At 42.4% G+C, this 63200-nt stretch overlaps 1 protein-coding gene across 1 annotated transcript; it reads left to right on the forward strand.

The window, feature by feature from the left end:
• Nucleotides 1-4159: 4159 nt before the first annotated feature.
• CLCN1 (chloride voltage-gated channel 1) lies at nt 4160-49814 on the forward strand. Its single transcript, XM_072851053.1, has 24 exons — nt 4160-4249; nt 5647-5889; nt 12574-12727; nt 13239-13370; nt 15085-15213; nt 15326-15459; nt 15817-15894; nt 22081-22159; nt 24965-25090; nt 32237-32321; nt 34848-34949; nt 36744-36828; nt 37254-37403; nt 39694-39763; nt 41261-41371; nt 41501-41714; nt 42452-42585; nt 43107-43333; nt 43455-43560; nt 45285-45367; nt 46122-46160; nt 46817-46921; nt 48849-48935; nt 49416-49814. Exons 1-24 carry the CDS (start codon nt 4160-4162, stop codon nt 49812-49814), a joined length of 3162 nt encoding a protein of 1053 aa, XP_072707154.1.
• Nucleotides 49815-63200: the final 13386 nt, after the last annotated feature.

Genomic DNA, 63200 nt, shown 5'->3' on the forward strand with positions numbered 1-63200 from the left:
TTGTTGTTGGGTTTGTTTAAGTTCTCCCTGCTTGTTCTTTTTGCTTTCAGTTCCAAACTGTGACCACACTGTGATCTAAGATAAGACAACCTCAAATTAACAAGTAATTTACCTTAGGTACCAGCATCAACATAGATACGGCTTTGTTTCATTTGATTTTAGGGTGAATTCACAAGGTGCTTTGTGCAGACTGTCACAGTTGGGTTGTTTCTGGAACTGGGACATAACCCTGCTCCTTTAAATCTCATTTGGTTTTTGCCAAGTCATGGCATATCATAATGTCATATCATGTCATACCATGATGTCACCATGACATATCATGATCTGTTCAAGTTTCCTTCCAAGTTCATCTATTCCAACATCTACTTCAATGGTTCCTTCATGTCCCTGTGTTCCTATAAGTATTTATCTGCTTCCAATTGTGAGATCTATTTTTTTTCCATTCTGCCTTTCCTCTGGTAACATCATCATCTCCCTACTTGAGTTATCAAAAGCTGATGATTGTCAAAATCTGCCCTGCTTCTGTCAATTCTGCTCTATTCAGTCTAGTATTAGTCAGTACATGTCCACTTGAATATCATCATATTATCTTGTTATTTCTCCATGATGAAAGCCCTTAAACTTTCTGGACTTTTTATTTCTACTTTTCACTGTGAACTCAATCCTTCTTTCAAGTGTTCTGTGAGAGTTCTCTGTCATCATCTCTCTGTATTCAGCATTGCTTGCAGTGTGCTCCTGCACAGCTTAAATTTCTTGTCTTTTGCTACTGTTCAAGCCTTAGTCCCTGGTCTATTTCTTTCTTTCACTATAAAAGCTGTTTCTCACAGTCTTCCTCCCTCTTCCTAACCCTTTTCACAGCATTCTTTCTCTCCCAAAGGTCCAGTTGCCTCCTGTAGCTCTTTGAAGCCCCCATGAGTATCTTGTCTAATAAAATGTCCCATTCAAGTACCTTGTTCTCATCTACAAGACATTGCCTTATCTCATGTCTACTGAAGTCTTTTTCCTGCCTTTTCACTCTTTTGCTCCATCTGAAGCTGTTGCTTGAGGCAAGGTACACGTGCTGTGACTTCTTCCTGTCCTGCATGTCATCCCCTCCTGTCCTTCTGTGCTTTCTTTGTCTCTTATTGCCTCTGTGTTTATCTCTTAGAGCCTCTGTTACTGTTAAGCAGTTCTCCTTTTGTCACCTTTCTCCTTCAAAACTCTCTTTTTTCCTTTCACCTTTACAGTTTCTTTTGTCTCATAGCCTATCTTTTATATTATCTCCTTCACAGCCTTATGGACCTCTTGGACTGAGTTCTCTTAAGCACAGAATATTATTTTTTCTTTATTCTTAAATTACTTCTTTTCTATTCTGCATGCATGGTTCTGAGTAACAATAACTCTGCCTCCACAAATTCAACTCCTTTCAGTCTGGGGTGGTAAAGGGCTCTGCATCACCATCTGCTATAATGTCTCTGTATGCAGTATTGGTGGCAGCTGAAAAATAGATGTTATGTTTCATTCCAGAGGAGGCTGCAGTCTGGTGGTGGGCCATAAGGTTTGTATACAGTGAAGTCATGAAGTGGTCTAGATCTTTTAGGATTAATCTGCTAGAGAAACAAAAAAAAAAGCTCTAGTATAAGCAGAAGGCTCAGAAGTTAGTATGATGTCTGATAATTGTGTGGGCAGGGCACAGGGAACAACATTAAGCTTGTCACTTGATTAATGGCACTGGGATTTCAGGTGATAAATTTCCTGGGACAGGACCATGAGAGAAGTCTGAGTCTTCAATCATCCCTCCCCCCAATCTATCAGAGCTTTCACTATAAAGGCAGTAGGATGGGAAGGCTAGGAATGATATTTCTGAATCCTGAAAAGCATTCAGGAGGAAAAAAATAAAGGCAGAGGAAGAGAGACCTGAGAGAAAACTGGGAAGAGGAGGGAGAAAGATAGATGGCTGACTGGAGAAGAGACCCATCTTGGGTGAGAGTTCTTCTAACTTCTATTCCTTTCTTTTTCCTCATCTAAGACCCTAATTTGGGCTGTAGCTGTAGTTTCATCTGTCATGAAGATGTCCTGCTTGAAGAGGTACCACAGAAACACATTTTGGAGTCCCTCTAGGGCCTATAATAGACAAGGGAAAAACTGGTGTAAAAAACCCAGGTTGTAACCTTTCCTCTTGTGTGCTGTGGGGCAGTCTAGAAACTTTTGTGAGCCCTTTCAAGAGGCTTAGGTGCCCCTGAGGAGTCAAGCCATATGTACAGGTCATCTATGTGACTAGTGCAAGATGGTTATTACATTTTCCTCTTTTTTGATGTCTTCCTCCCCTTCTGTGCTAGTCTCCTGAGTCTGCTGATAACCTCTCAAGCAACAGCAGTACTACATTGCTGTGTCCTGGTAGAAGGGCAGAGCTAGGCCTTGGTAGTAGAAAGTAGGACAGATGAGCAATAAAGAAAATATATAAAGAAGAACTGTGTCAAGAAATTACAAGAAAAGTGATAGGGGAGATTTGACAGTAGTTGCTGGGCAGCAGCAGTGCAGAAAGGCAGATCTTTTCAGGGTGTGCTCAGCATTCTGTACTTCTAGGACTCTGCTGATCTGAAAACATGGACAAGACAACGGGTAGAGCTGGAACAATACCTTTCATTAGGTCAGCTGTGCCAGCTGGAAAAAACAGACAAGCTGTTGGGTCTACAAGTTCTTCTTTGAATCTGAAGTAGAAACAGCAGATCTCAAAGCAAATACAAGTTGAGAGTAGCTGCTTTGAATTTAACTAGACTAGTGTCAGTGAGGCTGTGACAAAAAATTATTGGTACCCTGTGGAATAGAGAGGATGTTAATAGTGCCCAGAGAGCTGACAAAGTGATTTCCTCCTAGGGGAAAGAGGGAAAGAGGTGATTTATAAGATGTGGAGCATGATAAGATTAGTGTTCAGGACACAGGAAATAATGTGACATAAAGCCAGTATCTCTACAGATGGTATTTATTTGTCATACACTGGAATGGTGAATTTCAGTTGTCAGTCTTTTCCTTGGTAGACAATATCTGGGTACAGGGATCAGAGGTAGAGAGATTGTTTGATGAGAAGTGCTGTCTCACTGGGAATTAGGTAAATGCTAGGTCCTTAGCTGCAGATGTCCTTAGAGTGTACGCATGTACCACTATGTGCATAATGACTGTTCAGTTTCATCTGTATAGTTATCAGTCTACCATTTGGTGCACTGGATGAGGTGTATTACATTGTAGAAAGTACAAATGAGGGTGCAGGGGTTTTGTGAGTTGTCTTCCTCATGAGGATAGTAAAGGTTTCTTGTTCAAGTAGCATCTAGAGCCTTTTGGTGAATGTTGGCCTTGGAGTCCTTCATGCTGTTATTGATGAGGTGAGTGAGGCTGGGGCCAATTTGGAGGCTGGGAGGGACGCTTCTTGGAAAATACCTTTCAGGGTAGGATCATCTTGTTTTAGGCTATAATTATATAATTGTTTTCCATGGGAATTCCATAACAGCATCATATAAGACAGAAAGTTTGTTTAGCTGGCAGTAGGGGTTTTTTTTTTATACTGAAGCAATTTCTGCTATTCTTGTGCCTCTAAACAAGAGCTGGAAGAGTGCACCTCTGGGTAAAGGTTCCCATTAGTTTTCTCCAATGGCTGTGATGAGTGTTCTCCTCCAGCAAATGCAATAGTAACTGAAGATCTGATGCTGTATGACAGCTTTGACGTTTGCTGGGGCTTACTGTGGTTGGTCTTTAGGTTTTCTATATATGATGTACACTTATATTCTATACACTTTTTAATATTTTATACACTATATAGTATATGCTATGCATCATTTTTTATGTAAGCCATAGTGACATTGGTCTTCCAAAAGCATCTCAATAGGTTGGGAGCGATTAATGCCTTTAAGATGGAAATCTATCAGGATATCCAAATGTTCTTCTCTGTATGCTAGACATGGTCACTTAGAAACTCTTCTTTAAGGTGGTTCATTACAAGTTTTGCCCTACTGATGGGCCACAGTCTTCCTCCAGGGAACATTGCTTATTGACAGTATAGTGAGTGCTGGTGAGAATGAAACCAATGAGCCTATATGTTTTGAAGCAGCACTGATCTTGCTTTTGTAAATATTCAGAGCTTGCCTGGCATACCACCAGGTATGGACTGTACAGACTAACAATATCCATGTGGATATTATTGCTAATGGATATCCATATGGACATTGTTAGCAGAAACATTGGAGGAGGTGGGGATGTGGTTTATGGAGTAAATCAAGTATGTCTTCTTCTTGGAAACTTTCTTTGTGCCCCACTCTGGAGGACCATGCAGACTGAGAAAAAGCAAAATGAGCGTCCAGGAGAAATGTTTTACAGGGGTCTGCAAAATGAAATAATGAGACTACTGTTCTGGACCAAAAAGAAGGGTGTTTTGCCTCTCTCTCCCCCCCCCACCCCATCCTGCCTGCAAATCTCTTATCCTGCAGTGTGATAAGCTTGGAAACCATTATTCTGGAGAAGTGATAGTGTGCAAGAGGAGGAAGAAAGAGTTAGTAGCAGCTCTTTACTGACTGTGTTTGAGGCATGTGGGGTCTTCTTTTCTTGTACACAATTTCTAGGATCTTGAACTCACTACTTTTGATTGATTAATAGCCATCAAAAGACATATGGTTACAGGCAGCACACTGACAGCACTGGGAGGTGTCTCTAGACCATGTTGCTGGAACATGCTTCTCATTCCTGTCACTGGCTGGTAGCTCACTGGTGTTGGCTGAGCTCATTGCTTTTTTGCCTGGCTGAGAAACAAGTGGTAGGGTAGAGAGGAGAAGCTATTGAATGCTCTAGCCTGTGGAAGAGTGAGCATCAAGAAGAATAAATTTCTGCACATATCCATAATTGAATACCCACAAGAGAAGTTTGGTGACATTCTTCAAAAGTGTAAAGTGTTCCCCATAAAGGGGAACATGGAAAGGCTGAGATTAAGCTGTAATGCTCAGCAGTTTACAGGGTTGCCCAACTTCTCCATTAGGGTTTGCTGCTTCTCTCATGGACCATGGACTTAGAAAAATTGTCTTGGGACACTTCTGTGCACCCATCTTGTTCCTTCTCACCATAGTTGCTGGCATCTTTATGACTGTCACTCAGTCTTTTGGACATCTGGTATCTGGGGAGAGGAGGAAGCCCACTGAATTTTGTTCTCATTGCAAATATAGCTTGCTCAGGATGGGGAGGTGTGAAAGAAGAGGTCTCCCGGATAATCATTCCTGCTTCCTCCTGTCTGCTTTCTCTCTCTGTACATCTAGCTCTGTCTGTCTTACCGCCTTCTTTCCTCCTCCCCCCCTCCCCCATCCTTCTCCTTCAGGAGTTCCCCTCTTGCCCACACCTGATATTCAATCCCGGCAGAGTTAGTGCCTTTTGCTGAGATCAGACACAGCACTGGGGAATCATGTGGCAGAGGAAGGTTGCTATAAATATAGTTAAACCCTGCAATCACGGCCTTTGCGCAGGAAGGGGAGAAAGTGAGAGAGGCACAAGGAGGAGGAGGAGGAGGGGCAGAGAGAAAGTCAGTGCAGGAACAGGACAAGACAGAGTGGTCTGAGGAGAGAAAGAAAAGAAGGAGGGAGCAGAAGAAAGTGTGGAGGCCATGCTCTCGGCCAGAACATGAGGTGGTTCTAGGTAAGGCCCAGAGTGGCAGCTCTGTTACAACTGAGCGTGAGGAAGAGTAGAGGCATGGAGAGCTCAGAGACCATGACGCAGGAACCCAGATCGAAGTCAGCTTTGTGGGGGGGCACACCGCAATACGACTATGTCTGCTTTGAGAAATGCACCCGTTACGGGATACCTTTGGAGGCAGGACGCGAGGCCGGGGGGACAGGGGACGACCTGCACTGCCTGGAGAACTCCCTCAGCTACCCACAGGTAGGGCTGGACAACTGGGACTTTTGTGGCAGCACAGGTCTCCCTGGGATCACATAGGCTCTTGGGGCTCCCAGCATGGTGCTGCAGAGCACACATCCCTCTCCATTCCCGATCCTCCCAACTCTCCCCTTCGCTTGTTGACTCCCAGGTCAGGCATTGACTTTCACGGTTGTACTTATATCCAGGAGTGCTATCAGCATTTCAAGTCAGGGAGCATTTTCACCTGCCATGGACACAAAGAGAGTTAGAATGGGCAAGTTGGGATGGGGAAAAACAACCAGACCATTAAGGTATGTGTGACAGCAAAGAGAAACTGCAGCTGCCTTCAGCTGCATAGTGATATTAAGTAGAGCAGAAGAGTGAATAAAAACAAAGAGAACAACGATGTATATAGATGGATATCTATCTGCACAGCTGTAGAGGCAAAGTCATGCAGAGCTCTGTTCTGACTTTTGTCTGACTAAAAAGCAATTCATGGTCATAGATCCATACATGTATATTGGTAGTTTTGATAGCTGTTAGGGGAGCTGTAAGTGAGGGATTTTCTAACCCTTAAACTTGACCTGACTCTTGCTCTCATTCATACAAGCAGTGGTTCAGAAAGATATCTAGGACATAGATGTACTCTGGTTATGGCTTCTTGTTCCATTACCATCTGTAGCTCCTCTGTAGCTACATCTGTAGCTCTCCTTTTGGGACAGCCTCCTGCAAAGGGGAGGTTTTACAGCAGAGTCCTGGTGTCTTATGTCCTACCACTCTGCTCAGACTAAGCTGACGTAAGAGGGCTTTAGAGCAATGAAGGATTCAGTCAAATGATGAGGGAGAGAGCGTGTGAATGTGAAATTCATACGGAGTGGATGTTTCTCCTTACATGAACACAAATCCCCTTGCATGAGTACTTAGGTGAGTGACTGGGGGATGAGGGAGGGGGTGCATTCATCCTCTCCTGAAGACTGTAATGATTTACTGATAGGGGAAAAGCCACATTTGCCACCAAGAAAATCTATTCCAGTAGATAAGCATCCCAGTGAGGATTATACATGCCACATTGCAAAAGATTAGAGAATCAGTTCCATGGCTATATTCAGGAATTTCTCTTCTGAAACTGCCTAAAACATACAAGAGTTTGCAAATGTGTCCTACACTGAACTCTTCCAAAACCACTCCCTAGCTGATCTGGAAGCAGCAGCCTAAACGGGAAGGTGTCTGGACAGAGGTCCGACTGGAGCAGTTTATGCTTTATTTACACTACCGCAAGGCAATAGTTTGGCTGCAGCAGCCACGCTAACAGGGTGAGCGCGCGGTGGGACGGGATGGAGAGGGGCGTGCGACCAGCTGGAGCTGAGCTCCGCCGGGATTCAGCCTTTGAATCGCCGCCTGGTGCCGAGCGCCGGTCCGGGGCGGGCGGCGGACCCACGGCGGGCGGCGGACCCGGGGCGGGCGGGACCCGCCGTAGGTGCCACTCGCGGGAAGGAGACGGCTCGCCCCCATCAGCCGTGCCCGAGTCCCCGGCTGGCCCCGGGGGAGCGTCACGGCTTCGCTGGGAGGACGGCACACGCCTGCCGCGTGGGCTGCGAGTGGAGCAACGCTTAGGGCTGGAGAGCTGAGGTGGGCTAAGGCAATGCACCTTGTGCTACATGAACCGTTAGTGAGTTGGGGGCGGGGGGGTGCTGCGGGATGCAAATTGTTTCTCCATTAAAGCACATCCATGCACAAAACGATCCCAGTTCACATGTATCCACCCGATATGCTGTTCCCACACGTCTAAAACCACTCTCACAAGCCAGCGCAGATGACACAGTAAGGCAATACAACCTACCTCCGTGCTCTTGCTACCTGGCACGGGAGTGTCTTTGTTCTCGGCTCCAGAGGCATGCTGGTCAGCGCATGTAGATAAGAGAACCTCATGCACAAACAGGCAGGCCATCAAATGCGTTCCCATGCATATCTTCAGGCAGTAATGTCCCCAGGCAAGCATGCATTTGTGAACACAATTTGCAGTCTTACAAACAGACAGCCATATTTATAGATTTACTGAAAAAGATGCCCTAGAAATACTTTTACATAAACAATCACATACACATGTAGGCATGTATGTTTATGTATGAAACTTTGTATGCAGACACATTCTGGCAAAACCAGGCTTGCTGTGCATATGTATATTTTGCTAGCCATTCATGCATATGCAGCTAAAGTATAAATATGGATGCTAATGTACACATCTTGTACAAACATGCACACTTATGTTATTAGCATGAAAAACAACCTGCTGCACATGTTTTCATCCATTTCCATGCAGAGTAACCATTAAGATTTCTTTCCCCACTGTCATGTGAAAAACCATTTGGCAGAGAGAGATTTTGATCCTGTTGTGCCCTTTCCTTTTGCTGGCTGTTGCCTTCTGTGTTACATGGAGGTTGGAAGCCATTTCAGACTGGCTCTGTGATTTGATTGGGTTTACACAGGTCCCAGAACAATGGAATCTTGGTCTTTGGCCTGGGACCTTCAGATTATTGATAGTTAAAAAACATATAGTAGTTAATAGATAATAATAATAGTAGTAGAATAATAATAGTAATACGTACATAATTTTGGACAATTAAGATAAAAGTAGATATATGATAGATTATGTAATATACATTGATAAAAATATACATTCTCATACATACAATGTTTTGTATTGTATTGCTTTTTTTTTATTATTTTGTATTGCTTTCTTTCTGCATGAGAAAGCACCTCCAGCTGGTGCAGTATTTATAAGCTGTGTTATTTGTGACTATAGAAAGGGTGTTCATGGCAGAGAGCTCCCTTAGCAATACACAGATGGGTGTAGTGGGAGGGATGTGTAATGAGTAATTAGCAATGCAGTAATATAGAATAACAGACTCACAGAAAGATACAGGTGGGAGAGGACCTCTGGAGGTCTCTAGCCCAAGCCCCTGCTCACAGCAGGGCTGACTCCAAAGCTAGGTCAGGTTGTCCAGGGCCTTGCCTAGGCAAGTTCTGAACATCTCCAAGACTGAAGATTCCCCAGCCCCTCTGAGCACCTGTTCTTGTGCTGAACCACCCTCAAGAGGGTGTGGATGGGGACATATTTTCCTTTTGCACAGACTTTCCTTACTTGCAAGTTACGCCTTTTTCTTTTCATCCTTCACTGTGTCCCTCTGAGAAGTCTCCCTCTGATGTTTCTCTCCAACCCCCTCTCTCCCTTCAGGTAGTGGGACTGCTGTTGGATCTCCCCTTTGCCTTTTGTTCTTCAGGAAGCACTATTATTTTGTTGCTGGCCCCCGCCCCTCACATGTGCCTCATTGGCTCAATGTCTAAGCAGTTGAGCCTAGACTTTTTACTGACATTTAAATTTACTTATGAAGTGAGTTTTGGGAGGTTTCACCTTTGAGACCAAATATAGCTACTCTTTTGTGATCCATCAGAAAAAAAACCTAAGGAAGATCATTTCAGGAATAGCAGGATGACTACAAGGTGGGGAGTGAGAGGGATGAGCAGTAGAGCCCAAGTCTGCCTCAATGACCAGGAGCAGCAGATTAAAAACAGTATGCACTGGCAGTGCTGCGGAAAGGGATTTCAGGACTGGAGTATGCTGTGGAGAACATATTGTTCAGTCTGAATGGCATGGGAAATAGCTTAGGCTTTGGACTCTGAGAGGAGGGCAGTTTTATGCAGGTGCTGAGCTCTTAGAAAATAGCTCCTAGAAAAGTCTTGAGATTGTGGTGCTGTACGTATTTTTCCCCTGAGATTCTGTGCAGCTTTTCCTCCATTACTCAAGCAATGAAACTTCCCCACCTTTTCTGGAAAGACAAACCCTTCTGGTTTCCAGTTAAACGTTAATAAGTGCTTCCTCCCTGAAAATGAACTTTACCCTGCTTGTGCTTTCTCCCTGGATGGTTTTTTTTGGGTTCTCCCACCACCACCACCTTTAGTGGTATTTATAGCTTCAGCTGTTTTTGAACCATTATCATGTTCTCACTCAGCATTTAGCAAAGCTAGGAATGATAGTGCCTTTTCTGGCTCAACCCTTTTGGTCGTAATTGATATCTTTTAAAATTCTTTCCAGTTTTTCTGGTGCTCAGAAACCCTGTGTTCCTTGTGTTAGAGAGGGAGCATCAGAAGAAGGAACAGTCTAAGTCCTACTGTGTTATATTTTTAGTTTTACATGTCTTCTAATGGAGTGGATATTTCTTGCCTAACGTAATTTTGCTTTAAGGTCATTCTCTGATTTCCAGATTCTTTCTCTGTCCCACAATCTCCTACCATTTTAAATAGTGCCAGAGTCCTGGAGAAGCAAAGCACGTGTATGAAGCATTCTTTAAGTGAGTTGAGACTAACTTGTTCTCCAGTACAGAACCTTCATTTTATTGTCCAAAGACTAATTCCTTTTTTCCTACATCCTGAGTGCCCCATTTTCCAGCCAGACAGAAGCAGTGAACTAGGATACCGTATGAGGACTTTTACCATTCGTATATTATACTGTCATGCTGTTAATCTGGGCAGATGGAAGACTCTAACTTGAACATCATACTTGGCATGGGTTTGAGTTCATAGTTTGGATTAAGCTGTATTTGATATAAACCCATCCCTCATGACCAATGCAAGGAAACATTAGCTGAGGTGATGTGAAGATGCATTTGTCTAAAATCTGCTAGTACTTGGCATTTCTGGCTGAAATAGTCACAGTCAGAGAAAAACGGAGCAGTCTGCTATTTAGGACTGGATTCTATATGTGACAGCTTACCTTGTATATGAAGTCTGGTAAGTTCTTCAGCCTGATGTTTCACTGCCCTGTCTGTGTTATGGGGGTCAGAGCATGGCCATTCTTCACTGCAAAGAGTCTGCATTGCTTAATTTGCCTACAGCGTGTTAATAATTACATTAAATTTGTCATCTTCCAATACAGTGATGAATGGAAGAATACTTTCAGATGTTCAGATAGCATCAATTTGTTTAAGAGACAGCAGGTAAGGCACCTTAAGAACAGGATGATTTTAAAAAGCCTAGATGTGTGTTCTGTGTAAAAACACTAGGGATTTTGAAGGGAGTTACTGCACATGGTTCAAGTGTCTCTTGAGGAATATATACAAATAAATAAACTACTTAGAACCTTCAGTCATATTTGTTATGTGGAAATATGAATTGGTAGAGCACTGAAACAGGTGCTCAGAGAAGCTGGGGAATTTCCACTCTTGGAGATGTTTAGGAGTTGCCTGGACAAGGCCTTGATCTGGCTCTGGAGTTTGCATGCTGTAAAGAGAGGCTTGGATTAGAAACTTCCAGAGGTGCCTTCCAGTGTAAATCTTTCTGTGAGTCTCTGAATCTGTTTGATCTCAAATTCTTTTACAAATAGGTCAGCTGCATTATCCCCGTTGTACAGATGATGTTTCAGTTCATGGAGATCCCCAGGGAACAGGAGCAACATCTCCTGTGTCACTTCAGAAGGAGGAGATGCAAAGCTGTCAAATAGAAATGTCTCCTAAGTGCGTGGTAGTGCTTTATATCTCTCTCATGTCTTGTAATTCTCCAGCTGAAGTGTCTGATTTTGCTGACTGAAACATTGCTCACTCTCCTCCTGACACTCAGAAAATCTTAGAGAAGCAGATGTTGGGCTGTGGAGGAAGCAAAGGGTCACGTTCTCTCAGGTGGGAAGTGCCAAGATCACAGGCCATGCATCAGGTGATAACCTGACCTCAAGTAAAGTCAAAGCTGATTCACTGAAGGGCATGTGACAAGGAGAGGCTTATTCTCTGCTTCTCAAATGCACACCTTCCCCACCTATACTCTGAAAGAGTGAGGTAGGGTAGCTGCTCTTAAGGGAATCTGATAAACAAACAAGGGGGCACAGTCAGGATTCTTCAAGCTCCCTTGAGATCTCATTCTTGACAAGACAGCACAACTGCCAAGTTTACTATGGATCCATGTGTGAAATGTCATTGGGAAGCACAGGTAGCTACTTGTGAATTGCATATAATGAATTGCATTTCAAGATTTGTATCTGAAGACAAAGACTAGATTAGGTAGTTAGGAAATTCAGAGGAGTTGGAGATATGTGAGTACTTAGCATGATGCTTTGGGTAAATAATGGGAGGAGGTGTGCAGTACCCTGTGATATTTCTGAGCTGATGCTGCTTCTTTTCCTCCGCAGGCACCATCAGTGGCTGTCTGCCCTGTTAAGCATTCCTTGGCAGCAGGAGGAACAGATGCAGGACATTCCTGCAGCCTGTTTGATAGTGTAATACCTCTCGAAACCTTCAGAGATGTTTCACAGTGCTGCCGAAGTCTATGAGACAGCCCTGAGGGTGGCAGACTCATGTGAACTATTTTGACCTTCTTCTGTACCTCCAGAAAGCCTGCTCAATCTCTTTAGACCAGAGCCAGCTCTTTCTCAGGATGTTAGAAAGCAATTAATATTCTGTGATCATGTCTTGTACCCCCAAAAAGGAGATGAACAGATTTTTGAGAGATTGGGAAGACGGAACCAGAAAGGAAAAAGAGAAAAAAAAAGATGAGCTGCATCTCTCTGAGAGTTTCTGTGTCTCTGTCTCTCTGCTTGGGTACATTCGGGTCTGCACCTCTGACTGTTAGTAGATCTGCCTTTTCATCTTTAACGCTATTTTTGAAGGAGCATTTGCCTTACTTTTTCCTTTTGATCTCTCTTGCTTTCTGCTCCTCTAGCTTTATGGCCAATACACAGACCAGATAACCGACTTTGCAGAGAAGGAAGCAGCAAAACTACTGAATAAGAAGCAGGCCCAAAAGAACAATGAAAGACCCCTGAAACGTGAGAGTCGAGTAGAGATCAAAGAAGAGCACTATTCCAAATGTCAAGGTAGGGACAGTTCATCTTTTATTACCCTATGACCAGATATTGGGTAGGCCAGCCAGAGAGACAGAATTTAAGCAAGGCAAAAAGAGAAGAAAATTGTGACTGGGGAGAAGCAGAGAAGGAAGGAAAAGGAATCACAGCGGATCCAAAAGACTTTTTAATGCCAGCTTTCAGCCTAGGAAGAGACAAAATCTGTCTGGAAAAAAGACCAGTCCCAAGTTAATAACTTTTTCCACAACAGATCTCTGCAACAGGAGGAAAAGGGCTTTCTTGTGTCAGAGTTTTGCTGCTAGTGCACAAAATGTTAAATTCCCCCCCCCCCTTTTTTTTTTTAATTGCATCAGATTTTGCAGGACTGTGTAGGAGAGGGATGGATACCAGTCCTTCAACACTAAGCCCATGATGCTTCCAAATAAATCCTTATTGTAGTCAGTTCTCAGCATAGGAGAGGAGAGACAGATGCAGGCTTCATCTACATTCCCTCAGTTTTTCTGGTTCACTCTTCCTTCCACAGACTGTGCTAGACGCATCCAGAAATATGTTACGAAGAAGCTTGGAGAGGACTGGATTTTCTTGGTTCTGTTGGGTCTGGTCATGGCGTTGGTGAGCTGGGGAATGGATTATGCCAGTGCGAAGAGCCTACAGGGTGGGTCCCATTCAGGTGTTGCAAAAGCACACTGTAAATTATATGAATGTTTTACAAAGCCCAGTGACCAATGTTCCTCCTCCTTTAACATCAGTGTCCCATCCTCACCCCTCGCTGCCTCAGAAGCTTGAAGTACTTGCAACATAGTAGAGAAAAGGTTAGCTAGGGAGAGGTTCTTTAAAGGGATTGCAGGGAAAAATTTGGAAGTAAGCGGGCAGAAACAAAGGATATGTGTACAAGATATGTGTACATGTGTACAAACCATTATTTTGACTCCCTTTCTCTCCTGCTCCCTTGAATATGTAGGGGCACAGGGAAGTGGTACTGTGGTCCTTACTATTATATTGGTTCCTATCCTTCCCAGGTCTACTTAGCAGATGGGGGGTGGGGAGGGGAAGGGGCTCTTAGATGCCCTCCTGGCACTGTTTCTGCTTTTTACCTCATTATTGTTCTTCCCTTTTTTTTTATACTGTGCCCTGCAGTTTCCTGCCACCTGGCCATATAGTGCTCTCTCCTTTGGCTCTTTTCACAAAGATCTCCTAATAGAATCATAGAATAGGTTGGGTTGGAAGAGACCTTTAAAGGTCATCTAGTCCAACACCCCTGAGATGAGCAGGGACATCTTCCCTACATTTTTCCTGTGGTGCCTCTCCCCTTTGCCAGCTATAACAAGTACAAGATCTTTCAGTCCCCCCTCCCCCCATCTCGGTGCACACATGTACACACAACATTGCCCACATCCTGTTAACTGCACTGTTCCTTTGTCCTTACCCTCAGTGTCCCAATCCTGACCTGCACACACACACCAATCCTTTCCTCTCAGTGTTCTTGGCTGCTGATGTCCACCAGATACTGCAGTTCCTCAAAGCTCCCAGTATTTCTTCAGCCCAGTGTTCCTCCCTCTAGAGCTTCCCCATCTACCAGGTGTCTGGCTTACCCTACCAGTCTCAGAGGGCCTCTGTCCTTCACACTCCCTGCAGCTAAGTTCTTTGGTTGTTTTTTTTTTTTCTTTCCCTCCACCAAGTCTCAGCCTCCTGCTGTGTAGGGAGCCAGCTCAGGCAAAGAAGATGAACTGCACAGGAGCTACAGTTCACTTTGGATCCTCAGCAGCTCGTGCTGTTGTACCTGGCTGAGCAATGGTACCACTGCTGCTTTAACAGTTGGCACAGCTCCCTTCATGCTGCTGCTCTAAAAGGCAAATCATAAGCAGAACTTTTAAGCTAGTTTTTAAGAAGGAACAATTTTTCATATGATTGAGATGGAGGAGAGGGCACTAGCTGTTGGTGGACCACTTTATTGTCCTTCAGAACCCACATAAGGCCCTCAGGCTGTCAAATGAAAAGACCCCATACAGTAATTCATCCTCACAACTGCATGTAACGCACCTCTTCTTACACCACATTTGGGCATAGGTATTAATAATTTTCCTGGTTTCGGCTGGGATAGAGTTAATTTTCTTCCTAGTAGCTGGTATAGTGCTGTGCTGTCTAAGAACAGAGAGCCGCTTCTATCCATTCCTGCAGAATGCCTGTTTTATTTGGGAACTCGTACTCAAAATGTAGCAAGGCTTGTCTTAGAAAATGAGGACTTTATGATAGCATTTCTCAGGGAGATTTATTATGGGCAGATTTAGCAAGTGTGTGATTCTTGATGTCTACCAACCTGTTTGGAGCAGCTGTGATTACTGACAACTTCTTTGTCTGTCTGTCTACAGCCTACAAGTGGATGTACAGAGAGCTGCACCCGAATGTTCCTATGCAGTATCTGGCGTGGGTCACATATCCACTTGTTCTTATTCTCTTTGCGGCCATTTTCTGCCACCTCGTCTCTCCACAGGCTGTTGGTGAGGGCAGAAGGCATGGCAAGATCTGTTTCTGTCTGTCTCTTTTTCTTATTCCGTTTGCCTGTGGGTTTTGTTCATCCCCTGTTGTTTTCTGCTCTGCTGTTGTTTTCAGGGTCTGGGATCCCAGAGCTCAAGACCATTATGAGGGGAGTGGTCCTCAAGGAATATCTCACTCTCAAAGCTTTTGTGGCCAAAGTTGTGGGCCTCACAGCTGGGCTTGGAAGTGGCATGCCTGTAGGGAAAGAGGTAAAGATTGCTGTTTTCATGTGCAGTAGTGGCCAGGGTCTGGGAGGTGAGAGGGGTTGTCTGTGGAAGAAGAGTCTATCAATGTTTTCTTTCTTTTGCCATCATTCCTCTTCTCAAAGCTCTGCTCTTTCCAGCAACACTTATCTTCCATCGGCTATTTTCCTTCTACTTTGAAAGGCTTGATATAGAAAACATCAAAGAATTGAAGTGAGGTAGTCTTTAAGAGGGAAAAAAAAAAAGAAGTTTGGAGGACTGGCTGAGATGGCCAAAGAGAAATTACGAGATCCGCAATGGCTAAATGGTTGTCAGTAACCAGAGGGTAACCATCTCTGATTTTCTCCTCCTCTTCTCTTGCAGGGTCCTTTTGTGCATATTGCCAGTATCTGTGCTGCGGTACTCAGCAAGTTCATGTCAATCTTCTGTGGTGTGTATGAGGTAAGGCACATGTCTCTGCATACAGCTTTTCCACAGGTTGAACTCTTAAGACACATAGGATAGTATTGGTAGGCCACAAAACACAGAGGAAACACACGAATTGAAGTTTACCATACTGCTATAGAGCAGTAAAATACAAGCCACAGAAAATGGTAGTGGGAGGTCAGATATACAGTCAAATAACTGTGCAGGACCACCAATGTTACTTACCAATTACACAGAGGCTGGTTAGGAATATGCATTTGACAAGTTCTCAATCTCATGATGCTGATACCTTTGCACTGTGATCATTGCCTGTATAAAAAAGTAGCTGCAGGCAATGATCAATTTGTCTTTAAGCCCAATTTATACAGCATTGCTAATTATAGACACTGACACTGTCTCTAAGCTTTTGCTGTCGCAGGACAGCCTCTGCAGGCTGATCACTGTATTGACTAGTTGTATAAAAAAAAAATCTATTAACTGCATATATAGCTAAACGTAGGAACTGCTTTACAGGCTCCTAGCAGAAACTGGCTGTGTAATACAACAATGGGAGGTGCTGTTCTACTTGAGTAGATCCTGTCTGTGCATAAGGACCAGATGTCACTGCTGAAGACTAGCTGACTGCACTAAAGACTGCACTAAAGTGTGTAGAGCCTGCTATTTGTAATAGCAATGGCTGAATCTGCTGCTGGCTGTTGCTTTGTTTCATTGTTCTGGACCCTAACCCCTTGGCTTTGCTCCCTCTAACCCCAGCATGCCCTTCTCTGGCTGCACTCTCTGTTCCAGAATGTGCATAGGCAGTTCGACCTCCTGGTGGCGGCTTGCGCGGTTGGAGTTGGATGTTGCTTCGGGGCTCCTCTTGGAGGCAAGTGTCTTCCTATATGTGACATTTAATGTACAACTCATTTAGCCTCTTGCTGAGAGATCTCCTCTTCTCAGGCAGGTTCTCCACAGATACCTCTCCACTCTAGCAACACGAGTTCTTTCTTTTCTCATGTAACTGGTGGCAGAAAGAAAGGGAAGGTCATAGGAAAAGTGACACCCATTAATGTGCTGATTTGTAATGATGCAGCTTGTTCAGTCCCTGCGGCCATGGACATTGTTCAACCTGGAGATCACCAAGGTCTGTCCAGAAAATCAATAAGGATCGAGAACAGAAGTTAAAAAAAAAACTTCATGTAAGGAGTAGCAACATCTAAGGGCAGGAGGCAAGTATGACAGGAAGTGATAATGTGAACAGGAAACTACTATACAAATACTTCATCAGTGGACTGGAGAACAGAAATATCAGTGTGTAAAGTTTTGGGCTCCCCATATAAGAGAGGTGCGAAGGGCCAGTAAGATGGTTGGGAGGTTGGAGCAATGTTATATGAGGAAAGGCTGAGGAGGCTGGGTTTGCTCAGCCTGAGGGAGAAAAGGCTAAAGGGGGATGGTGTAACTGATGTCATCAACCATCTAAAGGGGGATTTTAGCGAAGATTGATCCAGCCTCTTTTCAGAGGGGCACAGTGCAAGAAGCAACAGGCACAACTTGCAACAAGGGAAATTCTGATTGTGTATAAGGAAAATATGTTCCTCTCCCCCAAGGGTGGTTCAGCACTGACACAGATGCCCAGAGGGTCTGAGGAATCTCCACCCTTGGAGATATTCAGGACTCACCTAGACAAGAACCTGATCTAGCCTTGGAATTAGCACAACACTGAGCAGGGAATTGGAGGAGACACCTCCAGTGGTCCCTTCCCACTTTTCTATGATCCTGCTGTGAGGAGAAATATGGCAATTTATCTCTGTCCCCTCACATTTGTACTAGTCTTCTGATTCACAGAATTTCCTTAAACAGCACATGTGCCAGAGGCACATGGTCACATGGTAACTTCTTCATAAAACAGTAGAAATGTACTCATAAATCATTTGTCTTAAAGTCTTCTTTATTCTTTGTTGTGCCTTCATTTCATTTTTCTCCCATGCACTGCCCCAAACCTCTCTCCATGGTTATTGTGCCCAGAAGTTTAAGGAGTTTTTGAAATGTGATGTTTTTTCCAAGTTGGCTTTATTTCTTCCATGCACTACTTTCCTGTTAGTCTTCAAATGGATGAGTTAGCTGACAAATGCAGCATGGTCTTGCATCAACAATAATAATGATCTTTACTCTGGTTTGCTATTAAAAAAAAGGGAGGAACATAGTTTGCCAGCTACAAATTAGAGGTTCTTCAGTTGATAACCTGAGAAAAGATGTGCCAGGAAGAAAATCAGGTGTAGCAAGAGAGAGGCTGAGAGCTGTGTGTATGTGGGCAATATAGCAAGTTGGAGACAGCCTGAGATGAAGCCTGAGGCTTCAAGGCAAAACTTGTAAGTCTGCCAAAAACCTTGAGAGAAAGCAGGTTCAGAACCAAGGATTAGACCACAGTCAGGTGGAACCATTGGTAGTATACAGGAGAGCAGGGTATACCTCTTAATGGTAAAAAAAACAGTGAAAAAAAACCCAAAACCAAAAAACCTTCCATAACACAGTCTACAGTTGTTTCTTTCTCTGTACCTGGAATTAATATAGTCTTAGAGACTGCAGAACACATTATACATAGTTCACTAGGACAGGCTAGAGAAGAAAAGAGAAGGCTAAAGAGGGAGTGGTCTAATTGCTGTCTTCTGTAGCTAAAGGAGATTTAAAAGAGACAAAATAGCCAAACTCTTCTCAGAGAACAGTGAAAGGACAAGAGACAACAGGGACAACTTGCAACAAGGGAAATTCTATCTATGCATTAAAAAAAATTCTCCCCTGGCCCTAGAGGTGGTTCAGGGTGGTGCAGGTGTCAAGAGAGGCTTGGGAATCTCTGCCCTTGGAGGTGCTCACAGCTTACCTGGACAAGATCCTAAGCACCCTCATCTAGCCTTGGAGTTAGCCCAGCTCTGAGCAGAGAGTTGGAGAAGAAGCCTCCAGAGGTACTTTCCAGACTAAAACTTTCTGTGAGTCTGTGATAACATTGTGGTATGGGAACAAACTGAAAGTTATCATAGCTTTTGTAGCCCTAGTTGGGTTCCTCTTACGGATTCACACCAAATTGCCAAATGTGATTTCCATTACCTGGGAGTCATGTAATCCTTAGCTGACCTTAGTCCAGGATATAGTCTGCAACTTCAGATCACATTGCCCGTTGTGTATAACTTCTTGGTGTTGTTGCAGGTGAACGCCACCCTATGTATTAATGGGGAGCCCTCAAAATTGATTTGAAAAGCCAATTTAGCCCTTGACAAGCAAAAGGTGCCCAGCCCACTTTTTCTGAGTGCACTCTGGTACTCTTTGTTTGTCTGTTTGTTTTGGTCTATCTGGCTACTCCTGTGCTACTACACAGCACCAGCACTTGGACACAGTGCTGGGTCCTGGGAGATGCCATATGCCACAGGCTGTTTTCAGTGGTTGCTATAGGTCTCTCTATCTCATATTGGTCTTCAACACTGCCCATCGGGCTTTGCACCTTCAAACAACTCTAATTACCTCTTGCCATACTGCAGGCCATGTCACATATACCCTCAGTTTCAAGCTGTTAATCACCATGCTGGTGGGCTATAACACAACCCTCTCACTATTCCAGACACTTTGAACTGAAACATGGTGACAAAGGATGAGGAAAAGGCTGAGGTACTTAATGCCTTCTTTGCCTCAGTCTTTAATAGTAAGACCAGTTGTTCTCCAGGTACCCAGCCTGCTGAGCTGGAAGACAGGGACAGGGAGCAGAATGAAGTCCCCGTAATCCAAGGGGAAATGGTTAGCAACCTGCTCCACCACTTAGACACACACAGGTCTATGGGGCCGGATGGGATCCACCCAAAGGTACTGAGGGAGCTGGTGGAAGTGCTCACCAAGCCACTTTCAATCTTTTATCAGCAGTCCTGGCTAACCGGGGAGGTCCCAGTTGATGGAATGGCTGTGAATGTTGTCTGCCTAGACTTTAGTAAAGCCTTTGACACTGTTTCCCACAGCATTCTCCTGGAGAAACTGACTGCTCATGGCTTGGACAGGCATACTCTTCGCTGGGTAAAAAAACTGGCTGCATGGCTGGGCCCAAAGAGTTGTGGTGAATGGAGTTAAATCCAGTTGGTGGCCAGTCACAAGCAGTGTTCCCCAGGGCTCTGTGTTGGGGCCAGTCCTTTTTAATATCTTTATCAATGATCTGGATAAGAGGATCAAGTGCACCCTCAGTAAGTTTGCAGACAACACCAAGTTGGGCAGGAGTATTGGTCTGCTTGAGGGTAAGAAGGCTCTTCAGAGGGATATGGACAGGCTGGATCGAAGGGCCGAGGCCAACTGTATGACGTTCAACAAGGCTAAGTGCTGGGTCCTGCACTTAGGTCACAACAACCCCATGCAATGCTACAGGCTTGGGGAAGAGTGGCTGGAAAGCTGCCCAGTGGAACCTGGGGGGTGTTGGTTGACAGCTGGCTGAATATGAGCCAGCAGTGTGCCCAGGTGGCCAAGAAAGCCAATAGCATCCTGGCTTGTATCAGAAATAGTGTGGCCAGCAGGACTAGGGAAGTGATTGTCCCCCTGTACTCAGCACTGGTGAGGCTGCACCTTGAATATTGTGTTCAGTTTTGGGCCCCTCACTACAAGAAAGACATTGAGGTGCTGGAGCATGTCCAAAGAAGAGCAACAAAGCTGGTGAAGGGTCTAGAGCACAAGTCTTATGAGGAGCGGCTGAGGGAACTGAGGTTGTTTCATCTGAAGAAAAGGAGGCTGAGAGGAGACCTTATCGCTCTCTACAACTACTTGAAAGGAGGTTGTAGAGAGGTGGGTGTTGGTCTCTTTTCCCAAGTAACGAGCGATAGGACAAGAGGAAATGGCCTCAAGTTGCACCAGGGGATGTTTAGACTGGATCTTAGGAAAAATTTCTTCACCAAAAGGGTTATCAAGCATTGGAACAGGCTGCCCAGGGAAGTGGTTGAGCCACCATCCCTGGAGGTTTCTAAAAGACATGTAGATGTGGTGCTTAGGGACATGGTTTAGTGGTGGACTTGGAAGTGTTAGGTTAATAGTTGGACTTGATGATCTTAAAGGTCTTTTCCAACCTAAACAGTTCTATGATTCTATGATTCTATGAATCCCATCCCCATTCTGGACGTGATTATGTCTTAAGGCCACAGAGGCATTAATAAGGTCCAGAAGTTACCTAGGACAAAGCTGTGGATTATTCACATTGTTCTGGGTCAGGGAATAGTCCATGGCCCTTTTTTGTTGGGCTGTGCTGACATAGCTTTGAGACACCTCTTGGTTGAGGCTCTATCAAACACCTGCTCAGGTAAACAGGAATTCACAGCCTTCTGGCCTTAGAATTCAGCCTGGCCACTCAGATTCCCACCATAACATGAGACCACCCTTTCTCAAGACTCTCATGGGAGATCTAACAGGCTACTTTGGGAATACATGATAGTAGAAAGTACCAAATACACAGGCTTTTAACACTGGTGTATTATACACCACCTAGGATTTTGACAAAAGAAAATAAAAGAAAACCTCTCTGCTTAACTTTCACCATTCTCAGGCATTTCAGGGCCAAATCTTGGAGAAAGAGTGGGAGAGCCTTTTCTCCCTTTCAACAACTCTATGTCTTCCAAAACTGTCTCAGAAGAGTATCTACGTTTTATACCTTTCATTCCCCTTTATTATTGTCATTGTTTTCACCAGGACAGCACAATCCTTTACTAGGTTACCCACTCACCTACCCAGGGTGACCCATCTGTCCACACGCAGTTCTGCATATACATGTGCCTTGTGCACACAAACTCACAGGGTGGGTTTTTTGAGGTACCCTCTGGCACATGTGCATCCTGAGATTCCCTGCCAAAGTAAAAGAGGTGGAGTAAAACATACATATGTGCCCTCCACCCTCTGGAGGATTTTCCACGAGACATTTCTTCTACAGTGACAGAAATGTGCATGTTTCAATGAAAGATGAGATGATGCCTTGTCCACGTGTCTGGAAGATGTGACTCCAGGTATATGCCTGTCTTGTGCCAGGTCTTGTCTTTTGAACATTTTGAAGCCATCCAGAAGGGAAAAGTAAGATAAATACAGCTGTAACTCTAAGACTGGTGACAGAGCTGGGTGACAGCATGTGGCCGTTCCTGCCAATTCTGTTACTCACTCTCTGCTTTCTTTCCTTCTTTCTTTTGTTTGTCTGTCTCTCTTTGTCTCTTTCACCAGTAGCAGCCATATTATTACACGGATGTCCTGACTGTGGGTTGTGCTGTGGGGGTTGGCTGCTGCTTTGGGACACCACTTGGAGGCAAGTGGCTGTTCTGTTTCCTTTTTCTCAGGTACCTAAATCCTCTCCTGCCTAGTCCTCTTCTCCTCTCCCCCTTTCCTGCACCATATTTTGATCATCTACCTTGAACAAAGAAGCTTACCTTTAATGTTACCAACCTCCCCAGCATCTCTGACAGTCTAAAAAGTCCACATGTTGTCAGCCTTCTGGAGGCAAGAGGGAAAGGCTCTCTAGAACAGTGGTCTCCAAATTGGGGTGTACATACCCCAGGGGGTGCACAAGATGATCCATTGGAATGTGGGAAGAAAACACTGGAATTTCTTTTTTTTTTTTTCTAATCTAAAAAAATAAGAAATAAATTAAGCTTTACTAATATTTAGTATCCATATTGGCACTGGTGCCCTCACTCAGTCTGTATGTCAGGTGGCTACTTGTCGTGTACAGTGCATGAGGTGTCCTGGACTGAGTTGTTCACAACACAGAGGGCTGAGGGTGGTGCCCTCACTCATTTCCTTGCTTTCAGCATATTGCAATGTATTGCAATCAATGTGTGGCCACTTAAGTGGATTTACGGATTATATTATCTAGTGTTAATTAAACTAAGCTTCACAAAATGGACAAGTGGCTTAAAAAGATTCCTGCAAAGAGACCATGGATTGAAGATAATACTAAAAATGCGAGCACAGATGAATGACAAGAAAATGGCAGAGCTGACACTTCTCCTACTCCTAGTACAAGCTCTTAATCAGCCATGTTACGAGGTAAAAACAATGACCAGCTAATCAGGTCTGACAAGAAGCTGGCCAAAAAAAAAAAAAATTATCAAAGACTATTTGAAGTATGGATTTACATCTGCTATCATTAACGATGAACCTCACCCTAAGTGTATATTGTGCCTTGAAAAGTTAGCTAATGACACTATGAAGCCATCAGAATTAGCAAGACGTTTAAAAACTAAGCATGCAGAACATGAAGACAAGCCTCTACAATTTTTTCAGCAACGTGTCAAGCTATGTGATATTCAATCCAGTACTTTACAAAATTTCACTGAACTTAATGATAAATGTTTAGAAGCCTCCTCTGAGGTTTCTTACTTCATAGCAAAAGACAAAAAGCTACATACCACTGGGGAAACACTTGTTCTTCCTGCCACGGCAAAAATGGCTGAAATAATACACAGAAAGCAGTACAGCGGCAAAGTAAAATGCATTCCTTTGTCAGCAAACACTGTTGGAAGACGCATAGAAAACATTGCTGAAGATTTGAAGAAACAAGTATCAGTACAAATTACACAGTGTGAGAGGCTTGCTATGCAGCTGGATGAAAGTACAGATGTTTCTAACATGTCTCAGCTTATGGTATTTGCTAGATTCTCTTTCGATAGTGAAATACATGAAGAACCACGTTCTGTGAGCCACTAAAGAAAGATCTACCAGAGAAGCTATATTCTCAACAGTAAATTACTTCTTTAATAAAAATGTTTTATGGAAAAGCTGTGCAAGTGTAACGACTGGTGGAGCGACTGCTTTGACTGCCATAAGAAAAGGATTGCATAGATAACACCACACCTGAAATTAATTCACTGCGTTGTTCATAGTCAAGCTATTGCAGCAAAGAAATGGGAGCCAGACGTGGCACAAAGTGCTACAGGGTGTCATTGATGTGGTTAATTTCATAAAAACAAGACTCTGAAACTGTAGAATCTTTACAATACTTCATAATGAGATGAGGAGTGACCATGAAAATCCTTTGTACCATAGAGACATTTGCTGGTTATCTCGTGGCAATGGGCTTTTAAAAGAGTTGTTGAATTTAAAGACCAGTTACACATTTTTCTTTTACAAAAAGACAAGTGTTCTGAATTTGCTCTTTTCTGTGATGACAAGCGTCTGTCAGTAGCATGCCACTTAGCAGTTATTTTCAAAAAAATAAACATACTTGATATATCCCTTCAACGTGAAAGTGATGTTCTAACCAGTAAGTGAGAAAGTAACTGCTTTTCAAAAGAAACTTGTGGAGATTTTGCGAATTTGTTGCCAAATACAATGTAAGTGTACAAATACAAGAACTCTCATACATGTACACTTAAAAACCTTGGAAACAGAACTTTCTAACCTGTTTAAAAATCTTCCAGATTAAGAGTTTCGGTGAGTTTTGAACCTATCTGTTAAAGAAATAAAAATTCAAGACCTTCTGATTAGTTTGCAAGAACAACTGATTGACATCAGGGAAGATGGAAATTTACTATCCAAATTTCAACAAAAATCTTTGCGTAAGTGGTGTATGGGATTGAAGAAATAATATCACAATTTAGTAAGCACAGCCAATGATGCATTTCTTGCATTTCATCTATGTATCTTTGTAAGATATCTTTTTCAGCTATGACAGCTGTTAAGACCAATTATCAAAATAAACTGAACATGGAACCAGACCTTTAAATCACTGTATCACAAAGTGTTAAATCAAGATTTAAAAAAATAAAGAATATAAATATTTTTAGTGAGAACAAAAAAATTTTTTGTTCCATTAATAAATAAAACAAATTGTTTAAAAAATTTTGTTTATTTCATCTTTATCTCATCCTTTTTTAATTTCTATTTTTTGTGTATGTTTTATATTGTACATAATATATTAGTACAGTAGTACATGTATATAATTTTTAAATAAATACACATATATTGGGGGTACGTGCTCAAAAATTTTTTGATAGGGGTGTGCGTTCAAAGAAGTTTGGAGACCACTGCTCTAGACTATTTAGAAGCCTCTCTCATGCTTCTAACATTACACTTCTGATTTTAACTTTGCTCTCTTTCCAACTCTTTCTAGGGGTCCTTTTCAGCATTGAGGTGACTTCTACATACTTTGCTGTGCGCAATTATTGGAGAGGTTTCTTTGCAGCTACCTTTAGTGCCTTCATTTTCCGAGTCCTTGCTGTTTGGAACAAGGATGCAGGTAAGCTGAGAACCATTCCTACTCTCTTTGTACAAAATTTGCTCTATTAATTTATTATTTTCCATCTTCCTCAAAACTACAACCTTGTATGATGTTTGAAACTTCTGCCATGACATGTGACTTCCAGCATTACAGAAAGAAAGAGAAAGGGAAGTATCTTATGTCATCAATTGTACAACCCAACCTAGGTGTGCTGGGGATATGACTGAAAAATGACTGGATATGAGTCCTTGGCAAGTAAGAGGCCCCCTGAGGTGGGATTTTTGCCTCTACTCAGCATAATGTCAAGGCTGCAAATATAGAGGTATCCCATCACAGAGGATGTAATACATACTATAGTGTATGCTGCTGTGATCTGCTGGTAATGCCATGGTCTGCTTTGGTCATCTCTTGACTAGAAGCATAAAAAACAGATAGCCTAGGAAATTGAGATGATAAAATGATTAGGAGGCTACAGGATTGGTGGGGTGTGACTGAAGGTCCTGAAAAAATAACTGTCTCAAGTTACTGAAAAGCGTAAGTGCAACATTTGTGCAGACAGAAATAGCACAGAACAAGCTTGTTCAGGAGAGCATTAGCAGGACTACAAATGCAGGAACAGTGACTTTCCATTTGTGGATGCTGAAATTGTAAGGGACCGGTTGTATCAGCTGAATGTTCACAAGTCCATGGGGTCTGATGGGATTCATCCCAGAGTACTGAAGGAGTTAGCGGATGTTACGGCAGGACCCCTCTCAATCATCTACCAAAGGTCTTGGGAGTCTAGGGAGGTTCCTGCAGACTGGAAGCTAGCCAATGTTATTCCAATTTACAAAAAGGGCGTGAGGGAAGACCCAGGGAACTACAGACCTGTTAGACTAACCTCAGTTCCTGGAAAAATTATGGAGAAGATCATACTGGTTACTATTGAAAGGCATTTAAAGAACAATGCAATCACCAGGCACAGTCAACATGGGCTCACAAAGGGAAAGTCCTGTCTAGCTAATTTGATATCCTTCTATGATAAGGTCACCTGTCTAGTAGATGAAGGGAAGGCAGTGGATATAGTTTTTCTGGATTTTAGTAAGGCTTTTGATACTGTCCCTCATAGCATCCTTCTGGACAAGTTGTCCAACTGTGGGATGAGCAGGTTCAAGGTGCGCTGGGTGAAGGGCAGAGCTCAAAGAGTTGTAGTGAATGGGGCTACATCTGGCTGGATGTAGGGTTCAATTCTTAGGGTTCAATTCTAGGGCCAGTTCTGTTCAATATATTTATCAACGACCTGGATGCAGGAGTTGAATGTACCATTAGCAAGTTTGCTGATGATACCAAACTGGGAGGAGCTGTTGACTCTCTTGAGGGACAAGAGGCCTTGCAGAGGGATCTGGTAGATTGGGATGAAATTTAACAAGTCCAAATGCCAGATTCTGCACCTGGGATGGAGTAGCGCCGGACACAAGTATAAACTGGGAGAGAAGTGGCTGGAGAGCAGCCCTGTGGAAAGGGATCTGGGGGTGTTGGTTGACAGCAGCCTCAACATGAGTCAGCAGTGTGCCCTGGCAGCCAAGAGGGCAAATCTTATCCTGGGGTGAATCAAACACAGCATAACCAGCCAGTCAAAAGAGGTGATTATCCCACTGTATTCAGCATTGGTGTCGTCCCACCTTGAATACTGTGTGCAGTTCTGAGCCCCACAATTTAAGAAGGATGTAAAGGTCCTTGAATGCATCCAGAGGAGGGCAACAAAGCTGGTGAAAGGCTTGGAAGGAATGTCTTATGAGGACTGGCTAAGGACTTTCGGCTTGGCTATTTTAGAGAAAAGGAGGCTGAGGGATGACCTCATTGCTCTCTACAGCTTCTGAGGAGGGGACGTGGAGATGGAGGTGCTGATCTCTTCTCCCTGGTATCCAGTGATAGGACGTGTGGGAACGGTTCAAAGCTGTGCCAGGGGAGGTTTAGACTGGACATCAGGAAGCATTTCTTTACTGAGACGGTGGTCAAACACTGGAACAGGCTTCGTAGAGAGGTGGTCAATGCCCCAAGCCTGTCAGTGTTTAAGAGGCATTTGGACAATGCCCTTAATAACATGCTTTAACTTGGTCAGCCCTGAACTGGTCAGGCAGTTGGACTAGATGATCATTACAGGTCCCTTCCAACTGAAATAGTCTATTCTATTCTCTTTCAGATACTGTGGGAATGGCAGAAGGCACCCATTTCTTTGTAAACTTCTGGCTTATAATGTCTTTATCTTTTATTCTTGGAGTTATATCTGTTTTATTGATCTGAGCTCCATGTGGGCCGTTCCCTTACTTAAAACTGCTATAACTTATGTCTGTCTTGACTTCACAGGGTTGGATTTTTTTTGTGCTAAAACATTATTTGGCTTGAATATTCTCTTGAATATAGAAAGTGACCGCACTTTCTACTTGAATGTAGAAAGTGACTACAACTTTGTCTGCGAAACACTACCTCATATTGAGGAGTATTGAACCATCAGATCTGTCACAAAAAACACATCTTTCTGTTCTTTCCAGAGGAAAATAGAAGAAATTCAAAGACAGGTGATAGGAGATAATCTCCTATCCTTCACTTTATCTACTTAGCTCCCTTGCTGATTTCTCAAATCATGAGAAATTAGCTTAATCCTGAAACATCTTAATTTCTGTCCCTTCTTCAAAATCATCCAGACAGCTTTAATATCCACACTAATGGCTCCTTACATTCTGCTTCATTGACTGTCTGGGTTAAAAAGTTCCATGATTGAATTGTCTATGAAAAATAGTTCCTTTTCGTAGCTCTGAATTTTCTTTGTCTGTGTTGCCAGTCTCCTTGTCCTTGTATTAAGGAACTAGAAACTTTCGTCTAGTTAAGGAACTCATTCATTATTTTATGATCCTTTATCATGCCTGCTCTAACTTATCTTTCATGTCTTTTCCTGTTCATTTCCTTCTGAAAGTTACAAGCATGGTCTTTTCAGTCTTTGTTCATGCAAGGGTTTTTCTTAGGCTTCCTCTCTGATGCCATCACAATCTCTGAAGTCTTGTCTACTCCCAGAAGTTATGCATTCGGTAGATAAGCAGATGTCTTTGTGCCAGTTTCCTGTATGGCCACTATTATCACCCAGTAAGAAAGCCTTTGTATGAGGTGGGTTAATGTACTTGAAAGTGAAAGAAACTGCTTTCCTTAATGTGCACTATGCACATCTACCTGTAATGTTCATGTGGAACGTGTAAACTATTGCAAATTCATACATAATATATGAACTAACTTTTCTGCTTAGGCAAGCATTTTCCATCTTCTTCCAGAATATTTTTGGGATGAAATTATCAGAGTTCCAAGCAGATGTGGCTATCAAATGGATTTACTGGAAGGCATTACAATACTGCAATGCAATACTGTGCATTATGATACCATTTTTATGCAGCTTTTACACACTTCTAGCAGCCACAGTTAGGAAAAAGGTAAAAAGACCATTTTCCTAGAGCTGTCTACACTGATCCAACTCTCTTTCTTGAAATACTATTGTTAAATTAGATTCCTTTCTAATGTGTCAATTATCTTCCCCCACTGTATTACTTTGCATTTATCAATACAGAACATTGCCTTTCTCATGCAGTCCTCTCTGCTTCCAACCAGGATAAACTAATTCAGTATCACGTGCAGATTTTGCTGTCTTCCTCAGAAAATTCATAATCATAAAATCATAGAAAGATTTACTTTGGAAGAGACCCTTGGAGCTCTCTACTCCAAACTCCTGCTTACAGCATGGACAATTTTCCAATGGCTCTCTGGGCATCTGTTCCGGTGCTGAACCACCCCTCCAAAAAGAAGCATTTGCTCATTATATGTAGACAAAATTCCCTTGTTGGAAGTAGTGCCCATTACCTCTCTTTCTTTCACTGTGTCTTTACAACTTCCCCATGAGGAAGGGGAGACTGCTGTTAGAATCCCCTTGGGCCTTCTAGTTTCCAGGCTGAGTAGAGCTAGTTCCTGCAGCCTCTCCCTCTGCCCATGCCCTGGACCATCTTGTGGCTCGCCACTGGACTCTCTCCAGTTTTGTAACATTTTGTTTGTACTGACTTTTCTAGATGTGGTTTCTTCAGTGCCATATAGAAGGAAATAATCACCACCATCAACCAGCTGGTTGTGCTTTTGCTGATGTGGTCCAGTTTGTGGTTAGCTTTTATTGCCACAAGGGCACATATTAAGCATCGTACCCACCAGGATCTGCTTGCATGAGAGCAGAGCTTTTCCTGTTCACTAGGCCACCAGACTGTACCAACGCATGTGCCACTCCAGGTGCAGGACTAAATATTTGTCTATGTTGAATTTATCATGTTCCTACTGGTCAGCTCCTCCAGTTTGTGGAGGGTGCTCTGAATGAAGCCCTCCAGGTGACAAACCACCCCCTTCTCTCCCTCCCCAGTTCAGTATGGCCACTGATGAGTGAGTTCCATCCTGTCATCCAGGACATTAATGCAGATGTTAAACAGGATCAGCTCCAATATTGACCTCTGAAGAAATCCATTCAACACCACAGGGCCCCAAGACAACAATTAGCAACTCCTGCTACATGTGTACTATGACACTGTGACATGTCTGACATGATAAACCCACTTTTTTTCTCTCTCTGGGCTAGCTTCTAATCCATGGTAATATTTTCCCTTTTGCTGTTTGATCAGTGGACCTCTACATGAGGCTCCACAGCCTCATGTGGGACCTCTCAATAATCTAAATAAATACCATTCCCCTTAATCTGGTTTTACAGTTTTGTTAAAAAACTCCACATCACAAAGTTTTTATTCATTTGAATTATCCTTTTGGGATTTTTCCTTGGCTTTGAGGTTCAAAACAGGTATTTCCAGGGTTGTGCTTGCTTTTAAAATCTATATGTATTTAACCAATTTGCCAGGTGCTAATGCACAGCTCTCTTTGTACTTTACCACATTGCACCACAACCTTCTTAAACACATAGTCTACCCATCGGTCCCCCTCCAGTCCCGGGAAGCCCTGATGCTCATTAAAGAAGGTGAATTATTTTTTAAAATAGCTCATCCACGTCAATCCTAATCTGCCTCAGATCTTAATGCCTTTTATGCCTGCAGCTTGTTTAACATTTATTGTCATTTTTTACCTCCAAGCTGCATCATTGCTACCAGGAAGTAGCAGGTAGGGAAGCAATCACATCAGAGTAGACACGTGCAAATAAGTTGTGTAGCATCTCACCAAAATTATTCTATTTCTTAGACACATAAAATCATTGCTGGCTTCTGGATACTGATAGCTTTGCTGGCTGGCTTTACACCATTATCTGTACTTTACAAATAACATCTGGACCATTCTGGTTGGCTGCTGCAACTTAGCCCCCTGTTTGCTAATCATAGAAGACTGGAGTCCTGCAATTTGCAGGATTTCTGTTTTACCATGTCCTGAGCCTTCATCTTATTTGCCATAGTGTTTTACACCTTGCCTTCCTCCTGCTCTTTCTGATCACTTCTACACATGGCTTAGTGGTATTTTAAAGTTCAAAGCTTTTTTAAGTAGACTTTCCCATTAAATGGACTTTCTCATTTCTTTTTACTTCTCTTAACTTTCACATTGTAAGAGTTGGACAGTTACTCTAAACTAGTAGAGTTTGTAGCCAATGGAGAGAAAAGGGCTTAGCCATGCAGTTTCAGGATGGCTTAGTCACTCAGGAAAGAGGATGAAGATAGGTGGGATGAATCTTTCTGTAGGAATCTCTTTCTGTCTTGTGGGAGTAGAGAAGGAACCTGGAAAGAGCCAGACTAAGTGCTGTGACTGTTTCTCTTTGCCCTGGTCATCTTTGCCACCCTGGGGCAAAACTCTTTGAAAGTGAGCCCTCCTATACATTTAATGCCCTGTCATTTAGTGGCTTGGACTATCTGTTTTCTAAAACTAAATCGAGATGATCCCTTTCTTGGGCTGATCTAACAAAAAGGAGGACATCCTGCTTTTCACCATCTTCCCTCCCTGACTGTTCTTCCGCCCCTCCCTTGTACCATCTCTGCGTTCGTTGGACCCCTCCATTCAACTCACTTCCCTGGCAGAGGACTAATCCAGGAAAAGAGCAGATGGGTTTTCTGGTAGGTTTTAATGAGGTGAAATAACTCAGTGAAGGCTTTAACATGTGTCAGAGTGGGCCTGACAGAAGGGGAGAACAGTGCAGCCAGGAGGGAAGGAACAGGGTGAAGAGACAGGGAGTAAGAGCTTCCCATTTTGGATAGTAGCATGCTGTTAGACAGGCTTAGCTATCTTAGGTAATGTAACCCACAGAGATCTGATTAAATCATTGCTCTAAACCTGGTCCTGTCTGACCAATTAACAAGTAATTAATGCATCCTGTAATTATCATGTAATGCTAGATTTTCACTGCTTCTTTTCTTTCCTCATTGTGCAAATAATTCCTTCTTCCAGGGCAAGTTGGGATTTATATCCATCCTCATTCAGCTGCATTTTCACGCTGCACTAGATAGGTAATTTGTACTTCACCTATGGGCATACAGATACTTACTGTTTCCACACAATTAGGTATCTCCAGGTAAAAGCAGGACTGGTTTCAGCATCTGAGTCATTTTAGCAGTGCAACACTACCAGGAGAGGTGAGCTGGAGAAGATGGGGCTTAGCTGATCTTTTCCATCTCCGATTTCTAAGACTTTCATTCTTTTGGTACCAGTCAAAATTGTTGCAGATATAACTTCAGAGAAGATCTGAGTTTTGCTTCTAGAAGGCAATCACAACTCTGCATGAGACAGCTTCTCCAGATATGTAAGCACTGCCTGCCTTGGCAAAGAGAGTTCTTAGTCAGTGAGTATAGTGGGAAGAGTTTTTATTTCCTGAAGAACGGATGGTAGAAGAAAAGAAAGAAAAGAAAACTCTAAAAATCTGGGATTGTAGCTAAAAAAAAAAATATACATTCTCTGAAAACAAACCTATACCATGTAGAGTGCTAGGGTTGCAAGTGCTCAAAAATAGGCACTACTAAAATCAGAGCAGTCTGCCAATCTGTAATATTGTGTATAATGTCATGAAATCCCACAGGAACATGTATATAACTAGTTAACCTGTCCCTTACACCTAGCTTTTATGGCATGTACCTTCTCACCTCATTATTCCCTTTCCTCCTCTACCTCTTTCTTCCCTCACAGTTACCATCACAGCCCTGTTCAGAACGAACTTTCGCATGGATTTCCCCTTTGATCTGCAAGAGCTGCCAGCATTTGCTGTAATAGGGTAAGTTACCAGGAGCCTGGCTCCTTGTTTTACAAAGGTTATCATGTGAGCTCTGTTAGGAATTATTTTGCAAAACAGTTTCAGGTCTTTTGAACACTTTGATTGTCACAATTAAGGCCTCTGCTTATTGGGATTCCTCCTTCAGAAATGGTGCCCATGTAACACAATGGGTAATGAAGGAAATGTGGGTACTATCAAGCTCTTTGCTATTTCCTTTCCATATATCTTTTTCAGAAATTAAATTCTGGAAAAAAAAGTAAGTCTAACTTGGTCTAGGTTCTGGGTATAGATTTACTGAATGGCCCTTTAACCATGTTGATGGCATCCCCAAATGAACTGACCCAACAAGTATGGCCTTTTCACTTGACAAAAATGGGGCAAAAGATTTAACCAGGAAGTTTCCCTTTTACAAGGTCAGAATGGTTATCGTTTTCAAGAGAGATTGGTACACTCAACATGGTGGCAAGGGTAACTGAACCATAATTGGATCCAATGAGAAAAACAGTTAATTTATTAAGATGAGTGTCAGTTTTATTTTATTTATGGAGATATCCGAGTTGTTTTCATTTGTGGAGGAAATTTTGGGAAAAGAAAGGAATAACTCAAGAAAAACAAGAAAAATAATTGGGAGATACTAGAGAAAAACTGAGTTTGGAATTGCTGTGAGGAAAAGTCTTGGGTTAGAGCTTCAGAGAGGCTCCAGGGAAATCACTGCAGAGCAGTAGTGAAGGGAATACACTGTAGGAACAAATACCTGTGCTGGCATTGTGAACATACTCTGTTGCAAGACCTGGATCCAAGATCAGAAATATAGTTGAGGTTTTCCAGCTCCTTTTAGTAGGCTGCTCTCATTTACTTGAATATGAACTCAAGTAGGATTCTTTGAAGACATAAAATATCTTGAAAATCTATGAATATACAGGAGCTTTTGCTAGTAATATGTATCCACTTTGTTCTTCTCCTTAAATAGACTTGTGTGCTGAACTTGGGGGAATCTATTTGTTTAGACTGGCAAGGACAAAGGTATTCCTTGTGATTTACAGCTGATAGAATGAAAAACTTCTTGTCATTCTGTTTCGAACAGGGTTGGCAGAGCTGGGTTTTTGCAGTATTGTACATAGGCTAGGAAAGGAGTATATGACAACTGTGAAATGCTTTCAAATGCCTGGGTGTCCAATGTGGTAGCTTAAAAAAAAAAAGCTAAAGACTTGGATAGTCTTGGATAAAGTCCTGATGCCAACTTGGAATGCTCCAGATTCTCTTAACATTAAGTTTCAAAGTTGAACTCTCTTTCTATCCAACATATTTCTTCACTTTCAGGTAGGACAAAAAACTGAGCCAGCCCAAGCACTATCAACAGGTAGATCTTGTTCTTCTGTGTCAGCAAATGTTGTTAATTTGCAAAATGTATACAGGAGGAGCACTTCTATTTTATTGACAAATTGATAGGCAGGAATGGAGGGATCTATTTTTTAATATAAAGTATTATAAAGAAATTCCGCTCACTGTGCAACCCTTAGGCTTGTATTGCCTAAGGGACTGGTCTATTTTAACAGTAGTGCTAAACAGTGCTGGCTTAAAATACTTAAAAGAAGCTCATTGGACAAGTTTTTCTGTGAACAGCTTTATATTTAGTTTAAACTTGTTTCTATGCAATTTTTAAATTATCAAGCAGGATTTTTTCAACATACAGCTTTTTAAGTAAGCTAAATTAATCTTTGAATGAGATTTGGCAAAGGCCTGCATAACATATAACAAAGGAAAATTCCATTGATTTTAAAAATTAATAGAATGAAAATGTTATCTGTTTATCCTCAGTATTCTGTGGGTTAATTATTTGCCACATAAAATAATACTTCCCCATACCAATTCTAAATGCACTCTTTTTTTTTTTTTTTCTTCACCTTTGCGTATTAGGCCCTATTTATCCAGGTCTCATTAAGCTAGAGAGCACAAGGATCAAGGCCAGTCCTTAGACAAGTATACTTTTTTGGCTTTATTAGGATCAGGAACACAGGCCTAAGTGACTAGGATCATAGAGATGACATACTTTGCTTTAGGCACAAGAGTTGCTATTACTTTTAATATTTGATGTAGGTATATAATTTTGCTGAGTTTTGTTAAACTTCCTTCATTTTTACTATTTCCTGTTCCAACCTGATGTCTAAGTTCTGACAATACTGGTCTTTGTCCAGTTGCTCTTCTCCAGCCCCCACTGAGATCTGGCAGTCCTTTTTAATAGATTGTTTTATAAGTTTTTATAGATGAGATGTCCCCCTCTAAGCAAGAGAAAATTGAAGTGGTAAAATGGCAGTGTGTGTGACAAAGAGGTCCAAAATAATCTCTCCCCTTTCATTAGGGAGTCAATATCTTCAAGTGAGTTGCTGTAGGAGTAACCCTCTAGGTGACATTTAAAAGACTTCATAAACAGCTGAAGATGAAAAACAGTTAAACTCAGTTTCTTGGTTGATGGCTTGTGTATTATCTGTTGTTTGGTATCATTTTATTTAATTTTCTCCACTTTAGGATATGTTCTGGATTCCTTGGAGCATTTTTTGTTTATCTCAATCGCCAAGTGGTCCTATGCATCCGCCGTCATACAGCTCTGAGCCAGTTTCTCACCAAATAGTGAGTGCCTTTGAAGATACTCTCTTTAGAGACCAGATTTTTATACGCTATTGGTATTGAATACTAACAAATGCTTTCTGGAAGCTAGTAGAACTGTTTCAAGGTAAGATAGTAAAAATATGAGAAACTGAAATTATATGAGAATAAGATATCTGCAAACATCAAGAGAATTTGTTCTGAGCTGGATTTTCTTCTTGACCAGCCCCAATAGTTTCAAATAGCTTCTTGATTTAGAAGGGAGACTCTGTAACATTCATTAAGAGGACAAGGGAAACTACTGATTGGACAGAAAATGTTTTTAATTAGAAAATCAATGATCATGCTTCTTAAGATCATGCTGCCTCTGCTTATTTTTTTAGAACCTGCAAAAAATAAATTCAACATCATTTGTATTTAAGAAAATTAAATACAACTGAAATATATGTCTTTAAAATCTAAATTTTTTTAAATCAAAATGTAAAGAATGTGCTGCAGTATTGCAATTACTGCATACTTACAAACCAAAAGCTGAAACTGATAGTAACCAAATGGTATGAATTGTAGCATGGAACAGAATGCAAAACAAAATAAAATCTTAGCAATAAAGGTTTTGCAGGGCACTTGAAGATACTTTTTTCCCCTCTCTAATAAACCTATAACTTCCAAAGTTATAACCTGAAGAAGAAGAGGTGGCTAACTGTAAATGGCTTCAGTCTCTTTACAGAAGAAACCTGATGCTATGAGAATTTTTTAAGTTGAGAGGTATGGAGGACCTACCTTTCTTAGCAAGTTGCAGATCTGAGCAGAAGAAAACCACTAGTTAAAAAGAAGTTCAAACTAACTTACTTAATCTATTATGTGGAAGAAAAATTGTCTTTCTTCATTAGGTAGCATTACCCACAAGCACCAGCAAAGCCATCAAACAAAGTTAACAGAGAAGTGGAGCAAAGCCTGAAAAGTGGGAATTTAAACTTTTCACTAATTTCTCAGAATTTTGTAGGTTCTTAGACTGAAATAAATTAAAGGTTGCATTTTGTCTTCCTGAATACCACAGTATCTCAGCCAGAACTTCCTGTAGGGAACACAGCAATTTGTCAGCGGACAGGCCTGACAGGATTAGTCCAGCACATGGAGGCAGCTTAGACTTATGTTGTATTAGTGCCCATGAAGTGGCACAGTGTACCCAGAGATCCATCCTGGGATTGGACACAGCAGTAGGAAAACACAGATGGCTTCAGCCTGCTGTCCAGCTATGCCCCACTGGCCCTGCACAGCTAGACCCACTAGCCACCAAGGACACCTTCCCAAAAATTGTGACGGTCAGCATTTCAATGGAAAGAAAAACAGTTCTTCTCATAACAATTAATGCAATGGGGGATGCATGCAGAAATGTATGAAAAAACCCTGCATTTAAATACACTAGGACAGGATAGATTGCATGGGGGATGAAGAGGCAAGACTGGCATAATCAGGACAAAGGGAGGAGGTGCTGGCTTTTGACAATAGGTCAACACATCATTGTAAATACATATCTCCCTGAGTATTCAAGTCTGTGCATTTTGTATATCCCTCTCTCCCTCCTTCCCTCCCATTACATTAATTATGATGGGAAAAATGGCTTTGCTGACAGTTGAACTCTCTACGAATGATGATGATCAGTGGAGCAAGGCATTAAATTGCCAGTAACAGAACTCCAAAGCAATGGATACAGGTGTGGCAGAGAGCTTTCACAGAAATAGCATTCACAGTTCTGAAGTGATAGCACTACAAGAAAAGAATGTGAGGTTATTTTAATAAACTTTTATTTCTTTTCAGCCGCCTCATATACCCTGGGGTTATAACCTTCCTTATAGCAACTGTGACCTTTCCTCCAGGATTTGGGCAGTTCATGGCAGGAGAGGTGAGAGTGGGATGTGTATTTGCAATTCTGTGCAGTTCTGCGAACAGTCTCCCCTTATCCTGTGCCCTGATAAACCATAAGGTTTTATGTCACGGAAAAGGGAAGAAAGATTTGGGAGGACTTTGGACTGAGGAGAGACTATATTCTGAGACTTATGATCTCTGCTATCTCCTTCATATAAAACTTGAGAAAGGTCCACTCTCCTAAGCAAGTAATAAGGAAGATGTTACCCCATGTGTGAAAGTAGTTATACTTTCACCAGTTCAGGTAAAGTCCTGTCTCTCTTCCTGAAGCTTAAAAATGTGAATTAAGTCTCATAACCATGAATTACCAAAGTAAAAATCTCCTCCACTTTCTTGGAACAGAGGTAGAATATTTACTCCATTTAATCTCATGGCTCATGCCTGGTTGTTTTTGCTGTTTAGTTGATGCCACGGGAAGCCATCAGCTCTCTCTTTGATAACTATACCTGGGCAAAATACACAGGGGACCCTCAGATCCTAGGGAAATCTGCTGCCTGGATCCATCCCAAAGTCAGTGTCTTCATCATCATCCTGCTTTTCTTCCTCATGAAGGTAGGAAACCCAGTTCACCATAACCCTTCTCCACTCAGAGTGACTGTTCTTGATCCTTTGTAAAATAGTTTGTGAACTGCCAATGAGGAGTTGCTGGGTATTGAATGAAGCACTACAACTGAAATGGGGTCTTACATCTTTTGAAGTGATTTTTGCCCAACTTGAATGCAAGATTACCAAAATTATTAGGGAATAGTTTCCTGGCCTTAATATAGTGACCTCCTTCACTGCTCCCTAGGATATCTTCCTCATGCATCCTGCTGAATGACCTTCAGTACCCACTGTGTAGTAGTTGGTAGGAAGGACTACATCAGGAAAGATTTCTCAAGTTCCAGAAAAATAAGTAAAAAGCTCTCAGATAATTTATATTTGATCTAAATAAAGTCTGATACAGTCTACTTGATATTCCTGGCTACAGATAGGAGACAAATAAGAATATGCAAGCACAATCTATAGTTGCATGAGGCTCAAGGATTTGTTAGCAGTACTGTAACTTGATGGAGAAATGCAGCTGAAAACAGTTTTGCTCACTTCTTGGAAAGCAACAGTGGATTAAATGTTCTGAGCTGACATGGTCTGTGGAAGTTGCAACTGTTCAGCCTCTGAAAGGATCAGCTGTGTAACTGACACATGACAGAGCAAGAAAAGAGATTTGAAAGAAGAAAACATTATATTCCAGTATTCAAAATACAACTAGCAAGAAAGAGGTTTTCCTAAGGGGGGAGGGGGGGAATAAAAGGGTAAAAATTTCATAGAAATGGTGATTTTTTTGTTGCAAAGGAGCAAAAGAGCTAAGGCCACCTTGCAATAGCAGTAGATCAGGAATGGACATCAATGATTGATTGACACAGCTGATTCCACCTAAAGTAAAACACTGTATCAAATTTCTGGCAGGCAGTTATGGGTTCTGCTTGTGTGATAATTCTGATTACACTGTATCAAGCAGACCTTATGGTCTCATTTACTTGAATAAAAGAGGGATGGACTACATGGTGTATCTATCCTGACTCTATCTCCTGTGTCTACCTGACTCTAGAAAGCCAGTATCAAATTGATGGTCCAACCCATCCTTACAGCATGTTCCTCTACCATGGGCTGAGAGACACTGTTCTGCTGACTCTTTGTTACCTTTGTAGAGGGCTTTCCTAAATAGAAGGCTACATCCTGGCTTCATTTTCCCTTTTATGCCAACCACCTTGAGAGTTACAGTGGAAAAGCTGTCTTGGGTGGATTTCCTTTCACTAAACTGACTGTCTACAGATTAGTAACTTGTCTACAGCTACAACAATGTCTGCAGAGGCATCACCTCCTCAAAGGTGGACCTTGAACAGGAAGGATTTGCCCACTCTGAGGATAATATGGTCCTGAAATACCTGAAAGTATTGCTCTTGATGTGCTGGCCCATGGTTTTCTTTCTCCTATGGATGATACTGCTGCAGCAAGGGACATCTTGCGAGTACACTTCTTTGTACAAGCTTTTGAAACAGCAGCATTCTCTGTGTTTCCCTCAACTGTGGAAATCTCTTGTCATATTGCCTGAGAAAGTCTGAGTTGAGGTGTTTGTAAGATTAGGCTGTTGTCTCCAGAAGAAGTCTATATGTGCTGGGCTAAGTCAGCATTTGAATTGGTCTTAGCAGTACCAGGACAGATTTCATCATTTTGCCCAACATAGTGATAGGACAAGAGGCAACAGACACAAGCTACAATAAAGGAAACTTATGACAGTTGGACTTCAGGAAAAAATTCTCCCTGGAGTGTGGGTCAGCAGTGGCACAAATGCCCAGAAAAGCTGGGAAATCTCCACCCTTCAAGATGTTCAGAACTCACGTGGACAAGGCCCTGAGCAACCTGATCTAACTTACGAATTAGCCTTTCTGGGAGCAGGGAGTTGGGGGAGAGACCTCCCTTCCCTTCACACTGAAATCTTTCTGAGTCTGAAATTTTGACAACCTTGTTCTGTGAAAAGCTAAGCTGTTTGGAGCAGTAGGAAATCTCAACTTCTGAGGTCCAAGGCAAAGGAGTTATCATATTCATCCATCCCCGTGGTGATTCACCTTCCCTGCCACCACAGCAGTTGCTCAGAGGTCCTCTGCATCAGTGTTGGCGTGTTACCAGAGTTCCTCCAGCTCCCCTTCACACCCCACAGCCCCTTTACACTTCACTTTCTGGCTGAACTTCCAGATCCCTCAGAACATGTCTCCTCATGGATTCACAGGCTGGGCAGTAGCGCGGGGCTGCAGAAAATGCTATTGCTGCTCAGTAACAACCACGTCCTCTGCCTCTGTTCTAGTTCTGGATGTCTGTTATTGCTACCACGATGCCAATCCCCTGTGGAGGCTTCATGCCTGTTTTTGTTCTAGGTGAGTTTCAGTTTTGTGTTGCAGCATATAGGTCTGACAGGTGGAGAGGATAAGAGAGACATTGCGTAGGTACCCAGTCGGTTTCTTCTAGTGGATGAGGAGTCATCACTTGATGTCTATCACAAGCTTGGTTAACAGTCCATATACCAGCCTCTCAGTCTCTGCTTTTGGCATTTGCCCACCCCCCAAATCCAAATGCTGAGGAGAAAATCCCTGTCCTTTTACATAGGGAAAGCCACACTGTGGGGAGGCATGCTGAGTCATGGCCTTCTAATTTCTCTGCCTCTTCACCTACAGAGAAACTCTAATCCTACAATTAGCAGTAGTTGCTCCTTTCACCCCTGAAGGACAACTAGAAGACATAACCTTAAAACTAGTACCTGCAATGTAATCCAACACTTAGTCATTTCTTCTGACTGAAATATGGTAACATATGGGAGTTTATTGTTTTTTTAACTGGTTTTAATTCCAAGACCAAAAAATGAAAAGAATATGATGCTAATGTTAAGAAAGAGAGGCTATGTTAGACTAAAGTATACAAGCTCATGAAGTTCAGCATTAAGTATCCACAGCTCTTAAATGAAATGGTGCGTGCTAAGGACCTCTGGGTTCTGGCAGGCAGCAAGTGAATATGAGTCAGTAGCATGCCCTTGCAGTGATGAAGGCTAACCACAAACAAGGCTGTATTAGGAAAAGCCTAGCCAACAAGGCAAAGAAATTGGTTATTTCCCTGCATTCAGCATTTTGGACACAATTCTGGAATATTGTGCCATTTCGTGTCCACCTGGCCACCAAGAGAAGGCCAAGAGGGGATCTAACTGCAGCCTTCACCACCTAATGCAGCAGGGGACAGAGAGGATAGAAAGACTCCTCTTAGAGACACACAGTAAACAGGAGGTAAAGGCACAAGTTGCAACAGGGGAAATTCTGATGGGACGTAAGAAAAAAATTGTTTCCTTGGTGAAGGTGCTCAGAAAAGCTGGAGAATCTCCATCCTTGTAGACTTTTAAAGCTTGTCTGGACAAGCCCCTGGGTAACTTGATCTCACTTTGAAATTAGCCCTGTTGTGAGCAGAGGTCAGAACAAGACCTCTAAAAATCCCTTCCCACCTAAATTCTGTAAGCTGTGATTCCAGTGTTTGGACATTCATAGAATGAGTGTGTGAAGGGCCTCAACTGTGATCTGGACTGACATTGTACATATTCTGAAAATATTTCCTCCTACCTGGGAATCACAAATAACACTGTGCCCGGTGTGCCTAAGTGGAAGAATGAGGGGTCAACTGTTTTTACATACCTTAGTACCTTTTTGTCCTCTTCAGTCTAAGTTCTATATTTTGTAACTGAGAACTACTCTTTAGTCCCCAGTGTCATTTTAATGTAAGTTTTGATTTTGTTTCTGTTAGAAAATACTCAAGTGGTTGCCCAGCATAGCTGTACAGCACAGGCTCAGTGTTCCTTAGATGTTATTTCCGTAATTGCTAGTGATATTTTCCAGGTGCTGCATTTGGGCGTCTTATTGGGGAAATCATGGCATCACTTTTTCCCAACGGGATCCTCTTTGATGGTATTGTTTATCAAATCTTACCTGGAGGGTATGCTGTCATTGGTGAGTCTTCACATCTTTCTTTTTCTTTGCCTGGTCCCATCCCCATGATTTTCTTGGTTGACATGACATGCTGTTTCTATATGGCAGTCTTCTTCTCTCCCTATTCATTTTCCACCCTACCTGGGAAAGGTGCAGCAGCTCTGACAGGAGCAGTGAGCCATACTGTCTCCACTGCTGTGATTTGCTTCGAGCTGACAGGTCAGATCTCTCACATCCTCCCCATGATGGTGGCTGTCATTCTTGCCAACATGGTGGCCCAGAGTCTGCAGCCCAGCCTCTATGATAGCATCATCCAGGTGAAGAAGTTGCCCTACCTGCCAGACCTGGGCTGGAATCACATAAGGTATAGTAGTAAAACAGAGGTGGAGGTGGGGAGTAGCAAAGAAATAAAGCAGAAGAGGATGAGACCATGGGAGAATAAAAGGTCATGAAAAGGGGATAGTACTACAAAGAAAATAAAAAGGCAGAATAGGCCTGGAGTGAGAAAAAACAAGTGGTGGAGTAGAACTTGGGTTCATAGATAGAAATGGAGAAAAGTCCTCTTCTTTTTTTCACTGAAAGCACAGGTTTGAATAACCAGCAACGTTACTGAATTTGTATTAATATTACCAAATTGCTTCAGTTTAAAAATTTCAAAGAAGTCAAGTGTCTCATTTTCAATTTTTTTCTGAATTCAGTGGGGTTTGGATTTTCTCTCCAGCAAATGTTTGAAACATCATTTTATTTGGATAGTTTGCTTAAAACAAAATTCAATTATTCATATACATTTTTTCCTCTCTCTAGTATATATAATATATATAGGTATGTACATATAAAGCATCTATACATATATGTATATATATGTGTGTGTATTTTTATGGTGAGGGGTAATGGAGTGGAATACAACTGTAACAAAAATCCAGTTAATCTGTGTTGATCCTGTTGGAAAGTCTTCTTTGGTTATTCTCACAGAAGATTATTTAGCAACAGTATTGAGAACACTATTTAAAGAAGTGGTCATTTATATATTTCTTTAAGGAATTTATCTGCTAGACATTTTTAATATGCCAACTCTTCACCCTATTGTCCATCAATTCACAGCAAATACAATATCTTTGTTGAGGATATTATGGTCCAAGATGTGAAATTCGTCTCCTCCAACTGTAAATACCGAGACTTACAAACTCTACTGCAAAGCACCACTGTTAAGACTTTGCCTTTGGTGGACTCACCAGGTAAGCAACGTGTAGCAACTGGTCCTTCCTGAAGACTGTCTCAGCTTAAAGAGCCAAAGAAACTAGCTTTAAAATTACATGCTGTGAAGGAGACAGTGTGACCCACTACGTAAAAAATGATCCTAAAAATCTTCTGCTATGGATGATGTATGACAGAAGGCTGTTTCAGCTGGTCAGACAGGTAAGCTGGAGTGTGGGCAGTGAAGCAGATATAGCAGGTAAGGAAGGCGTATGGGAAGTTTGTGGACTGAACTGCGACAACAGGGAGGGATCTTGCATAAGTAAAGAGCCTGCTTCTGATGTGGTGCTGAGGAGTAGCACAAGTCAGGGATGGTGAGCTTCCCACAATCCCACAGTATATTAGCAGCAACTAGCAGGGCTGGTCAATGACTCTTGTATAGCTCTAGATAGTATCAGTACGAGCACTATGAAGAGGTTGGAGGGAAGAAGGGGCAGTGTGTGGCAGGGGACATTCAAAACCTTGAAGCGGCTTAATGGCTTCTCTGCTCTGTGTTATGCAGAGACCATGATCCTTCTGGGGTCTGTAGAGCGATCTGAACTGCAGGCTCTCCTCCAGAGACATATAAGCCCAGAACGGCGACGGCTCCTCAACAGAGAAATGCAGCAGAAGCTGTCTGAGGCACCCTATGATGGGCACAGCAAGGGACCGTGGGCAGCCCTGCCAAAGCTGAAGCATGAATCTTTTGCTTATGTTGATGAGGATGAGGATACAGATGAGAAAGGAGAGGTGAGGGAGAGAAGTGGAGAGACTGCAACACAGAGACTGCTTAAGAAGCAGTAAGACATTTGGAGAGTCTGAGAAAGAAATGACACAGGGTGGACTTTATTTTCTCTCCTTTCCATAACAGCTGCCTCAGCCCCCAAGTCCCACTCCCAGTCACCCAGAGGAGCCCAATGGTCCAACAAGTCCTCTTAAACAAATGCCTGAAACTTTGGAGCCACAGCAACTCCCAGGTATGGTAAATTCTGGCATGCCTCAGCCACATCCTAGCCAGCTTGAGGAAGCTTTCATCCTAACTGTGTGTACATGCCTGTGCGAGGTGCTGATTTCCCAGAGACTGAGAGAAGGAGCTTTCTCTGCTGTTCCTGTATTAAAGGTACTTTGTTAATGCACCTCAACATCAATGTAACATACCTGGAAATATCTTCTGTTTGTGATCCCTCAGAGAGTATGGCAAAAGTAGGCCCACTCAGTCTGCTCTCTCTCTGTCAAGTACTCCCCACTCCATCCTTTCCAATAACATCTCCTCGGACATTTTCTGGACAGTCTGTGTGGAAGGGTCCCATCTCTTGCTTCCTTCACCCTGTGAATAAATTTCCCTGGGAAAAGCAGCCAGAGACCTAAACATCTGTACTTGTTTTTTGAGAAGCTTAGGCTGTTGTTCAGCTATCTCCAAAAGTGAACAGCTCCTCCCTTGGAACACACATATCTTTGATTCAGCTACATTAATATGATGGACAAATACTGATGTATTGTGTTCTTTGTGTGCCACCCCAGCCTATATTAGCTTTGCTTCCAAGACTGTACTCATAGCTCATTTCTGATTCATATATCATGTATATTTGATGCAGGATGGTGAAATGTTTTTTCCTTTATGTGTCTTGAAATATGCAGAGAATGAGTAAGCACAGAGGTGTAGCCCAATCTTGAGAGTGAATACAGAGGATAGGACTCTGGCTCGTGCTTTTAGGCACCCAAAGGTTAGCATGTAATATAGCATATAGCATATTCTGGTTCCTTAGCACCACTCATGTATGACTGAACCTCTAAGGCATAGGAAAATCCACTTTGTGCTTCCAGGGCAGTAGAGTGGTGGGACAGCCATCCACCTTCCTTATCAAATCAGAAAAAGAATAACATCAAAACAAGGACAGTGTGTGAGACATTTTACGTAAAGCTAGTACTGAGTGATCCAGGAGTGACAAGAGGAATTGGAGCAGGGGTGACTTCACAAGGCTTTCCCTGCCATAATTTTTAGTTTGGCTCACAGCTGTCATTGTTTCTGACCAACCTTCCTCCACAGCCTTGTTCACTTCACAACAGCACCAAACCCTATCTCCTCCTCTTTGCTAATTCCCGACTGTCCTGCCTGGGAGAATAATTCTACAGTCTTTTTCATTCTTACCATTACACTGCTGGCACAACCCGTGGACTCCTCACCCCTTTGTACCTGTCACATTCAGGCTGTTGATATGTTTTGTCTTTGAAGTAATTTCCAAATTCTCATCTCCCCTTTCCATACTCATGCTCCAAACCACATTCTCTTTGTGGACTGCAGAAACCTCTAGTCACAGCAGTTTATCCCTTGTATCAGATTGTTTGCTGTGTTAGTAGTCTTGCTTCCTTGCTTCTGTTGGGTTTTTTTTTGTTGTTGGTTTTTTTTAAATGCAGGGACACTGATCTAAGAATATTATCTGCAAGGTCTACTTTGTAATGGTTTGTTTCCTGTCCTTGAGGAAAAGATATTGCATGGGAATATTTATTCTGGCTTGTCCCAGACACCATTTTACAAACTGAATGCTAGATTGTGACTGGCTCAGCCCTGTCATATACGATCTATTATGTCCCTCATATTATTTTCCAGCCTGCCTTGGGCAAGGAGATGGGCATGGGGCTTTGTATTTTTGTATCTCTCTTGTTCTTCTCTCTTATCCATGTGTTTGTTTTCATTCTTCAGGCAATTTCAGGAGTCTGAGGCAACTGATCCAGCATCTCTTGTGCCATTACAATCGTCCACTTGAAACAGAGAGTACCATCCAGGTTAGGGATACAGAGAGCCTAGTAGTACCCTGAAGAGGGAAGGGAATGCAATGGAAATAGAACCAAAGTATGTGGTATAGAACCAAGTGTGGCCAAAGCATGGACACACTTATGGTCTTGAACTCTAACAGCATCAGTGGGGAACTCTCTCCAAGGAGAAAGGGTATGATTACTGTAAAGGAGTGTGCATCTTCCTAAAGAGCCATCTGTGCTCAGGTGTCAAGGCTACCATCATGACTGAGTGTGGGCATCTTTTTCTCAGTGAGTAACTTAATGGTATTCTGGCTAACCTGGAATAAAGTGCAGTTCTATTCCATTTGGCAAACAGTTTTGGCCAGATAAAAATGAAAAACTGCTTTTGCCTTGTGCCATGTTAGATGCCCTTGGGTATCTGACACATCTGCACAAGGTTGGTGGATATCATACAGAGCCTATGGGAGACCTATCCACTCTAGAGCAGTGGTTGGACCCCATGTGGGATATCTGAGAGCATCTAAAGCAGTACTAGATGGCCATGTTTAGGCACCTGAATTGCTCCACCAGCATTCCATAGTCATCTTCATTGGCAAGGGAAGCACAGCAAGTACAGAGTACACCTTATAATGTATGAGTATAAAGAAAATCTAAACACTCAGTAATATATTATTTGGAACAAAAAGGGGACCACATGGGGTGAGGAGGCTGTGCAAATTTTTCCTTTCCGTACTCTGTGAAACTGTGGGTTCTTTGTCCTGAACAGTGTTTTCTCCTACAGGAGCCAGTGGAAGTCGTTGACACCATGAGGCCAGAAGAGGTAAAACTGGGTGCAGAAAGGTAGTGAAGTTAACAGAGTGCTTCTTTTGCCCATTTCCTATCACTTGCAATACTTCCTGAACTCCAACAACCTCAGTGATTGCCACATAAAGCCACAACTAAAGCCATTTTCCTCTTAGAGTTGCACAGTGGGCAAGTCTCACCCAATAAGAGAAGAGATTGTTCTGCTAGATGTGCTGAGTAAGGCTCTGACTAATCTGATCTAGTTTTGAAGTCAGTCCTGCTGTGAGCAGGGTTTTGGACTAAGAGACCTCCACAGGTACCCTGTCACCTAAATCTTTCTGTGGGTCTATGTTGTTCCTTCATTTTTTACACAAAGGAACTATTATCTTGCAATGACAAGGGGAAGACCCACTCAAAAAGGAAAGTTAAGATGTTCACTCCCTCTTTAAGCAGGAAGGAGCAAAACCTCACCTCAGAAAACCTCTGAGGTACTGGAATTGTTCTGTTTCCATAGGGACTTGACATCGGGCAAGGAAGGGATGGGAAGCCTGAGGGGTGTGATATAATGGGCAAGATGAATGATCTATATAGGAAGGAAAGAAGCATTAACAGGAGAATGGGACTAGTTTGGGTACACAAGACAGCAACACTGCTGATTACTGTAAGAGTGATTCCTCTTCTTTCCTGTGTCAGATAGATGCTTGGGAACAGGAGGAGCTGAACAAGAACGTGTGCTTTGACAGCTGCCGCATAGACCCTTCCCCTTTCCAACTGGTGGAGAGAACTTCCCTGCACAAGGTGGGTGTAGATGTCTCTCTGATGCATATGCTGTTTTTCTCCACCCTCTCTATCATTGCAAGTCTAGTCTATGACTTATTTCTTCTCCTTGTCTTCACCTACAACTACTATCACCAGCTACCTCCACATCCAGCTACAGAAGTCAGTTTGTTCCTATAACCTTCTGCGTGTACCTCCAATCTCCTGCAAAATGAAAGGCTACGTGATAAGAAGTCTGAGTGCATTTATCGAAATAGCTTTTGGACACCACATAAGATTTTCCAGCCACTACATTAACAGAAGCATTCTATGCCTTGCTACTGGGGGCATTACACTGAGATTTACACTCTGCTTTGTCAGTGTGCAGCACTGGAATGAGTACTCCTGGATTTCTCAGGGTGTTTCTGTCAGGGTGTAGAGTCTGTCTCAGTGCATGAGAAGAGTTGCTTGAAACCACCCTATATCATAGGCTCTTCATCGAACTGAAGCACAAGGAAAGAGGAAGTGGGATCATACAACTTCTAGAGTTAGCACAGGATGACTGGGGTAAAAGCAACCATTGTATATCAGGAGTAAGAGAGGACTGGGCTTTCACTCAATGGAAAAGGAAAGCAGTCTACTGAAGCAAAAGTGCACAGTGCTTGTTTTTATCAATACTCATTTAACATGAATGGTCAGCATATACCTTGCACAAAATTAATTAGTTACTGTTACCAAAGGGGTAAGATCTCAGCCTTGAGCAAAATAAGAACAGGTTAGCATATACTTAAGATGAGTTTGGTGTTTTCTAAAGGGCTGGCTGAAGTAATCTGAAAACCACTAGCATTTATATTTGAGAATATAGGGGTTACAAGAAATTATACCTGAAGAGTGCAAATGGGGAAAGTTTCATACCTCTTGTAAAAAAAGAGCAAATGAAAAACTCTGAAATAACAGACAAGTCAGCTTAACTTGGATGCATAAAAATGCAGGAATAAATAATCAAACTATCTGAGGTATGCATAGTTAGAGCTAAATGTGAGACTACTGACAGTGGCAAGAATATCACAGCTTATCATGACTGAATTGTATTTAACCAGTTTGATTTTCATTTACATTAGGGTAAAATGTCTTGTTCCTGAGAAATTAGATTTTCCCTAGTTTACACTTGAATATGACATTCGATACCTCATGTGATATTAAAAAAAAAGGCAAACACCAGCTGTGAAAGAATGACTTCATGTAAGGCCACAGGTAAAGTCCAGCTAGAGCTCAGCTTAAAGAACCTGGAGATTGGAAATACCCCACAAATGAGCACTGAGAATGCTGAAAGTTTTAGAAAACCTGATCTATGAAGAACAGTAAAATAATGGGGTATATTTAGTCTGAAGAAAAGAAGACTGATAGCAGTGTGATATCTGTCCTTTTAAGAAGGCTTTGTAAGAGAAAGGGAATAACTTGTTCTCAGTGTTCCCACTGCACTGGATAAGCATCAACAAGCTTAAGTTTTGCCTGCCTTGGCAAGAAATATTCTGGAACAGGAAAAAAGGAATCTTCTACCACTGGAAAGCACTGGAATAAATAACCTAAGCAGATTCTGACTTTACGTAGTACTATATGATAGTTTAATTTCCAGCACCAAAATTAAATAGGATCTGCATAAGTCCCCAAATACACAGGGTGTTGCATGTGAATCTCTGTTTGCCAGATGCAGGATGGGAGTGACCTTGAGAATGCGCTCTCCATCATCAACACACTCCCAACTATGGCTGCACAGCAGAAGGACCAAAGGGTAGTATTTGCTAGCTACAAAAGGGGAAGGGAAGAGGTAGTTTCTCACTGGGATGACTGCAGACTTGTGTGCCTTTGTGATTCCCATTTCTAAATCCCAAGTCCCAGCTCCAGCAACAAGTATCATGTTACCAGTTTCCAAAGTCCCTGACATGGTCTTTTGTGGTTTTGCTCATAGACGCATACATTGTTCTCATTACTGGGCCTCAGCCATGCCTATGTAACCAGTATGGGGAAGCTGAAGGGAGTGTTGGCTTTGGAAGAGGTAAGTACAGATCCTTTCATCTCCTCCTAATCAACTGCAAATGCCCTGTGGATCATTCCAATAACTTAGAGATGTTGGAGGATCCAGCTGGCAATATATATAACTGCTATTGCTACATTTTCAATCTAGTGTTGAATTCTGAGTCAACCCTTTGGAAGCCATGTAGAGGAATGGATGACTATTTCAGAGGAGGCAGCAGGTGTTGTTTACAGGGATGTTACATGGTTTGTCCTTTTCATGAGTGTATGGCTCTTAACTGAGTGGCTATTACTGTCTCTGAAAGTGGTGTGGAATTTGTTATTTACCGTGGAATGAAAAATTACAACACCAGTGTAAAAGATGACCTCCACAGGCCCCAGAGGTAGAGCTGTGACTCTATTTGTGATCCCTTTACCCTAGAGACCAGAGGAACTTCTGCTGGGTAGGGCTGGGTCAGCCTCCCTTTCATCCATTTTTTCTGAACCTTTGCTCTTCTCATAGCTTCAGAAGGCAATAGAGGGCTCCACACGCTCTGGGGTTCGTCTCCGCCCACCCCTTGCCAGTTTCCGCGATACCAACCGGACTTCCATCAGCAGTGAGAAGGTCAGCCAGGACACTCAGGTGTGGAGCCGGCAGGACAACTCCATGGTGACAGCACAGCAAGCAGTGGACTTGGGAACAGAGAGCCCACTGCCTCCCTGCTCACACTCCCCCCAGCCTTCACACTTGCATGAAGAGGGAGAAGTCCTGTGCTCTGCTTATGCTACTGATACTGAGTTGGAAGAGATGGAGCTAGCAGGGCCAGTTGCTGAAAATATCTCAGACATCCTCAAGGACATAAGCCTACGCTCCACTGACCTAGATGAGGATGAATATGAGGATGAGGATGTGCCCTTATAGCTGGTGTGAGGGGAGTAGTCCATCACACTCTTCAGTTGAGCCAGTCTTCTTGTGTTTGCTCCTCAAAGAGAAGCTTTTGGATGTTCTTCACAATCCCCACAGAGGATTGATTCAGCTGGGAGAAGGGGCATCGGACTGACCCTTTCTTCTGCTGCTTTCTTTCTGTGCAAAGACTGTTATGCTGTTGGACTATATGGGTGTGTGCAGGAGTCAGATGTGGACTGCAAGGTGGCTAAGGGCAGGCTCATAATGCTTAGGCTTCTGCCATGTCTATGTAACATGGCAGAAGGGATTGTAACAGGACATGAATACTGCTGGACACAGTCAGGATGCTCTGGGTCAATCTGTCACGTGTAAAGTGGAGAAGGAGCAGCTCTTCTCATTCTCCACTGGTGTTATCCTTCCAGTCACACCTGGCCTGCATGCACCAGTGTAAACATAGCCAGACTTCCAGCCATGAAGCATATTGCTGCTTCTGACTATAATCCTGTCCATGTTGCTGCAGGTCCTTTTCATTAGCTCTTATCTTGCATTCCCCCCCCGCAACATTCCCATGTAGAACATTTTCCCTCTTTCTTAATTTTTACTCTGGGATTTTCCTGGATGGGGGTGCAGTTAGGAGCTTCTCCTCTGTTCTTTAGCTGAGCCGTGCCCTAAAAACAGGTGGGAGGAAAATATTCGGTCTATGTCTCATGTCTTGAATTCAGCCAGGGCTCTAAGAAAAGCACTGGAAGGAGGAAAGCCTCTTTGTTTTCCCATCATCTCTGCAATTTTTAAATAGAATGGGAAAATCTTAAGTGGGGGCATCCTCAGTGTTGGAGGGAGAGGAGTAAAAGCATGCATGCACCTATATTTCAAGTACTTGTGTCTGTCTCTGAATCACTGTTCACAATTTTTACAAAGTTATAGTCTTAAAATATAACAACGCAAAAAAAAATATGCAGTGTTAGCAGGCTGCCAAGAAATACAGCAGAGGGAAGCCACATTTTCTACACTTTGAAAACAGGTTTCTCTCTGAAAACTCCTGCTCTCTTTCCTGGTAATTCTACCCTGCCTACTTTCCACATATTTCTGCATACCTCAGATCCAAGAATTCCAGCTCTCACTTCTTCCAGCTTGTCTCCATTGTGACTAACAGCAGACACCTCAACCGTTGTCTGCAGCATCCCTCTCTATTCCAGTTCTAAATCTGGAGCAGATCTTGATCTGTATCTTGCAAAAAGATGTCTTGGCAGTTCATGTCATGCATGCAAAACCTTAGCATCCAAAGATAAGATGCTGCTTTGTTTAACTCACTGTCCTTGTGAGTTTTCTCAGTAAATAGGCAAAATCAAATTCTGTGTATTCTGCAGCTTTCCTCTAACATTCTAAATTTCTTTCTATCATATTTTTTATCCAAGTAGTCTATTGGATGTGTTTCCACTTATCAGCAACAGAGAAGAAATCCAGGCTCTGAGAATATGTTCTTGCGGGTATTCTCCCGATGTTGGGCCACATCCCCCTTCCTGATATTAGTAAAGCATTCTCTAACTTAAGAGTGACCAGTTTCAGCTTAACAGGTGCTTTTCCATAAGCTGTCTCAGGAGCAAGTAAAAAATATGGTTACCTCTAACCCAGTCTCCCTAGGAAAATTCCCTCCTGGCTTTAATTCCAAGGATTGACATTGCACCAATTCCTCTCTGATGATGATCATGGGTGGGAGAGTCTGTGACAAGCTTATAATAGAGGGAAATCTCTCCAGCTAGTCTCTTGAAGAGGGAAAGATCTACTTTTGTTGTTTGGAATTCAGAGCCCACCAGCTCTGTATTGTCTTTGACATGTGATCCCCCTCTATAAGCTAACTGGGGACAGCCCTTCCCTACCAAAGTGATCTTCAGTCCTCCGAGGGTCACCCTGTCCTTGTGAGAAGACAGTGCTGATCTGAGGGCAAGTCTCTTCTGTACACCAGCTGCTTGCCTCCACCAGAGGGTTGTGGCACATTTCTGGCTGCCAGGCATTAGCATACGGCCTCCCTGCTACCTTTGTGTCACCTTCCCCTGCCTGCAGAGAAGAGGCAAAACAACTGCTTTTTTTTCTCAGGGAACTGTGATAGTCCTCTAAATAAGCAGGGAATAAAGGACATTCCTTTTAAAAAACCATAAATGTGCAGTGAGTGGCAACACTCTGAGATCAAATCTGATCTGAGGGTCCACATACCCTCAGGAAGGACAAGTTTCCCCAAGTCAGCTCCAGCCTTATTACTGACAAGTACAGACTTACATTTTGCAGCTTAGCCAAACACTTGCACTGAGACAGATGAGACAAGGAGAAACTTTGAGGCTGGAGTCAATACACCTCCCCCTCCTCTCTCCCGAATACAGATATATGTTCTGCTCCAGTCCCACACTTCTCCTACAGTGTTACAGAAGAACTGGGATCTGACTGGCTGAGAAAGCAGATGGAGTCTAAATCAAAGCCAGAGTGTGTGTGAGTCATGACAGACAGATTGTGAGCTGGGGGAGATGAAGCTGGAACAAAAATGATGCACATGGAGAGGCTTGGGGAGCTCAGAGTAAGACACAAGCTAACCTGGAAAGTTTCTTGAGGTTTGTCACCTGAGGGTACAAGAGCAGACGCATGTGCCCACACATATCTCTCCATTCCTATTGCCTTTCGCTGTCCCAGAGTTACCATGAGGAGCAGGACTGCTCTCTGTGGGGAAGCAGAAACGTGGGTGTTACTGCTGCTCTTTGGAGGCATTACTCAAGATCCATTCCAGGTGTGCCCCCCCCTTTGAGCAGAGGCAGAATTCATCTGCACCATTTTCTCACCTGGGAAAGAGTATGCATACATGAATACATATAGGGAGCCAGGAGGGGACAAAAAACATACTGCAAAGGTGGCTTGCAATGGCTGAAGATGTTTCCACTTCCATTTTACCAATAAAATCTTCATTGAGCTGATGCCAAGTACTTTAGTAGGTGTGAAATGTGGAGTAAACTGACACTGAACCTTTGTCAAGGGAACTCTAAGCTTGCACCTTCTCAGGCAATCCCAGTATGCCCCCTCAAAGTTTAAACTTGAAATCTTTGTCCGGCAAACAAAGTCACACTGACCTGTCACTCTAAAACGTGCATCTCTCATCCTATCCCAGTAGCACAGACTTGGCTACCTACACACAAAAATCATTTTTTCCCCACCTAAAATATCCCTAGAATTTGTATCAGCACTGAGGCCTTCCTATTCAGCTAGAAAGTCAAATCTCAGATCTGCCCCCAAAAATCCAAGCACAAGCCTTGAGAAACAAGAAGTTCTGAGGCTGTTTTGAACCACAGAAGCTTGCTTTTCTCCTAAATAGCATGTGCAGTTGCTTAGAATCATTGTTTTGGGCAGAGATTCATGTCACACCAAGCTTGTCACTATCACTCAAAGCACTAAAATAGAGCTGATCTTGTTCAGCATTTTCAACTCCAAGCACCTGCTGAACTACATTTGGTACCCAACATATAAGGAAATACTCTGAGAAGAACACAAGAGTGAAAAATCTCCATCAGAGCAGAAAATTTTGGGAAAACACCACCACCACCACCAACAAAACCCTTAAAAAAATCCTTTGACCTTGTATCTTCAAGCTAAATGTAGTCTTAATCTCAACTAATTGCCAGTTTACTGATATTCAGTTAATGAAGGGAAGAAGTTATCTATTAAATTTTAATCAAGCAAAAAGTTGAACTCTTCCTTTTACATGGCATTTAAATGTGAAGGCAGAAGTCTCATTTTTAAACTCGCCAATATAAAGTGAAAAAATAAGGAATACTTACGATTGACAAGACAACAGATAGGGCTTTGGGTAGTTACGACAAGGCTAAGAGACTTGGTCATGATTTGGATGAAAGAGAAAACACATAGAGATGGTCTATTGGACAACTAGAAAAATTTGCCTGGACAATGTAACTTTTTTTGGTTGGCAAATTATTTCAGACTAAAAAAAATCTAGTTTGCTAACCCTATGAACAAAACCAGTTAGTACAAGCAGGAATAGACAGACAGTATCAAGAGTTCATAAAAAATAACTCCTCCCCCTCTCCCCAGTTATGCAAACACTGTATAGAAGTGTGTGTTTTGTGGCCAAGGAGTACAAGACAGGGCAATAACCAGCTGAGCAAGTAAAGATCCCACTTTGCCAAATTAGTCCAATCCCAGGAAAGGTATAATTAAAAACACACTATTAAAAATACTGTCACAACAAGCACTAAGTTGTTCATGGCCACATAAGCAAGGATCTGGGCACAGCTCTCATAACAATTTAATCAACACTGAAGACCCATAATTAATATTTCCGCACAAAAGCCATGCCTGAGCATTAGTATTCTCAACTAGAGAAAAACATTTTTTTTATTTTTGGCTATGTGATGCAAAACTTTTTAAGGCTTTATTTGTGGGAGGCAAGCTTAAACTGATCCTGACTATAAACCGCAGGCTCTCATTGTGTGCCCCCCACACACTGGACAGACAACCCTGTGCACATGGACTCACACACACAAGCATCACCTTTTTCAAATCACGGGTGTGCAATAGTAGATAGCTCTGCAATTGGGTTGCCTGTACTTTGAGCCACATCTCCCCATCCCTCAGCTTGCTTGGAAGTCAGTAAGTCCTGGTGCAGCCTCACAGTGCTGAAGACACTACTGTGGACACTGCTGTGATTAGCTAAATGAAGCCAATCTCAATCAAACCTGTTACTAGTTCAAGCACTGGCCTTTCAGATGAGTATTTGCTCACATCCCAGCAGTTTTGGTGTGCTGCTTGTGCAAACATCTTGTGCTCCATAGTAAAAACAGTTACTGAACCGTATCTAGCCAGCTTGAAGGATTGCACCTGGTATGGAAGACAAAGTATGTTGAGGAAAAGTCCAGTAGCAAATTTATAAAGGAAACAGAATGTAGACAAATGAAAACGTGAAGTGCCTGCTTTATATGAACAACAATCTAAAAGCTGCTAGTATCTGGCTATTTACTGAATAGCTACTTACTTAGTTTGAAGAACAGAAGGTAAAAAGACAACATTACTAAGATATGTTCAGAATTAAAGCCACACAAACTCAAGTTAGAAGCTTTTCAGTTTTTCCCCACAGAAACAAGTGCAAAAGACAGTAATGGAAGGCTTATGAGGAATACATTTGCCAAAAAATATTCATCTGCTTTTTTCTCCCCCTCAAACTTCTATAGTGCACTTAAGCAAATGGGCTGTGAAAAGAAATGGGAGATGTGAGATGGTTGGATTATGACCAAACATGTCACAAAATCTTATGCTTAAATTAAATTTGCCGTTTCTCTGGCACAGAAGATATGAACTGTTGGAGGGACTGTATAGAAAATACCCTTGCAGCTGGCAAAGTGCAGAGCCAGTGAGGTGTGCAGCAAGAATGGTCTTATGCCCTTTTTATTTACTGTTTTCATTAATGACTTGAAAAAGAAAGTAACATATGAGAGCTTGTAAGACAGTAACACGAGAGAAACATATGGTAGATTTGCCATCTCGTCTAAACAGAAATAAGCAGAAAGCGGAGATCAGAGACTGGGGCACATACCACAGATTGAGGTTCATGTTGAGGCTAAGCAGCTAAATCCAGAGGAGATGTACTTAGCTGAGGGATAAATCTAGACTAGTAGGATGGTAAAATAGTTCTGTTAGGTGAAGCACTCAGCAGCTGGACACCATCTTTGTAGCATTATGTAAAGTTAAGAAAAAAAGACATTTTTCCTGTGCAGAGGTAGGACTTACAGGCTGAGACATGTTATTTTCCCAGGGACTCAAGCCTTAAACATATCTGGAATAATTGATTTCATCTGACACACTACATTTCAAAAAAATAGTGACAATTTAGAGGCCATTTGGAAAAAAAACAACAGGAGGGAGTACTAGAGGACTTACAGGATTGACAAAAAACCCTAAAAACCTAAAGGAGTTAAATATGTGTGTCTTCTGTAAGTCACAATTAATTATATGAACATAATTATGCAGACATACATACCAAGGGGTGGGTGGGAATCTATTCAGAAGCAAAGGCAGGTAAACTGGAAGGAAACAGATTAACTTCAAATAGAACACAGAAAGCAAAGACCAGCTAAATAGCCCTGATTGTGAAATATACTATGCCTTAAGCAGGACAAGTGACACTGCTTAGCCCCTGTAAAAACCAGTGGAAAAGTCCAAGGAAGTATCTTCACAAGGAAATCGGTATCTTTTATGTCTAGAACTTAAAATTCTCATATGGTAAACAAAGCGCTACTGGAGCTGGCCTAATGTCCTAAATCAGAAGCAGATGATACAACAATGTTGGAAGTGCAGAGATGCTCCTTTCACTCTGGGTCAACCAATTCCCCAACCTGCTATGTGGACAGCAGGCTGAGAAGCGCCTGATTTAAAACTGAAATGTGACACCAGAGTCTTGCTACCCAGTGTCAGTGCCTTTTACAACCCTAGCATCAGACTCCTCTTTGTGTCCTAATCTGGTGGTGTGAAACTTCTGTCCAACTCCATACCAGATGTGTCTGCATGTCACCAATATCGGGACAAGACTTACATATATCATCCAGAAAATGCTGTTTCAGTGGAACAGGAAAACTCTCTACACTAAACTAGAGGGTCCTGTCGATGTGATGCTGTCTATCATCAAATCTGCCACAATGGCCTGGGATTTGTGTCATGGTAGCCACAGGCACACACAAGATTTTAGCCCTGTATAGCTGAACATATGATGTTCTTATCTTCTTAACGAGAAATAGTGTATCACATATTTCCTACTCTGGGATGCTTCTCCAAGCCACCATGGATCCTTTTCAATGTCCTCCATCAGACTATCTCATTAAGACCCACCCCCTCTTCCTAGGATCCTCCTTCCTCAGACGCAACTCCCCTGGAACCAGTCCCACAGAAATAAAACACTTCAACCAGCCAGGATGGCAAGACCACATTCTGTTTAATAACAACTCCATAAAGGACTGTACATGCTATTTTGAGCTACCTCCCCTCCTTTACTGTGGTTGCTGCCACATACAGGCATGGAGGTGTATAGTGCCACATAGTTTCCTAAGACTGTATGTAGTGTGTGTACATGTATGTATGTGGTTGTACATGTATGTGTTTATATATACCTTTATAGAAGTGTTATCTCATAAGTCACATTATCAAAACATGCGAAGTATATCCAACAAAAATTTTCAGGCAAACATGTTTTGGAGCTGGAAGACCAAAGGCAAATCAGACTCATTTTAGTTATTAAGGGCTAGTGTGGGACAAGGTAAGGATGAAAGCTTTCAATAGTGGGTCCCTTCCCCTTTTTGTTTTACTTCCATTCAGTACTTTCCCCCCAAACATCAATGCACCTCTGTAAACACTAGCTTGAAAGAATACATATAATCACCATGCAGCCTCCCCCTACAGAAAATGTGTACAGGCTTGGGGGAAGCTCTTTAAAACTGCTTTGCAGCAACCTCTGTTGTCCCATATGCTTATGCTAAAGCAGTTTCAGATACTGACAATACAATATTTGAAGACCCAAGCCTTTAGTTACTTTTAAACATGCTTCAGGAATCCATTCCGCATGCCACCCCTGAGACTCCCATCCACCACCCTTGTACCTCCCAAATCTTCAGTCTATACCCTCCCACATCTGAAAAGAGCTGAAACAAGAGAAATCCTGTTCCCTGTAAAATTACTTTTGAGTCCTAATTTGATAGTGTAAAAAATAGGTATTCCCTGTATAGGGATTCCCAGAGACTTCCAATCATGCACAACATCCACAAATCAGAGAAGAAAAATTGAAGCCAAACAAGAATATATACCTGCAAAACAGTTGTTGGCTTGCTACATTGCTCACACATGCAGTATCTGAAAAGAAGGGAAGTCCACCTGTACTTGCCTCACGGGAGCTTGGCAGAGCTCTGGAAGAGGGTTCTTAACCTTTTGACATCCAACTCATGACTAGATTTCCATGTCCAATGAAAATTAATCCAGAAGGCCAATGAATTTGGACTAGATGCCTTTATCTTATTAGAAGTAAATCTTGGTGCATGGCCTTGTCTCCGTAATGGAGAAAAGCCTTTTTAGATGTTTTTGTCTTGCCAGCATGGACATTTTATCCCTTATGGGAAAGCAAAAACAAGACTAGGTTTCAGAGGGCATTTAAAACGTCCCCAGTCAAAGGAGATGAGGAAGATCCTCAGTAGCATTCTTTCCACAGAACACTGTAACCCCTCTCTTCCTAGAAGTCAGCAGCTACTACTCGTCAGCAGGTAAATCCTGCCCATGGCAGGGGGGTTGGAACTAGATGATATTTAAGGTCCATTCCAACCCAAACCATTCTATGATTCTATGATATGTGCACTGAGAACATTCTTGAACAAGTCTCTACAGTTTTGGTAAACATACTCTTTATCAGAGAGTCCTGACCTGACTAAATATTTCCTCTTCCAACAATGTGTATCTGCACTGGAAAAATATATCACATATTTTCTTTTGTGCAGACCAACACTGACAATCATAGAGCTGCTCTTGATTTCCAAGGAAAAGATAACACTTTGTTCTGCCTATGCTGGAGAAAAATGTCAGTGCAAAAATGCAAACAGACCCTAATGTTCTAAGTGCAGGTCTTCAATGTCCATTTGTTAACATAATAATGATTTGTCTTCATCCCTAACCCAGTCAATTAATGAAGCTGGCTATGCTGCTGAGAGACCATAGTGTCCCCAACAGTCTTGCCCAGGCTCCATGATGCATTCTAAGACAAAGAGACTGGCACCAATGTCCAGCTGTTCTCTTCTGCTCCTGTGCAGGTTCACTACTACTTAGCCTGGGAAAAGCCTATAATACAAGAGAGGCACCTGACGTTGACTTTATAGCTTGCATTCATATTTGAGACTGTGCTTTAATGACTGTAGGCTGTGCTACACATACGTTTAGTTCTAATAGGCACTACTTTACTCACATTTTCCCTGTTTATTGTTCCTTTCCCTGAGCCATGGCATAGATATCTTTCCCTGTCAGATTGCTACAGGGGAGGGGAATCAAAGATGAAACTGTTATTTATATTATAGATGCAAGGGCACCAGCTGCTGATAATCTCTGTATTCGAATGAATTTTTTTCTTTCCTTTCTTTTGGAATAAGTCAAACAGTTAGTTTAAGAGAAATGCCAGATCGTTTAGAGTTGTCTGAACAAGGAATGTGGGAAATTCCATCTGGGAGAAATTAGAAGGAAGAGCTTGGACTATGCCAATGTTGCTCTGCTCTCCACAACATTTAGAGGTGGATTTATTTTAGTTTGTTTCTCTTTCTAGGCAATTACCAATACAACAGTTAAGGCAAACTGAGCTAACTTTAGATATTTTGGGTTTCCAATGAGAACAGAACTCACATTAACTTCATTTGGATAATGAATAAGTTCTCATTTGGTGTATTTCTTATATGATTCCCCTAAAGAATTAAGCATATTGTGAATTGTTTTTTGAAGATGATGGAAAAGAAGCCAGCTGGTGCCCAAGTTCAGGAAGGTCTCTTTCCTGTCACTCTGTCTTACAGAAAGAAGTGTGACTTGGACTAAGGAGTACCATAAGCTGCACCAATCCCACAGCTACAGCTTGTGTAGCAATTCTATACCTGAGCCCATTCTGCCTGGAGTCTGCCATGAAGCTTCCTACCTGTGTTGTGTAAACATAAGACTTCAAGCTTTTCTTGATCTTTTTCCCAAGCCTTTCTCTCAATGTCTTTCCCTCTCTGGCTAGACTTCTCCTTGCTATTGCACAGAGCACATATAGTTGTCCACAAGCCTGTACTGTTGCACACCACCTTGCCTCACCACCATACCTCATACCTCTGTCAAATGAAGAGAATAGTTCCTTCTCCCCACTTCTCTCCTCTGGGGCTACAACTAATATTTTTTAGTTGTTGTTGTTGTACACAGTACATCATGCACAGACTCTGCCTAGGTGTGAAGTGCCATTCTGGATCTCACACTACATTGGAACTGGCTTAAAGATAGGAATAAACCTGACCTCCAACAGCTGTGCTTCACTCCTGCACAAGGCTCTGCCTCTTGCGATTACAGGAGAAGAATTATCAGTATCCTTAGCTGCCGTGGAGTGTAATCACTGAGTGCATACGAGATTTGTGCATGTTAATTTTATTAATTCCACGTGTACATCAAGTTGCTCATCTCCTCCTGCCCGATTGGAAGGGATTATCTCAAAGGAGCCTGTGGAAGGGGAAGGAATAGTGAGGGAAATAACAGGGCATTAAATAACAACAAAACCCAAATCAGATAAGAGCATACTAGAAATTCTAAGGAAAACACTAGGGAAGGAAGGGGGGAATATAACCTCCCTGGTATCCCAGCTAGGTTTATTCTTCTCAGACAGATATTTCACAATCAGCTTAAGCCAATTTAAGTTGCATCTGCAACTAAAGAAATATTCTTCAACATGGCCATCCGCACATTTCACCAGACTTCAGTGATGCTTGCCTCACCAAGTGAAACAATACAAAGAACTGATCCCGCGGAAACCCTTATTTTGATAGAGGACTGCGTTAGTTTTCAACGGGGTCAGTTCCCAAGCAGCCAAATGAGTGTTAGCACTGGTGCTTCTTAGGCAGTAGAATTATACGGCTGGTGGTGACAGAAGGGAGGACGTATGCACTTTCACAGTTTCCCTAACCTGATATAAAGGCCAGCTGCTGTGAATAGTGCTCTCTTTCCCTCTGCTCACAGCTGTTCTCTCTTCACTTTTATAGTAGGGTAAAAGTGCACTGCCTTGCTGTAGGGTCAGCTGTGCATCAGCACCTGCACAAGGATTGTGGGAGGTGAGCACAGTCAGGGCAGAGGGCTGCCTCCTTCACAGCAGCGCACCATTTGATCAGCTGAGAGGTATGGTTAAACTCTGTTCTCTGTGCAAGCCTATCATTAAAGTTGATGTTGAAGTTTTTAAGGGGGAAAAGCAAGTGGGTGATTTGTCAGCAGCTTCCCAGAAGAAGATGATTTAAAGGCACAGAAACTGAAAGAAGCAGATTGACTTCTCCATCCCAGAGCCTGAGATAATGGAGTTGAAGAGAACTCACAAGGCTTGTAAAGAAAGCTTAAGATTTATATAAAACAAAAACTTATGAAATAGTGTAACTGATCAGATATGAGTAATCATGGGAAAAGGACCAAGAGAGAATTTTCTTGCAGTGGAATCTGAGATCTTTTTCAATTAGGGCCACTTGCGTTTAAGCTTTCACTTGTTCAGCACATTAACTTCAACAAGTTCCTGTTGAAGACAAAGGCTGTGGGGGGTGGGGACAAGATGGGAATCTTCTACCTCTGCTGCTTCAAGAAAACCCCAAATTTTTATGTAGTGCAGCTCTGCTCTACAAAGGGTTTGTGTAAATGAACAACAGGGCTCGGTTTCTTAGTAACTGTAGAACAGGGATACTAAGCTTACCTTTCCTTCTTATTTTCAGCCTCACAAATGCAATTTGGGCTCTGAGTATTTGGCTGGACTCATCCTTCCTCACCAGGATAAAGGAACTGCAGGCCAAATTTTGCTCACAGAGCACCTGTGCCGTCCATATGCTTGAACAGGTGTAGCTACATAATAATGGCCTTTCTGGGAAATGTACAGTAGGTTCCAGGTCCCTCTCTTTGATATTGGATACACACAAGCAGCAGGCCTGTTACATAAGAAATGGCCATGTTACACAAACGATTTTCCATTTTCAAAGAGATTCAAACGGCCTTCCCAGTTCAGCTCAGGATGCTCAGTCAGGTTGCAAGTGTTGATGGGCAGACCTGCTCTCTCCAGTCAAGCTCCTGGCAACTGTAGAGGCACGTACATTTCTCTTTTGAATTGTAAATAGCCTTTTAAATAGCCTAATTGTAAATAGCCATGGAAAATAGCCTTTTTCTTTTTTTCAGAAAAAGGCTGAAATTTTATTATTCACAGAAAGTCAAGACCTTTATGAAAAAGTTGTATAGAATTTAGTAAGCTTGAAAGATAATATAGAGAAGAGTCTTCAAACCAGTCAGAATTCACAGAGAATGAGAGTCTATCTACAGGTTTCTACAGATCAAGTTATGGAATTACACAGCAGCGTATAATTCTCTATCCCATTCCACAGAGGTTAGAAAACTCTACAGATAGGTTTTCTTTTCCTAATGAACCCCATAGAATTTTCTATAAGGTCAATTCTTTTCACACTTTTTCCCATGTAAATAATTCCCTGTCACTGCCTTGCACAGAGATAATGTACATCTTTTAGACATCGATTAGACATCTTAGTAAATGTATCACATGTCCAGGACTTCTTTTTCTTTTAACGTGGACAAGTTGACCCACTTGTCCCAATCCTGTAAACAACATGGAGGGATCATTCAAAGCTACTCTGAAAGGTACTGTAAACATCCAGATTGGTCCTGGAGAGGCACGTGGGAACAAAATGGTTTGGAGAAAAAAGCAACAAGCCACCCAAATCTTCTCCCACCAAGGAACCTAACTGACTATTTTTGTTTCCCTGAAGGCTTTTTTAAAAAAGAAATAAGAAAAGGTTAACACTTACTCATTAGTCATCTGCTGAGGTGCTCTTGGCACTTACCCCATCTCCCTGTTCTGGCTAGTGTGATTTCCTAGGCCCTGTTCCATGGCTAGACCCAAACCAGTTCAGGACAATGAGCTAGCACTGGCCCTGCAAGAACTGTAAGAGATCATCTTTATCAAGCCCTCCTGCCCAGGGGAGGTTAGCACCTGAATGTGTAAACATCTTTAAAGAGATATTGAAAGGTCATCATTCAGGAGAAGAGCTACCTCCTTAGAGAGATGTAAGCAAGCCCAAGCAAATGGGTAAAAAAAGGTGGTCACAAAAACTTTTCTCTTACCTACACCATATTACCAGTCTTACTTAAATATCCCAAAAGTCTTTCCTTCAGGGGTGCAACGGAGAGGGAAGACAGATCCGCTTGAAGAGGACTTGGCTGGAAAGACTTGGGCATTCATAGAGGAGACCCTCTTCATGCAGCTGCCTGTGTAAATGGGAAAAAGCTGAGTGGGGTAAAGTTCTACCTGAGAGTCCCATTCATACCTTCCATAATTCATCATCTGCTTTGCCTGCCAGGAGCTGTCTGAACTCTGACACCTGATGATATTACTTCAGTCACATTTTATTCTCCTCAGACATTCTTCCCTGCAAATATGCTGGGTCTAAACCTGAATCAGGAAAGAAGCATGTATCACTCTCCTGTCATCCAAAAAATACACCAAGCCTGAAGGAGGCAAAGAAGAGACAAATGTATCATGAAATAAACAGAATAGATATGAGTCAGAGTAACTGAGAAAGAGTTGCCCCTGGGACAGTATGGCAGCGCCCAGGCAAATTC

This window comes from Ciconia boyciana, chromosome 1 (genome assembly GCF_034638445.1).
Source record: "Ciconia boyciana chromosome 1, ASM3463844v1, whole genome shotgun sequence".
NCBI classification, from domain to species: domain Eukaryota; kingdom Metazoa; phylum Chordata; class Aves; order Ciconiiformes; family Ciconiidae; genus Ciconia; species Ciconia boyciana.

Bases quoted from the DNA above. Each gene is read 5' to 3' on its own strand.
- CLCN1 (XM_072851053.1), top strand. From the start codon at position 4,160: ATGTGGATATTATTGCTAATGGATATCCATATGGACATTGTTAGCAGA. The intron at 39,764-41,260 runs GTGAGTTTCAGT...GATATTTTCCAG, and splicing joins CATGCCTGTTTTTGTTCTAG to GTGCTGCATTTGGGCGTCTT. The intron at 43,334-43,454 runs GTGAGGGAGAGA...TTTCCATAACAG, and splicing joins ATACAGATGAGAAAGGAGAG to CTGCCTCAGCCCCCAAGTCC.